Source organism: Medicago sativa, chromosome 1 (assembly GCF_051527215.1).
Source record: "Medicago sativa cultivar Bolivia chromosome 1, Bolivia_mono, whole genome shotgun sequence".
Lineage (NCBI taxonomy): Eukaryota > Viridiplantae > Streptophyta > Magnoliopsida > Fabales > Fabaceae > Medicago > Medicago sativa.
Window position 1 is genome coordinate 27,636,921 of NC_140749.1, and position 72,089 is coordinate 27,709,009.

Below are 72,089 nucleotides of genomic sequence, written 5' to 3' on the forward strand. Positions count from 1 at the left end.
AAAACCAATGATGTTGGGAAAATCATTATTGAAGATGTCTTTTATGTTCCAGATATGAAGTGTAACCTGATGAGCATATGCCAATTAGTGGAGAAGAGGTTCTCAGTAATAATGGATGGTGATTCATTGAAGTTTTGTGATGCAAAGAAGAACTTAGTGCTAAAGTTAACCTTAAACTTACATATAAAACATCTCAAGTGAGAATATGATGTGCTTGTCTGCAACAGCTAATGAAGATGCTAAAGCTCTATGACATATGAGGTATGGCCACTTGAACTTTAGAAGTCTTAGTGAATTGAAATCTAAAGAATTGGTGCATGGTTTATCAAAATTGAATATCATAAAAGCTATATGTGAAGTATGTGTGACAACTAAGCATTATAGATTGCCATTTGTATCTGAAGCACCTAAGAGAGTAAGTGTAGCATTACAAGTAGTTCATTCTGATATTTGTGGTCCTTTTGAAGTAGCTTCTCTAGGTGGTAGCAAGTACTTCATTATCTTTGTTGGTGAATTTACAAGAATGATATGGTTGTATACTATCAAGCTTATGAGTGAAGCTTTAGATGTATTCAGAAAATTTCAAAGTCTTAATAGAGAAAAGTGTGATAAAACTATTAAGATTTTGAGAACTGATGGTGGAGGTGAGTATACATCAAAGGAATTTGAAGCTTTCTAAATCAATCAAGGAATTGTTCATGAAGTAACAACTCCATATACACCACAACACAATGGACTTGCAGAAAGAAGGAATATGACTTTGATAGATATGGCTAAACGCATGATTAAGCATAAGAACCTGCCACACAAGTTTTGGAATGAAGCAATCACCACAACTGCTTATATTCTACAAATGTCCTACTAAGAAGCTAAATTTGAAGGTACCAAAAGAAGCTTGTTGTGGAAGAAATCCCAGTGTGAAGCATCTAAAAAGTCTTTGTGTTACAAACATGCACAAGCTGTTAGAAGAAGTAAGCTTGAAGAGAAGAGTGAGATTATGATACTTATAGGTTATCATCCAATTGGTGCATACAAGCTTTACAACCCTGTAACTCAGAAGGTTCATATCAGTGGAGATGTGAAGTGAATGAAGTTGGGAAATGGAAATGGGAAAGGGAACATGTATATAACAGTGAGGTTTAGCAAGGCTATATATATCTTTATTTAAGTGATGAATCAAAAAATGAAGAGGGTCATGATTATGTTGGAAATGATCCAGAAGAAAATATAACATCTGTAAGGCCTCAAAGAACTAGACAAGCTCCTAGCAGGCTAAATGATTATGAGGTAATTCCTAATTACGCAGTGAATGATGAAGGTGGTCTTATTCACTTTGCATTAATAGCAGATTCTGAACCAATCAATTATAAATAAGCACTCAAAATTGATGTATGGTAAAGAGCTATGATAGAAGAACTGCAGTCAATTGAGAAGAATCAGACATGGGAACTTGTTAACTTGCCAGACAAGAAAAAGAAAATACATGTGAAGTGGGTATTCAAAGTGAAGCTAAACCCTGATGGCAAAGTTTCAAAACATAAGGCCAGGCTGGTTGCAGAAGGTTTCATACAAAAACATGGTATTGACTACAATGAGGTGTTTGCTCCAATAGCAAGGATTGAAACAATGAGATTAGTAGTAGCTCTTGCTTGCAAAAATAAGTGGTCACCCTATCATTTAGATGCCAAGTTAGCTTTTCTAAATGGTCCACTTGAAGAGGTAGTGTTTGTGTCATAACCTCCAGGCTTTGAGATTACAAGCAAAGAAAATATTGTTTATAGGCTGCATAAAGCTCTATACGGATTAAAGCATGCCCCCAGAGCATGGAACAAAAGAATTGATCAGTTCTTAATCCATATAGGCTTCAAAAAGTGCTCAGTTGAATTTGGTGTATATGTTCAGAATCTAAGTGATGAACAAACTATCATAATTTGTATGTATGTTGACAATTTACTCATCACTGGTAGCTCAACATCAGAGATTAAGAAAGTAAAAGACAAATTGAAGTCAGAATTTGAAATGACTAATCTTGATGAGATTCCATTCTTCATAGTAACGGAGTTTATGAAACTGAAGACATGAATGATTATGCATCAACAAAAGTACATTGGTGAATTGCTAGTGAAATTTAAGATGGAGAGTTGTAATTCAGTCTCAAATCCATAAGAGACTAACTCAAAGTTAGATGAATGCAGTGAAAAAAAGAAAGTGGTTTCAACCAAGTTCAGACAAATGGTTGGATCATTGACATATCTTTGCAATAACAGGTCATACATTTGCTACCCAGTCAATGTGATTAGCAAATTCATGCATGATCTAAGGAAACCTCGTCTGATAGCTGCTAAGAGGATCATTATACACATAAAAGGAACAATGGAATATGGCTTGCTATTCCCTACTGGAAGCATAAGTGAAGGGAATGAGCTTATAGGATACTCAGATAGTGATTGGTGTGGAGACTTGACTGGTAGGAGGAGCACTTCAGGCTATGTCTTCAAGTTCAATGATGCCGCCATATCCTGGTATATCAAGAAGCAACCTGTTACTGCACCCTGTGAAGTTGAGTATATTGTATGAACTTTTGCAACATGTCAAGCTTTTGTGGTTGGATTCAGTGATGAAAGAACTCAAGTGTGAGTTGTGAAATCTCTAAAACTGAGAATTGACAATAAATATGCCATAAGCCTTGCTAAGAATCCATTTTCTCATGGTGGAAGCAAACTCATTGAGACTAGATTCCATTTCATTAGGGAGCAGGTGACTAATGGTATGATTGAGGTTCAGTATTGTCTTACAGAACTGCAGTTTGCAGATGGTTTCACTAAGGCTTTGAAGCTTGATAGATTTGAGTTTTTAAGGAAGAAACTTGGTGTTACTCAACATTCATCATTGCCTTGTAGCAAGTTAGTTATGAATTGGGGGGGGGGGGGGGGGGGGGGTCTACGATTTAATCCATCACTGCCTTGTAGCAAGTTAGTTAGATAGCTTGTGTTACAAGCAAGTGTTATATTTGTCTATAAAAGGCTTTGTAATTTGTACATTCAATTCTTAATGAGATTCACAGTTACAAGCAAACTCTCTCCATTCTCTTCTCTCTCAATTTTACAAGTTTGTTAATTTTCTCATCTTGCTTAAAATAGCATATCTGTGAAAGCACTTATGTTGCGCATTTTAATCATAGTTTGATCTAACAAGAAACCAATAATTTGTGAACTTTGATATATAGGAACAATATTTGTAACAAAATAAAATGTTTATGGTGCCCTTACAAATATTAGTCATAACTTGCTCATGCCACCACTAAATAGTAGTAATTTCATTTGTAAAAAGAAACAAATTAGTTATTTTCTTGGCACATAGTAAATATCCAGTTTGAATTATCTTCTTGTCAATATTTTTGATATTCCTTTACAAATTAATACTACTAGCGGAGTTCGGTGATATTTCTTGGCTCATGTTCCTTGGTGTCTAAGTAACATGTGGAAAAATTGTAAAAACACAACCAAAAGCTTGAATTGTGTATGCATTCACATATTCAGGGATGAGAATTAGCAGATGCACTTGAAAGAAAAAGAAAAAGTACAAAGCTTTCAATGTTATGCTTCAATCCATGGACGGATCTGCATGTAACTTGTTGCGGTTATGGTTATAGCCACACCAATTTTTTTTAACATATTAAAGATGTTATAAGAATGAAATGTTAGAGAAATATGACGGTTTATTTTACAATAGAGATTTAATTGTCTCGTTTCTTTGTGTAACGATCCGATTTTAAGAAGGAAGATAATGCATTAATCTAAAACTTGGCTCAAACATAAGTAAAGGAGTTGCTTTGTACATCTTGTGCTTGGTTACTCTTTTTTAATAAAAAGTTTTGCTTATAAAAAATTTAAAAGGAAAACTTAATTAAGACTTATCTAGGCCAAAATTCCAACTCGAGTTTTTCCTAATAACTTGATACCACGGGGACCTTATAGTGGAGAAAGACTTGTGTGGACCAGGACCACACAATTGGGTTTGGTCACACACATAGTTTTTTCTTTCTTTCTTTACTTTTTTCATTTTCTCTCTCTTCTCTCTTCTCTCTCTTCTCTCCCATTTCTTTGGTTGTGACCACACAATGGGGTTTGGTCCCTGGTCCACACAAGTATTTTCCCCTTATAGTGTCAGCCACTGTAATATTGGTCAGTGTAGTTCGAGCCAATGTGTGGTAAACTTTACTGTTACTTTCATTTTATTATTACACTTTCATTTTCTCCTTGTCACACACATATGCTAGCTACTATCTAGTTACTCTACCTTTTATCATGGATGAATAATTTTTTGTTAGGTGAAAAATAATGTGATCAAATAGATTTGATGAGAACAGTATAATGCAACTCTTTTCTCTCAAAAAAAAACAGTATAATGCAACTCTATTATTTTACAACAAATGTTAGTATCTCTTTCTATAATGAGGTTATTATTTTTTATTTTTTTTTACAAATAAACGATATTCATTCATTCAAATTGATCAGAGTACATCGATAAAATACAAATTCAAAGTCGTTAAAAATAAAAATAATGAATTTGCGAACAAACTCACAACATCCATGTTAATAGCATAAAACGACATAATACATATGTGTACAAATATGACTATATTCAAGCCATTGAAATACTCGTTTTCGGATCTGCAACATTGATGATGCAAAAGTCATTAATTGAATCTACATTTGATCAAAGCTAATCTTTCAAGCTGAATCAAATAAACATTGTACTAAAACGGGAAATAAAAAACATCGCACAAAGACGAAAAATCAAAATAAACAAAGTCGTGCTGGACGACGAAATCACAAAAACAAACGAAAGAGAACTTAAAATATGTGAAAATCACTTATTAAATTAAAAGAGAAAGAAAAACAATTTGGAGAGGTGATTTCATATTAAAATTGACCATAAACCATCTTTCTTTAATAGATTAAGAAAAAGAAAATTGTGATTGATAGTGTTTGAAAAAGAGAAAAGAGAGAGAGGGAAAGATATCTCTTTTTTCTTTGTTAATTGATATTTTTCTTTTATGAATCATGCATGCGATCAACTTCCTTTTTTTCCTTCCTATTTTTGCGTCTCAATGTTAATATTCTTTCGAAAAATGCTACTTTTCAAGAAAAATAGCTTCAAGAATTTTTCAAGACACAGTTGGCAAATTTTAATTGGATGATTTATTTGTCCACTTCCTATTTTCCAGCCACACCTCCTTGAATTGTGGCAAATAGTGCATTGTGGTTGGCTACTCTTTATTCTTGAAGAATTCTTGATGTTATTTTTCTAGAGATATAGCATTGCTCTATTCTTTCTGGAGTTGAAGGTTAAAGAGAAAAGAACAAGAAAAAAGTATTAAAGGAACAGTTGCATCCTATTTAACATTTAAAAGAATAATAACAAGCTCTAGAGAATTCATGGAATTTGGTGCAGCTTAAAAGAATCTTTTCGAAACACTGTCTATGACACACAAAGCCATTGGTCTGGCAGAACACCAAAAATTCTTGCTCATATTTTTAAGGTCACAGTTACACATCTTGCAATGTCTTTTTTCACTCTTATTACTACTCTTCTTTCTATTTTTACTTTGTTTTAATTTTTTTTCTTGAGCTGTTTACCTAAGCATATGTTTGATATCACAATGCGTACTCCTTATATCAGAATTACAGTGATTCACTATAATTTTTCAAAAATTACACTGTGTACTGTGAATCACTGTTATATGGGTATATTATTATCCACCATGATATCAAGCATACAAAGAAAGGTATACCAATTCAAACTAGGAGAATTCTAAAACACTTTTTTTCTAATATATTTTTATTAATTTACTTTATTTTTTTAGCATTATCTATTTATATCTTTTCGTAAGAATTATCCGATTCGCACATCAATTCCAATTTACTCAAGTTGTATATATTTAAGTCCTACATTGTCAAGTCTTTGATTGTACATTGTTTGTACAAACTTGAACACATTTATCCTACGATAATTAGTAGCTTTTTTAAGTGAGATTCAAGTTCATTTAAGATGGTATAAATGTTGGATTAATGACAATAATGTGAGAATTAGACTCATGACCCGCACTAGACGTATTAAAATAGTATTGGGGAGATTCTTCCGTTGTTGGATTGGAAACCCTCAACTTATGAGCTAATAACTTCCCGGAGTCTTAAATTGTCCATGTTTTTAGACTTTTGAATATTCATGTGTTTGAACGCTCATGCTTTCAGCTATTTTTGGAGACTGAAATTAAAACTCTTTTAAACTCATGTATGAGAAAGCTCACATCGAAAGATAAGTACATAACTTAGTAGATCATAATTCCTTGAGAATGACTGTAATTGACAAGAGGAATAATTTTACCAAATTCTTAGCACCAATCAACGTGGATTGTGCCCCCTTTTAAGCTGAGTTTATGGAATATTTTGTTTGGCCTTTTCTCTTTTGCACATTCTTACTCTCGTGATATTAGACTCATTTGCTAGTTATCCTTGATTTGGAAGTGCTCACTACATTCATTTGTATGTAGATGTAGATGTATATGTTCTGTTAGCTATAAGCCTAGTAAAGTAACGGATGCAGTTATAGGTGAAAAACTAACAAATTTATTTTGTAGTATTCGATAAAATTAGTTGTTGAACTAGTTGATAAATATAAAAGTCATCGTCAGCTTAGCTCAGTTGGTTGGGACAATGCATAAAATATGCAAGGTCCGGGGTTCAAACCCCGGCAACTACCAAAAAAAAAAAAGTTGATAAATATAAAATGATAAAATATTATATAATTAATATAATTAATATTTAATCTTTTTAGTTAAGATTACAAGTTAAAATTGAAATAAAAAATTTGAAATAGTTTATAAAAAATTAATATTTAATCTTTTTAGTTAAGATTACAAGTTAAAATTGAAATAAAAATGAGCAAATATATATCTATTTGAAATAGTTTATAAAAAAAAAGTGTTAAACTAGTTAAAAAAAACTATAAATCCGTGAAAACTAGTTAAACAGATCTATTTTACTCTTATGAACTTGGAAAATGCTACTTCTCAAGAAAAATAGCTTCAAGAATTTTTCAAGACACAGTTGGCAAATTTTAATTGGATGATTTATTTGTCCACTTCCTATTTTTCAGCCACACCTCCTTGAATTGTGGCAAATAGTGCATTGTGATTGGCTACTCTTTATTCTTGAAGAATTCTTGATGTTATTTTTCTAGAGATATAGCATTGCTCTATGAACTTATAAGTTATCATTTTTTTTTTTTTTGACAAAAACTTATAAGTTATCATTATAAGCTCAAATGTTGGACTCGGGAAACAAAGTCAAAAAATTATAAGAGGAATGATATTTGTATAACTAGTTTTAAATAATTTTTGTAACAACCTTTTTTTCTCTTTTTACTGGACAACTAGTAAAAGATCCGTGCTTTCGCACGAGTCACATAACATTGCGATAATTATATAAAAATAATTAAATTGTTAATATTGTAGAATGTTTATAGATATTAAATAAAAATTATGAGTATTAATGTAATGTTTCTATTAAATATTTTTCTTTTATATATACAAAAATTTGTTAGATAGTTGAGTCACACCAGTTATGGATTTTATTTGCTTATATATGCGAAAACAAATTTATATACAAAAACAATAGAGAGTAAAAAAACGAAAGAGAGAATAAGAGTACAATAATAATATGAGAAAGAAAATTGTCACAACAAATTTATAAAAATTATCATAAAAGTTGTTTAAAAATTATTGTTTAAATATCATTTCTCTAATTATATAGTGTATAGCATGTGCAAAAGAAATAAGCCAAGTTAAATGACACCATATGCCAAATGGAAATGGTCCCACTTAATTAAATAGATTGACAAATGGCTGGTTTACCTAAGACATATACAAAACAAAATATTTTGCTTGACCTTGTCAATTCCATTACTTAGGAGAACAAGAAAATTATAGTTTAATTATGTACCCGTTCTTATCAACACAGTATTTTAATATGGTGCCTTGCAAATATAAACTATAAACTATAAAGAACAAGGAGTGTATAAATACCTTGCTTTGCCTATCACAAAAAATATTAGAAACATTAATTAAGAATACATGGTGAAACTCTTTATCAAATAAAGCGATAAAGAGAATACGTTTTATTGCTTTATTTTATTTCCACTCTTTTATTAAGGCTCTGTTTGGTAAACCCAAAAAAAGAGCTTTTAGCTCTTAGCTTTTAGCTTATAAGCTCATTTGACAAAAAAAGCTCTGTTTGGTAAAACAAAAGCTCTGTTTGGTACAACGAGCTTATAGCTTATTTCAGGAGCTTATAAGCTATTTTTCAGAAGCTACTTCAAGTAGCTTTTGAGCTTATAGCTTTTAGCTTCTCATTTTTTCTTCTATATTTACCCTTATTATTCAAAGCAAAAGCTATCAGCTAATTTTACCAAACACTTCAACTAGCTTATCAGTTAAAAGCTATCAGGTAGCTTATCAGCTAAAAGCTATCAGCTTGCTTATCAGCTAAAAGCTATCAGCTAGCTTATCAGCTATCAGCTAATTTTACCAAACAGAGCCTAAGTGAAACTCATGTGCATCCTGTCATTTATATAGTATCTACTTCTAAAACGTGAGAATACATGAATTTCACCTAATAAAAAAATATTGGTGTTAAAGAGAGTGTAAGAAATATATGTGTGTGTGTATATATATATATTGTTTTGCTTTTCTTCATATTTACACGCCGTTGGCCCAATCAATTTTATGGGTTGGTTACTTTACCGAATATAATCTTAATTTATTTATTTTTAAATGAATGAGAAAATGATTGTACACCTCATTCATGATCCATGTTGAATGGTTGCTTCATTATTGGTGATTTTTTTTTTAATTGTTTTATAAATGTTCATATTTGTCTGTATCAATTGCAACAAAAATTGGTGACTAGTTTGATAGTCTCAATTTAAAGTAAACATACTGAAATTTTTATTAATTTTTTTTTATATTTGTTCCTAAACTTTTTTTTTTGGAAGGAATTTGGTCCTAAACTATTATTGGGGTTTCAATTCGGTTTTTTAACTATAAAAATATAATATGTAATCTCAAAACTATTATTTGTGCATTAACGTAGCCTTTCAGTTGTTTTAAAAATGAGAGAGAATGATAATTCAAAAATAAATTTGATGAAATTAAGATAATTATGAGGCTAAAAGATATACATTAATAACAAGAAGAGTGGATACCAAATTAAGCATAAGATGTGTTTAAAAGGGGATCAAAACTAAATCTCATGAAACAAATAACAAAACAGATAGCCAAAAAACGGCATCACAAGGTGGAGAATCTTAAACATGCAGGAGAATTAGTTTACCAAGCATGAAAATTAAAAAGGATATTAAGCTTATGAGCCTTCAACCACCACATAGAATATATTTTCACCCTATCAATTATTTGAAAGGTGACTCTTTGTTTTAAAAAATTCGACGTTACGCTCCTTCTACACGATCCAAATACTAGCCAACCAAATAACTTGATTAAAACTGACGTAAGCACCACCAAACTAAATAGCATGCATGCCAATGTCTGAGAGAGGCATACTATTGATCCCCAACCATTGCAAAATGGATGAGCAAGTGCTCACAAAAAGATCACACTTCAAAATCAAATGATTAAGCGTTTCCTACTTTCCACAACCACCAGGGCAAACGAGAGACCTTGAAATAAAAACTCCGCGTCGAATCAAGTTGTCTTTTGTCGGAATCCTTTTATTCAACAAACCCCACGCAAAGAGAGAAACTTTGAGAGGCACCACCTTATTTCAAGTGATATATGTAAAAGACGAATTGACAAGTATTTATCTTATTTATATAGTTTAGAGACCAAATTATAGAGCGGGATGGACTAAATTATTGACTTATTCATTTTACATTTATTAAAAATTACTTAGAAATGATTAATTTTTTAATCTTACTAATACTTATTATTTTCCTGATCGTATAATTCATTGGAAACTTATTTCACAAAAATAATAATTCGTTAAAAATAACACATATTAATTGAGAAATACTTTATTAATATTATTATTAAATAAAAATAGTTTAATTTTTTTTTTATATCATTAATATAAATACTTTTTTGTTTTTCTGTGTTAACCCTCTATTTTTTTTTTTGGCTAAAGTGCAACTTTGGCCCCCTATCTTTCAAAAAGTTGCGATTTTGGCCCCCTAAGTATGAAAACTACAATTTTGGTCCCCCATGTTTAGGGAAATATGCTCTTTTAACCCCCTAACTTAAGGGAAATATGTCTATTGACCCCTTATCTTTTCAAAATGTTGCGATTATGGCCCCTTATCTTTTCAAAATGACCCCTTTTTTTGGACACGCGTCGCCTTCTCAGCAGTTTTCAAAGTTAGGGGGCCAAAATTGTAGTTTTCAAAGTTAGGGGGCCAAAATCGCAACTTTTTGAAAGATAAGGGGCCAAAGTTGCACTTTAGCCTTTTTTTTTAAAGAAAGAGGTCCTTAGTAATTCGGAGTTTGTCCGAAAAATAATTAAGTAAAGTCTAAGTAAGAATTGTTTCCATCAAGAATCAAACTCAAGTTCTCCTAAACGATTTGTCCTAGAGAGAATTTATTGACTACTTTAACTCAGTTACCGTTCAAAGTAAGTATAACATAAAATGAGAAATAATGAAGACATGATGTGTAAATTAAGACCATACATAACATGCCATCATTCCTTGTCGTCACCGAGACCATTTTTGGTATAATGGTTTTCTTCTTCTTTTTCTCTATGCCAAAAGCCTTAAACAAGGGTTCATGTTAAAGTTGCTGCCTTTATTTGATTTGATTTTTGAGGTTTTGTGCTCACAAAGTCATGGCATAGTTTACTGTTGTCATCCACACGGTGTTGAAAGAATCATGGTGATGATTGATCTGTGGGCCACCTAATGGGTTTATTAAAATGGGGCCATTAAGGTGATGTCATTTTTTACAACGGCAAAAAGTTCTATCACAAAATAAACTATACAAATGTTAAAGAGAGGAAAAGAGGGAAAATACTTGTGTGGACCAGGGATCAAACCCAATTTTTTGGTCACAATCAAAGAAATGGAAGAGAAGAGAGAGAAGAGAGAAGAGAGAGAAAATAGAAAAAGTAAAAAAAGAAAGAAAAAACTATGTGTTTATGTGTGTGACCAAACCCAATTGTGTGGTCCTGGTCCACACAAGTCTTTCTCGGAAAAGAGATAAATTGTAGGGAAGGAAATTAACAGTGTTTCTGGTTGAATTTGTGCCATGAATTGAGCACAACGTCCACAAGTTATAACTTATTATTTGGACCAATGAATATAATTCGTTCAAAATCAAAGATACTTTTTAAATTACTCTATTGAAATCTTTCTGAAGTTAGCTTAGTTGGTATAGACAATGCATAATATATGTAAGTTTCAAATTTCGAACCCCGCCCACCACAAAAAAAATAAATTATTCTATTGAAATTAACGCCAAATTTTTCGTGTAAAACCATATTATCCTAATTTTGTGTAAGAAAGTAAGGTTAATATTTGTTGTAAAACTCATTTAAGTTGGTCTGATAGTATTGACTTAGAACTAAGAGTGTATTCTTCCCGAGGTTTTAGGTAATTTAGCTTCTTTTTTTTTTAAAATGTTGTACGCAACTTCACAAGTGAGATAAATCGCAACATACACAAGTTAATTTACCCCTATCAAAGAAAAAACTCATTTTCTTCATCTTAATTATCACAACGAGTTGTCATTTTCATCTCAAGAACTTTAAACTTCTTCATATCCTTCATTCAACATGCGATCTTCATCTTTTTCGTTTCAGAATCAAATCATAGTTGACATTGTGTGTAAATTACCTCCAATTCATCATTGAATGATGTAGTCCTCATTGATAGGTTTTATTTTTTTAACAATTAGTTATCATTTTTATCTCAAGAAAATCAACTTTTTCATCTCCTTCATTCAATATACAATCTCCATCTTTTTTGTTTCAAAATCAAATCATATTTATTATTAAAGGTAAATTACTCCTAATTCAACAAAGGGTAACGTAGGCCTCATCGAAAATTTTGCAATGGTTTTATGTAAGTGCAGAAATCTCATCGTATAATCAAATAGAGGCTAACAAGTACTGCATAATAACGTTAGACCACGGGGACCTGACTGCGTGAACCACAACAATAATGGTCAGGGTAGCAGTTACTACTTACTATGTAGTGGGTCCATTACATTATGGAATTGGACATTGATGGTTTGAGCCAACGTGTGGTAGTAAGTTGAGAGCCACTTTACTATTTGGTTTCATTTTAAACCCTTTCTTTTTCCGTCCTATTTGTTTCTCGCGTGCATTATGCAGTTTGGATTATAAAATTCAAACGCGGCATAAACATTTTATAAAATTCTCCAAATCACAGTTAAAATATTTTGGATTTTAAAATCAATTGGGAACATGAGAAACTCATAGGATAGGAAAAGTAACTGCCTTCATTTTATTATTACACTTACTTTCTCTTTGTCACACATCTGTGTGCTACTGTCTAGTTATGGAATTGGATCCTCTCCTGCTTTTTTTTTCCGTCATCTCACTTTTTTCTAATCTAATAGTTGATTGTCTCACAAAGGAAAAAACAAAATAAAGGAGAGAGAAAAATGAGATAGATGAATAGTTGAGACTAATGCAGCACCAACAGCCTGAGAGAAATGGTAGGAGAGAATCCAAACCCGTCTTTTATCATGAATGAATAACTTTTTGTTGGATGTGCAGAAAACAAACATATTACACGTCCAATTAAATTCAAGTATTGTGTAATGTGATCAAATGGATTTGATGAGAGTAGTGTAACCCTATTATTTTACAACAAGTGTAAGTATTGTTAATATTATGTTGAGGGTATAGATAAAGTTTTAAATCTCTCAATAATGAGATCTATTTTCTTCTTAGTTAATTGATATCTTCATTATCCTAATTATGTGATCAGTTTTTTTTTTCCTTCCTATTTTTGTGTTTATATTCTTTCTAGAGTTTAAGGTTAAAGAGAAAAGAACAAGAAAACTTTCTAGAGTTTAAGGTTAAAGAGAAAAGAACAAGAAAAAATTATCAAAGGAACAGTTGCATCCTATTTAACATTAAAAGAATAATAGCAATCAAGCTGCATGCCTCCATCTAAAGTTCATGGAATTTGATGCAGCATAAAAGAATCTTTTCGAAATACTGTCTATGACACACAAAGCTTTCATTGGTCACACTTACACATCTTGCCATGTCTTCTTTCAGTCTTATTATTACTAGTATTCCTATTTATTCCTATTTTTACTTTACTTTTTAAACTTTTTGGATTGGACAAACTTGAAAGGCAAACAACCTAAGGATGGTACTGGTTCAAATTATGAGAATTCTAAAACATAATTTAAAGTTAAATTAGACATTTGGTCTCTTAGTTAATTTGTGTGTTTCCTTCATAACTTATAAAATTGTTCATTCAAGTGCAGACCCATTATTGAACTGGATGGCTGGGTGATTCCGCAAACGCTACCTCGGTGGGTAGATCTTAGCTGCTGTTGGAAGAGACCCCAATGATCAAATGCTTCCAAGACCATTTGCTATAGTGGAAGGGGAAAACCAAGGACTCTTGGAGTTAATAAATGATTTAGGTTACACTATACAAGACATGCATTTTTATAAGTGATCAATAATGTTGTATGTTCAATTTATTTTCATTATGTTTTTCTATTCTTTTGTATATACAAGATGTTGATAATCTTAAATGTGATGTAGAGTCTATTTCCTTCGATTGAAGAATTGCTAATTAGGGTGGATTAAAGATTTTGTGTGAGACACCTTTACAATAGTTTTAGAAAAAAGATTTCTTGGTAAAAAGTTGAAGGAATTAATGAAGAGACATGGTAAGGCCATATCCAAATGCATGGAAAAGGGAGATAAAAGGAAATCAAAGAAGTTAATGAAGATACTTTCAAGTAGCTTATCCAAATACCACCAAGACATTGGAGTAAATCATGGTTCATACCTAATTCAAAGTGTGATAAACTTGTAAACTATTAGAAGATTTCAATCCTATTATAACGAAATAGAACAACACAACATAAGGCAGAATAACACATGAAAAGTTTTTATGGTAATGAATAATTTTTTTGTCTTATACAACTTTGATGGATAAAATACTATTTTGGTATTTTAGACAACTTACACAAAAAGTTGTGCTTTAGTGAAAGACAAAAATTTCAGTTTTTGTCATGTCTTTTGTCCTCCCGTTTGTGTTGTTCCTACAACAATTTTACAATCAAACATAGTACAACAAAGTGAAAATCAAAACTCTAGAGAGAGAAGGTCCCGCCTCTCTCTAGATTTCAACCACAACTTTTGCTTGCTCGTTTTCTCACAGTACCTCCGCCCTTCCCATCTTCTCTCCCTCTAGCAGCAGCGCCTTTTATCTCTTAACCTCCAACAACACAGCTTTCCTTCCACCGTTGCTCCTCCCAAAATCCAAATCCGACCCCACCGTGATGTAGATCTGTGGTGGTGGTGCGTTGAGAGTTGTTCTCCGCACCACCGTCGCACCCTTCACCCATTGGCGTTCTCCTGGTCTTGCTCTGTCGTCGCCGTCGCCGTCGTAGTTTCGATGGGTGATTTTCGGTCTTGTTCGTAGGGTGCCGGTTCGAAGTGTCGTCGGCGTTGAGAGCTGTTCTTCGAAGGATTCATGTCCGGAGGGCGGGGTTGTCGGTCCTCCTCCACGCCAACTCCTCCCTTCGGTGTGGTTCTGCTCTCCTTTCAACCGGAATCCTCCCTCTTCGAGGTTGTCACTGCTGTTGTGTCCTTTTCGGCGCGTCGTCGGTGCTTTTGGCGGTGATGGGTTGGGCTAGTTGGTTCGCTTTCTGGTGGTGGTTGGTGGTTTCTAGTTGTTGGGTCTTTGGCTGATTCTGGTGTTGCTGATCTGTTTTCGTGGTTGCTGTTGTTTCGCCACCATGGATTCTAGATCTGCTGTCACGAGGGTTCGTTTGTTTTCCCCGACATTTTGTGTTAGTTGTGTTGTTGTTTGTGTTTTGTGTTTGTTTTCTTTCTAGTTCCTTTTTGCTGTTGGTTTTTTGGTTGGGTGGTGGTGTTCTCTCGTCCTGTCCATCTGTGTGTGTTCTTGTTAGATGCCAGATATGGATTCAATAAGACTTGTGCCTGATGTTGCTTGAAAGGGTTAGGTGCATAGATGCTCCGTGTTGACGGTAGTAGTTGCTCATTGTACCTACAGGACTTCTGTTGTGTTTGTTGTGGTAGGGTCGCTGGTGGTGTTTGTGGGGTGTTCGGTTGTTTGGGTCTTGTGTTTTCGTTTCGGGGTTCGTTTTCGGGGAGAGGGGCTTGTTCTTTTTCCGTGCTGGTTTTGGTTTCTGTACCTTCTTTTTGGTCGTCCAAGCTTCTGTGCGCTTTCCCAACCTCCCCCTCGTCGTCGGTCTTTGATCGGCGACGTCCCTTAGGTCTGCAAAGGGTCGTGCAGTTGTGGTGGATCCAGTCTCTGTGCAACTAAAGTACCTTCTTTTTGTTGAGTAGTTGTACATTAAAAATTATTTTAAGTGTCACTTACTATTAAAAGAAACTTACGTTGTTTCACTAAATATTTCATGTGAAAAAGAGAATAAAATATCAATCGACTTTCTTTAAGTCTAGGATGAATCAAGGAAATCAATCTCATATAATAATTGGCTACGTCATATAATTCAGACATAATGAAAAATCATAAATTAAAATAGTAGTTGAAATTTAGACACAAAAGAAAATCATAAAGGTTTTAGTTATCTTCAATTGGAAGTAGTGCTTCAAGTGTCATAGCCATGTAATGGCATAGAGTGCTTCAATTGTAAAGTACATAAGTTGATGATGCGGTTCAACTTCAATAAAAAGGCTTAAACTAAGTGCAACAACACCCAAGTAATAGCAATTTGGACACTGTTTGGTTCTGCCACCACGAAACCCCCACATCATGTACTGCCTTCGAGCCAAATTCACCATCCTACAAATGCACATCAAAGGGTTTAGAACTTTTGTAGACAAAATAAGTAAATAAATTCTAATCCTATTCAATTTAATACCTCAATTAACTCTTATTTAGGTTCTTTAGTAGTAAACATCTATTATATCGCATGACTAAGGGAGTTTGAGTAGCTCAGCTGGTCTAAGTCAATGGATTTGAAGGATATGAGTTTTTTTTAAGAAGCCAAATTCGCCCACCAAAATTAACACCGGGGAGAATCAAATTTGAGACTTTAAGAGGAGTACACTCCAAAGTCTTGAGCCAACACGTCAACCCAAGTGCGTTATTTGAAGGTTATGAGTTAAAACTCGGACATAGGAGAAAAACTAATCTAACAACTAAGTACTAACTTTTAATGTCAGTTATCCAAAACGGCTTTTCAAGTGGAGGACCGGTAATGGGAGTAACGTATCTATTTGGGATTCCAACTGGATTCAGTCTGGGCATCACACTGAGAAACCGGAAAACATGAGTCCAATTTTCGCCAATTTGATGGTGTCAAGTTTGATGATACCAAATACAAAAAGGTGGAATACGGAGACAATCAGTCTGCTATTTGACTCTACCTCGGTGCAGCACATTTTTATGACGCTTCTGTTCGCCTTGGTTCAGCATGACAGAGCTGTATGGAAACATGAAAGACGGAAATTACTCTCTTAAAGTCTCAAATTTGATTCTCCCCGGTGTTAATTTTGGTGGGCGAATTAGGTTCATTAGGAGACAAGCCAATGAAGTCGCTTACAGATTAGCTCGGGTGGCTCCATCTCTAGCTAGTTTCCACATCTTTATCAATATTCCATCATGTAACTTTAATTATAAATGAAATGCATTAAGCTTATTTTCGTAAAAAAAAAAAAAAAATTACTAACTTTTGCTATTTCAACAAAAAAAAAATTTTTGCATAATTTCAAATAGTTATTTCAAAGTTCAATACAACATTAATAACTGAAGTGGATCAGCTTATGATTCTGACATTGATGGAATTTTGTTTTAAATGACAAAATTTTACTACGATCACTCTCAAAGAGCACAAGTAGTACCCGATAGCAGATAAGAGACTACAAAGTCTCAAAGTCAAGAAAAATGTTACAACTTCGCACCAATTCAAACTCATGCCAAAGAAAAAACTGAAAGCACCACATGCTGCTACTAAATTACACCCATCACAGACATCAGCAACAGAAAATCAGAGTAGACCACCAGCAACAGAAAAACACCTTTTGAAGATCACTTTGTAAATGTTTCTCGTATTTGGTAACATTTGACTGAAGCAATTAGAAAGCGAGAAACACTTTACGTGCCTTGTCACATCTGATATCATTCATACCAAGTAGCAAATAAGTTTGATGATGAATGCTAAATTAACATAGTTGGAGGGAAAAAACAATATAAGGGCTTTAAAGTTATGGACTTGGAACTCTAATTGTTTCATTCCATTGCATCCACGTTTGTTTTCTCCTACATGGATCATGGAGAAAGGATTTGAGGCATTTTAATATCAGATTTGAGTTTTGACCCTCTAAGCCCCTCGTTTAAGCCTTAACATCATGAATTTGGTGTTCTAAGAGGGTCCAATCTCAGCTATGGTTTCTCAAATGAAAACCGCAATGGAAATGTTCCGACTCCAAAGTTCTTTTTATAGTGTTTTGGTACATGAGCCCTATGCAGTGTCACTTTGAGTTATGCTCAAAGGGTGCTGCTAAAACTCAGTAGACCACTTTAAATCAGTATCTTGAGGTCGTAGGGAACCTAAATAACCATTTCCAATTTGAATTGGGAAGGTATCTATTGAATAGCCACAATGCCATGTTTCAACTTTTAATTAGTTTTAACCTTAGCTATTAAGACTCTTTCTCAATACTTTTGCTTCCTTCCCATTTCTATAAACTCTCCATGTGACGAAGCTAATAACAAACTTGATCACACATTTTTCTGCATAATTATGCAGAAAGTCAAGAGGTACCCGAAATCCATAGATAAGCCTAATGATCACCTTCATTTGATTCCTTACCAGTACATACCATTGAATGTCCAGGCACCACTTAGCTATTAAATCAAAGTTTGGAATTCTAAATATTATACTATATATAAGGCAAACAAGGTATCAATCAAAAGAATGTAAGATAGCTAGCAACCAAGGTGAGCAGAAAGGATTCAATGTCATTCATTATTCGATAAGTAATAACAATGCCAACATCAAAATGCATAAAAATGCGGAACCAGTACTTAACTTTTGAAGATCACTGAGGTTTGCCAACCTCCCCTGCCCAAAGGACCCCAAATCTTACACACACACAAGCACACACAATTTGTGTGCTTAACTCCAACTACCGTGGTTATGCGTCATATCAGTATCTAGTGAACAACTACCGGAGAATGATAAGTTTCATTATAGCTAGTAATAGAAACAGTTATCAGTAAGGAGCGAAAGTTCACCAAGGTTTGGAGGAGCTAGAATAAAAATTATATATTAGTAGAGATATGACATCGAGGACCGAATAAAACATTCAGGTATTTCAAACCATTCAAAGCTACTAATGCATATCTAGATTCTAGAATACAATGTAACTAAAGAAGACATGCCCTAACCTTGCTCAATCAAATGAAAGTACACATGTAGCAGAGCCCCTTGGACACAATGATAATTTCATTAGCATTTGGTACTTCATATTTATATCCACCATGAGAGAGGCATTAATTGTCATGGTGTGCAATACTTTTGCATTCTTCAAAATATACTCTGCGAACTGAAACTCACACTTCATGGCTTTATAACCTATAAGCGAGCATGTTCTAAGCTGAGATGAAAGACATTCCGAAACAATTGGTGGGTCCACCCAATTGTTATCGCCAATTTCACATCTATGCCTATAATCCTGTCAGCAACAAACAATTTTCTTAGAAAAAGGTAATCAAATGGAATTAAAATTAAATAGATTATCAACACTTAACATTCACAAACAAGACCTCACGAATAGTAAGACTCTGAAGCTTAGCACAATTTTGTAGCACTTCAGTCAACAACTTCCACTTCCCAAACCAATCATTTGTATCAAATACAATCTCCATGCGAGTCAAATTAGGAAACGTCGGAACTTGGTAGTCATATGGGCGCTTCTGCATGAATTGCAAAAACAAACATTAGAAATAGGCCAAATTTGTATTAACATTATGTTATTAGGAAGGAGCCCTGGTGTTCATCGTTCATACCAGCTTTGCGTGTATAAACTTGGCGTTATGAACCAAATCAAACGGAACCTTCCAACCCAAGTTCATAATATTTGCTCTAACCAATTTGTGTAAGCCATTAAACTCTCTACCGGCCTCCAACTTACGCAGCAAGAATATACCATTTGTTTGCAATTCCTCTAAAATGGGACAGCCATTGAGGAGAATGTGAAGACTGCGACCATTGAAATCAATTGCCTCCAAATGAAGAGTTTTGAGCAAGGGAAAATTGACATGAAAAAGTTCATGCATTTTTATCCCCTTCAACTTAAGAACAGTTAAGTTACTGCAACTGAAAACACAATTAAAGCTATAACCCCTATGGGACATGTCAATGTTGAGATTCTCAACTCCACGTTGCACAGCAGCCTCAATAAATATATTGATATCATGTGGGTTGAAGCCAGTTGAGCTGCTACATTTGAGACGAAAAGCTCGAAGGGGCAGCGTGATGTTTCTAGAGAGCATGACGGAGTAGACGAAACGACTAAAAGTGGCGAAATCTGTAAAGTTTTGGTCGTCGAAGTTGAGAGTGAGGACTGAATGCCACAATGGGTACCATCTTTTGGAGAGGATGCTTGTGGCGACAGATTGTTTGGTAGGGAGAAATGAGAGTGTGTGGCAGATAATGGTGTCCGGTAAAGCGCTGATTCTGTCAACGGTTGGAATCGAACGCCGGGAAGACATTTTTTTCAGATGAGAATGAGATTCAAAGCTTGGTAGGGTTCAATGAACTACTATGACTAAATGAGAATAGATCTGGAAACAGATATTTTATGTTTGTTTTAAACCAAAGTTAAAGGAGTAATAGTGAATTGAAAGTAAGTGGAAAGTAGGAGGATATTTTAGTTAGTTTGGTATAGGTGAAAATTGAATGAAAGAAGATGTGGTATATATTTCTTCAAATGCCGTTCATAGCCCTATGTAAAGTAGAATATATTGATAGGGGCTTCTACGGTGTAGTCAGGAAACTGACTTTTTTAGAAAAGTTATTTTGTTTAGCCAATAGTATAATTGTTGATGTCATGTCAACTAGTGTCCGGCTGGTGGATCACTCTAAGACTAAACTTTACTTTATTACAAATCAGTCCTTGTACAAAATATTAAGGGGAATTTCAATCTTTGTGCACAAATGAGAACCCTATGTGTTGAAGGCGAAAAGCAGTATGGAGGAGGATGTGATGATATTTTAGAATTATCATGATTCTGTTTATTTTATGAGGAAATTGAAGAACATTAGTTTATAAAGATTTAATTTTTAAGATTTCTAAGAAAAGGGGGGTTTTGTTAATTGAAGGATTGGAACCTTGTGAAAATCGGTTTATAATTGTTCAGTTTTAGGTGTATATATCACATGTTTTTTAGATTTTTTGACTGATTCTGTTTCTTTCCCCATAAATTGTAGAATTGGAACCTTGAGAAAAATCAGTATACTAAGGTTTAATTTGTTAGGGTTTTCAAGAAGGAAAATTCTATGAAGAAGTCAGGCAAATGACTTCTTCGGTGCAGTCAACCCTACAGCTAATAAGAACGCGCCACGTGTGTTAGTTATGCCATGTCATACTGGCGGATGCACGATATGTACCGTGTACCTTCAGTCAAATTTTAACCCTTAGATTTTTTGAACCATCAGATTAAGCACCTCACTATTGTTATTGTGTTGCCTTTCACACTATATTTATTTCCTTTCTTCTTTTTTTAATTTTTCTTCCTTCTATTTCAAAAAATATTTAAATAAACCTTTTTATGATAATCCTTTTTATAAAAAATTTCTCATTATTAAAAATAAATAAACCCAAGAAGATTATGAACATCATCACCATCTTCATACCTTCATCATCTTCTTTATTGAACAAAAAAACAAAATAGCTACTCAAATACACCTCCAAATAACATGAATCTCAATATTATCTTCATCTCCATTTTCTTCTCATCACAAAAGTCAATTACCCTAATTTAAATCCAACTCTTGATGAACACAAGCAGAGTGTGAATTGCTGCTGCTATGCGACAATATATACTCTCGGTGGATTAGTTGCAAAATTGTACAGATTGAATCAGGAGCAGCTATACTTCTAGTAGTGAGAGCAACTCGTTTGTTTAACCCAATCCATTTTTTCAATTTTAATTTAAAATGATTTATATAATCATCATTTTCGTTCAAAATATGTATAAATCGCCCAGTCTAATTTCGGGTTTTGATGGTCTGAAACGGGTTAAAATGACCCAGCTGGAGGTTGAAGACGACCTCATTATTTTTTTAATCGTATTTGTTATTATAATTATGAAAGAGCGAAAAAATTATCAATTAATTGCAGGCGTCGCAGTGGTTTAGATAACTTTAATTTGGTTTATAATAGTCGCGGGTTTGATCCCTGTTGTCTTCATTTTTGTTTTGCTTTAAGGAAAAAATTCTGATAAAAAAATTTAATTAAACAGGTCAAGCATGGGGATCGAACTAGAGTCCTCAAGGTTAAACCACAACATGCTTTAAGGAAAAAATTCTGATAAAAAAATTTAATTAAATAGGTCAAGCATGGGGATCGAACTAGAGTCCTCAAGGTTAAACCACAACAGAGCAGTGGTTTAGATAACTTTAATTTGGTTTATAATAGTCGCGGGTTTGATCCCTGTTGTCTTCATTTTTGTTTTGCTTTAAGGAAAAAATTCTGATAAAAAAATTTAATTAAACAGGTCAAGCATGGGGATCGAACTAGAGTCCTCAAGGTTAAACCACAACATGCTTTAAGGAAAAAATTCTGATAAATTTTTTTAATTAAACAGGTCAAGCATGGGGATCGAACTAGAGTCCTCAAGGTTAAACCACAAACAGGTCAAGCATGGGGATCGAACTAGAGTCCTCAAGGTTAAACCACAATATTGCCATTGAACGTCAAGCATGGGGATCGAACTAGAGTCCTCAAGGTTAAACCACAGCATTATTGCCATTGAACTACTGATCAAGTTTTTGTTAAGTACTTCTTACATTTGAACTATATAAATAAATCAAGTTGAATTAATATTTTTTTGGCTTAATTGAACCTTAGGTACTCTAACTTATTTTTTTTGGCTTAATGGAAAAATGGTGAACATTAAAAACTTACTAATAAGTTCTCTCAAAAAAAAAACTTACTAATAAGTAATAACTACCATTAAAACGCCCTTAAAAAAACTAGCATTTCCGTTTCTTCTTAAAAAAAAAACATTAAAAACGTATTAAGTGTGATTCAATTTACACAGCTATCATTAAAAGCATTAAAAACGTATTAAGTATGATTAAAAAAAACATTAAAAACATATTAAGTGTGATTGCAGAATAAATTTATATTTTTTTAAAGAAGAAATATAGGTATCGAAAATTTGATTTAAAAACAGTATCGAAAATGGCTAATTAGCTCGCGGAAATTTGCGTTAATAACGATATCGAAAACATCTTACGTTTCAGAAAAAGAAAAAAAATATCAAAAACATCACACAGAAATTTACTTTAATGCATAAGTTTTTTAGATTTTACTTCAATTTGAAAAAATGTTTTTATAGTGATATAAAAAATTATATTTTATACACATTTAAATTTTTAAAAGGAAGTCTTTTTCTTGAAAAGAAGGTTTTATATTAAATAATGACAAGTAAATTTGAAGAGTAAGAGATTGACATTTTTTTAGGCATTAATTGTATGTGGTTGAATCATGTGAAAAAAAGATAAATATTATATTTAATATTCATATCTTCAATATAAGATAATTATTATCATATGTTTTATTTACATATGTTTTATTTAAATATAGTTTTTTAGATATAATAATTAAAGAGTCAGGATCTGTTGACACCAGATGTCAAATTTTATATTGACACCAAATCTTACCCTTTCATTTCATTTTAATCAAAGGCTCATAATTGCTCACAAGAATCCTATGGTGATCTCCAACTCTTTTATTGTGCTTTAATCTTGCTCTAGTATCATTTTTTATGGTAAACGGATCTTGCTCATTAATATATTCAATGCTGAAAATTGGAAAGAGAGGTCAATGTTCTTTATTTCAATCACAAACAAACCATATATCATGAGAATGGTGTTTTTTTCATCGATTTGTAATGGATTGTTTGTCAAAACTCATATTAATTGTAGTTATTTTATAGTAGAACTAGATAAAATCACACTTGTAATCGACCCTTTATTCATTGACATGGAAAAATAGTGCTTCCAGATTTTGTTAAAAAAAATAAAACTATTTTTTTTAAATTTCATCTATTTCAATTTCTTTTTAATTTCATCCGTTTTAGTCTTTTTGACAAGAATAATCTCAAAAAAGAAAAAGAAGAAGAAGAAGAGAGACATGAACGTCAAAAAAAAAAAAAAGAAGAGAGAGAGAGAGAGACATGGATAATTTAGGAAATGGCGTGGAGAAGGTATGAATGATACGATTATGAATGATATCGTAAATTAATGTATTCATCACACAATGAAAGTAAGAGAAAAAATAGTATGTGATGAGAATCAAAAAGAAACAAACTACCTAAATTTGTGAGTCTTTGATTAATCGAATTTGAAGGCTAGGATTTGGTGTCAATGTAAAGTTTGACATCTGGTGTCAACCGATCCAATCTCATAATTAAATATCTTTTCTTAATTATAAACATTTTTTCTTAAATTTATAAGATAAATAAGTTTCCATAATATTATGTGTAACCTATAATATTCTAAAAAAAATTATGCAAAATTTAAAACAATTTGAGAGGGAAGTAGGTGTGGTAATTGAAAATGTGGTAATAATAGGAGATTTGGGAGTGGGAATTAAATGATAATTAATGCGTAGATTCCTATCTTTGTAGAGAAATTCCAACAATTTGAGAGGGAAGTAGGTGTGGTAATTGAAAATGTGGTAATAATAGGAGATTTGGGAGTGGGAATTAAATGATAATTAATGCGCAGATTCCTGAGCCAATTAGTTGTTCAACTGCTTTGAGAAATTCCAAAGATTCCTGAGCCAATTAGTTGTTCAACTGCTTTGACTTTAAGATCTTTGTAGATAAATTCCAAAATTAAAAAAATTGAAGACAACAGGAATTGAACCATGTACGTGGTTGCGCAAAATCGAAATTGTAACCACTGTGTCATCTATCTATTTATTTCTAGAATCAAAACATCATTATTAAATATAGTATACACATAATGTGCACGTAATCAAATTATATATATATATTTTAAAATTATATATATATATATATATATATATATATATATATATATATATTCTTAATTTATATGTAAAACACCGTTAAATATTTACACTGCACCCGTTGCAGACTTTATATGCTTATATGCACTTAATCTTATTTTTGCAGAAGGAAAGTGGAACTGAGTGAAATAATTTCGAAAAAAAATATTAAAGATAAATTGAGTTTTTTTTTATTTTTTTTAAAGTGAAAACTCAATCTATTCCCTTATAATTTTCTTGCATGCAAATTTTATTCTATTAAGGCCATATTCAATGGTCTGATTGACTATATTTGTTTCCGTTTGTGACCTAGACTCATTTCAGTCGTCGGACAAGCGTACTTCCAAGTTGACTAGGTTTCTTAAGGGATAATTTGTCAGATCGACTTTACAATCAGATTCGGCTCTGAAAAATTCCAGTTCCTACTTCCTTCTTACTCTATTAAGGTCATATTCAACGGTCTGATTGATTATATTTGTTTCCGTTTGTGACCTAGACTCTTTTCAGTTGTCGGACAAGCGCACTTCTTAGTTGACTAGGTTTCTAATGTGATAGTTTGTCAGATCGACTTACATCGAAGATTCCGATTTTCAAAATTTCAGTTCGTGCTTCGTTCTTATTTCAATAAGGTCATATTCAACCCGATTGATTATATTTGATATCGTTAAGTCGATTTGATCCGTTTTGATCGTTGGAGCAATGTCCCTTCATGTTGACTAGGTTTCTAATGTGAAAGTTTGTCAGATCGACTTACATCGAAGATTCCGATTTCCAAAATTTCAGCTTGTGCTTCGTTCTTATTTCAATAAGGTCATATTCAACGGTCCGATTGATTATATTTGATATCGTTAAGTCGATTTGATCCGTTTTGATCGTTGGAGCAATGTCCTTCCATGTTGACTAGGTTTCAAATGTAATAGTTTTTCAGATCGACTTATACCGAAGATTCCGATTTTCGAAATTCGAGTTCCTACTTCATTCTTATTCTAATAAGGTCATACTCAACGGTCTGGTTGATTATATCTGATATCGTTAGTAGATTTGGTATGTTTTAATCGTTGGATCGATGTCCTTCCATGTTGACTAGGTTTCAAATGTGATAGTTTGTCAGATCGACTTACACCGAAGATAAAACTTTAATAGTTCGTTATTATTTTAAAAATATATCCAAAAGAAATTTATTTATTTTTTTGAAAGAAGAAAATTTTTATGTACCGATATTAGAAAGTCGATATGATAAAATTTTGAAAACTCATGTCTATTTCAAAATATCAACATTAATAAATGTTTTTTATTAAATATTTTTTATTTTATATGAAAAACACCGTTAAATATTTGCGCTGCACTTGTTGTAAATTTTATATATCGATATGATAAAATCTTAAAAACTCATAATTTTTTTTAAAGTGATCGTTAGTAATATTTTTTGTCAAAAAATCATTCTTTTTTTAAGACTGTGATAATTTTAGTCAAAAAAGAATGTGATCATTAGTAATATTTTTATTAATTAAGTTGATAAGTCATTTTTTTTAGAGGAAGTTGATAAGTCATTTGTTAATAGACTTATTAATTTAAGGATTAAGTAAAGAAAAATAAGCAACCATCAATGATGTATGCGAGAGAAAAAAAATATTCTTTTTCTTAATTATTTTATTATTTATTTTTTTAATTCCTAATCTCTTCATCTCTGTGTGTCACACTCTTGAAAAGAGAGAACACCTCTCTTTTTTTAAAAAAACAGTATCGAAAATGATTATAAGCTCGCCGAAATTTGCATTAATAACAATATAAAAAACATTTAAATTTTTAAAAGGAAGTCTTTTTCTTGAAAAAAAAGTTTTTTATTAAATTTGCGTTTTTATTTAAATGAAGTTGTGGGGAATTACACAGGAAGACAATAATTGAATGAAGTTGTGGGAAATTGAAAAAGAGTTGAAAACTCAACTACTGTGTCATCTATCTTCTTATGTATAGAATCGAAATTTATTATATATGTGAAATTGAGTTTTTTTTTATTTTTTTTAAAGTGAAAACTCAATCTATTCCCTTATAATTTTCTTGCATGCCAATTTAGTATTTGATAAAACAAATAAAAATAAAAAAACTCAATTTGATTATATTTTATATTGAAATTTCAGTCGTCGGACAATTGTACTTCCTAGTTGACTAAGTTTCTGAAGGGATAGTTTGTCAGATCCACTTACCAAACAAATTCCGATATGAAAAATTTCAGTTCCTACTCCCTTCTTACTCTATTAAGGTCATATTTAACGATCCGATTGATTATATTTGTTACCTCTTAAACATATTGCAAACGTCGTCATTTATATTTTTTTTCCTTTCTTAAAATTAATAATTTTTTTCATTTAATAAATTTTAACTAAATTTTTTTGAACATATCTTTTGTCTTCTACGTAGTTTTTATATTATCTATAATTTTACTTGAAAATAATTCATTTATAGAAATTTATTGAATTGCCTCTTCATTTCCCCACACTCCTACTCCACGTAATGATCTTCCACTGATATCTTCATTGGAAATCAAATAGTACTATGCATTAATTAGTCATCAAGAGATGTAAATTAGTAGGGCTGGACAAAATAACCGAATCCGCCCATAAACCGAAAAAACCGGGAAAACCGCAACCGCCGCGGGCGGGTCGGAATGGGTGACGGGTTGAAAAGGAACAAAAAACGGTTAACAGTGAGTTCATATGGGCGGGCTCGGTTTTCAAATTTAGGTCCAACGGTGACCGAACCCGTCCGTTCACATGAAAGCCTACAGTGATACTCTAAAAAGATACTGTAATACCTGTGTACTAGTACTGATTTTTTTGCCTTGAGACCCACAAAGTGAGATAATATTTAATTTTTCTAGACATATCTTAACCCTTCACGTGTCTATTCCACCAACCTAGTGGCTACCTTATCTTTCTTCAACTTTCAAGACACAACCCCACCTTTTTTCAGAAACAAAAAACACCACACCACCTCAGTTCTCTCTCTTTTCTCTTGTACTACTCCATATTCACAATGAACTACAACTTGGATGAGTTCACCATGATACACACATACACAACCTTTCTCTTCTTAAGCTCGTGAATAATGAATATTGAAATTGTTTGCTACAAATATTTTCTTATATTCAAGCTTCTGGTTTCTTTTGAGAGTAGATTACAGTTTACAACTTTCTTGAATTTCTTTGATCTCTAAAATTTATCTTCTTGCACTACTCTCCTTCGTCTCTTGAAACCGTGCAAACCGTCCGACCAAACCGGCATCCGAATAACCCGTCACCCGAACTAACCGTTGAAGCAGACGGACGGCTGTGGGTTTCATTTTTCCACCCGCGGTGGTCACTCGGATTTGCATTTTCCAACCGAAATCCGACCGAACCGTCCGATTGTCCAGCCCTGTAAATTAGTATCACATGAGGGAGGAGAGTAATTCGTTTTTCACATGAGGGAGGAGAGTAATTCGTTTTTTTAGGCATGGGGAGTAATTGGTTATTATTAGTTATTAATGCATAATTTTGCTCTTTATGTCTTGCGATCCTTTCAACATAAAATGAAGTCTTTTTCTTTAAAAAAAGGTTTTATATTAAATTTACGTAAGTTTGGAAATATGCATGTTTTTGTTCACCGTTCCACAGGTTCCAATTGAGTGGTAAAAATAGTGAGACTTTGTTACAAGCTTGGAAATTGAATGATAATTAATGCGCCAAAATTGAAAAAAATGAAGACAAGAGGAATCAAACCATGTATATGGTTGTGCAAAATCAAAATTGTAACCATCGTGTCATCTATCTTTTTATGTTTAGAATCGAAATATATTATATATGTAAGTATGTTATATCTACATTTTTTTCTTTCAAAACATTATTATTAAATATAATATCAACATAATATGCACGTAATCAAATTATATATATTTTGTTAAATTATATATATTTTTAATTTATATGCAAAACACCGTTAAATATTTACGCTGCATCCGTTGCAGACTTTTCATGCTTATATGCACGTAATCTTATTTTTGCTGAAGGAAAGTGAAATTGAGTGAAATAATTATGAAAAAAAGTTAAAGTGAAATTGAGTTTTTTTATTTTTTTATTTTAAAGTGAAAACTCAATCTATTCCCTTATAATTTTCTTGCATGCCAATTTAGTCTTTGATAAAACAAATAAAAATAAAAAAACTCAATTTGATTATGTTTCATATCGAAATTTCAGTCTTTGAAATTTGATTATATTTTAGTCTTCGAAGTTTCAGTTCCTACTTCGTTCTTATTCCGATAAGGTTATATTCAACGGTGCGATTGATTATATTTGATAGTGTCAGTCGGTTGGGTCCGTTGTGATTGTCGGAGGGATGTCCTTTCATGTTGACTAGGTTTTCTAATGTGATAGTTTGTCAGATCGACTTAATTCCGATTAATCCGTTAGAAACTATGCATTACAAATGGCCATGTAGCTCATTACTAAGGTCGTTTTGAACGGTCTGATTGATTATACTTGATGTCGTTCAAATTCTAGCCACATTTCAACAGTTGGACAAGTGTAGTTCCTAAGTTGACTAGGTTTCTGAGGAGATAGTTCGTTCGATCGACATACCTTCGGAAATCGGATATGAGAAATTCCAGTTTATATCTACTTCTTAGTTTATGAATGTCATATTCAATTGTCTGATTGATTATATTTTTTACCGTTTGTAAACAAAGTTTGTTTAGGTCGTCAAATAAATGATCTTCCTTGTTGACTAGGTTTCTGTGGGGATAATTTGTCGGATTATTTAACATCGTTACTTTTTTAAAATTTTATCATTAACTAGTTATCAGCCCGTGCTTCGCACGGGGTGGATTGCTTTTTTTCGGATAATTTTGTTGGCAAACACATTTGTTAACGCTTAAAAGTGAACTGATTGCGAACATAGATAATACATGCATATAAATATAAAAAACCATGATCCATAACATACCAAATCCTAGATAGGTCTACCATAAAAGAAACCAAAACAGAAGTTATACAACATAGATTCTGAAGTAGTTGTGTTTGATGGATTACAAAGTTAAATTTCCAAAACGGCCCCATCATCTTCAATCCCAAAAGTAAGCACTACCTTTCATTTTTTACTGGTCGCGGATGTGTCTAACATACATTTTGGTTGGTGGATCTTCTAAATCAAAGATCAACTTGTCATCCTCTTGTAAGTTGCGGTCTCTGACAAAGTCTGACCATTCACCACCCAAATATTTCTAGGCATTTCCCCTACCAACAGTTGTTACCTTGCAATTATATGTCTTGTGTGTCTCCACATCCTCTAAAGTCATCCTTAGACTCTTCCTCTTCAAGACTCTTCTGGATATTTGATTAGGAAAATGTTGTATGAAATCAAAAATGAAAGTGTAAATGCACATAGATAGCTTGAGCAGAAACTACTTCTTTAAGGCTGATGCTATGAGACGCTAATATATTACGCTACTATATTACAATTATAACATCATCTAAATTTAATATAAGAGAGGATATGTGGTATGTTATCTCTTTTCAATTAATATAAATCAGAATAATATAGACTTTTTTTTTTTGCTATATATCTATGTGTTATTTGTTATTCTGAAGAGATTGTAATATTTATTTCACAATGGTAGATGATGCTAGGTCAGATTGAAAATTCTATACTGTGGCAGTCAAGGTTAGCCAGAATAAGAGAACTTTTTATCCAATTCCATGGACTAAAAATATGAGATACACTTTCAAAATACTACTAATATAGTAGTAGCATTATAATAACATACCAAATTTAAGATGTGTCCACACCATGATGGTTAATTTAGAGTACAAAATATGGTTGGAAACTAAACCAAAATATTCAGATTTTGTGATCAAACCACAAGCTCTACAACACAGATTTTAAAGTACTCATGCATTACGGATTACGAAATTACATTTCCAAAACTACCTGATCATCTTCAATTCCAAAACTAACCACTCCCTCATGTTGTTTACTGGATGCGAACATGCTTGACATACATTTTGGTCAATGGATCCTCCAAATCAAAGATCAATAAGTCATTCTCCTATAAGCTGCGGTCTATGACGAAGTCAAACCATTCACCACCCAAATTTTTCTCAGCATTCCTCCTGTCAGCAGTCCTAACCTTGAAATTATATGTCTTATGTGTCTCCACATCTTCCAAAGTCATCCTTAGATATTTCCTCTTCAAGACCCTTTTGGATATTTGATTAGGAAAATGCTACATAAAATCAAAAATCAAACTGTTAACTTAGATAGAATGCTTCAGCACAATTTTTTGGGGGAAATATTTATCTGTGTTATTTGTTACTCTTAACAGATGGAAATATTTATTTGATAATAGAAGATGATATTAGATTTATAAAAAGTAGATTTTTGCATACCAAAGCTTGGGGCCTTTCAACGGAAGGCAAAGCTATTGTGACATTCTTCTCAAAGTGATGATGATCCACGCCGCCAGCTTCTTCCACGTTGTCGACAACACCTATATTCGCTTGAATTTCATTTCCAACTCCTACTTCATCCTCATTGTTTATTTGTTCAATCTCAGCTTCATCGTCCGAGATAATCTCAATAGGTTCCTCCTTAACTTGCATGGGGAAAACATTTGGAATGTGAATTGCTCCTAATTGTGTCAACTTATATATATTCTTCACGCCCTCGTAGTCGAGCCTAATCTTTGTTGGGACTAAAAACTCAAACTCCTTAGCAATTCTGATTCCACTACCCACATAGATCCACTTCTCATCCCTGCCAAAATGTGTGACATAGTCTGAACCGTCATAATATTCCTAAAGGCTTAGAAACCCTCCAGAAGGGCTTGGACGCCCTCTAGAAGGGCTCAGACGCCCTCCAGAAGGGCTATTAAGGTCCAGGCGCATCCTCCTTAGGACGCCGCCTTCCTTAGCTTCCAGAAACCGCCTAAAGTACATAAATAGACATGGCAAAACAACCCGGACCCGTCGGGTCCCCCACCCCCGCACCCGATTTTTAAGGGGGAAAAGCCGTATTAACTGGGTCTGGGTCCGGGTCCGGGGAAAACCCGTAGGCTAAATGCGGGGGCGGGGACGGGGGATAGTCACACCCGCCCCGCCCCTGCCCCGTACCCGTACATGCAAATTTACTTTATTACCCTTATTTTCCTTAAATTAGAAGGGGTATATAAAGAGAATAAAGAAAGAAACCTTGTTTTCCTTATTTTCCTTTTCCTCTTCCATTCCATTTCCGCCGCTGTACTCTTCACTTTTCCACTTTCAGCACCTTCTCATACTTCAGTTTCCACTTCCACTTGCAGCAAAACATAGTTTAATTCTCTAAATATGGAAATAAACATGTCAACTAGCAACTAGGTTGGACAGATCCATGCTATTTCACACTTTTTCAGTGAAATTATAAGCCAATTATTTCACACTTTTTCATTTCAAGATCTGTTTCAACTGGTTTCGGGGTGTTGAGATTTTTGTGAATCTATTTGTTGTGTTTGGGACATTTGGGCTGTTCTATATTTGAAGGGTTGGAAAGTAGTTATGGTGTGCCAAGCAGCTAGTCAAACCAAATCTTTCGTAAGGTATATATATTGCATTTGTTAATTTCTTGTTCTTTCATTGAAATATGTTTATAACTTTACTTCCATTTTTTTTAATGTATATATGTTTTTAAATCGTGTAGGTGATTGTTTTGGTTGAATGGGAGAAAATTGTGGAACCTGGAGGCCTCACCCTCATGTGCAATTTAATTTACACTTTTCACGGGTGGGGGTGGGGGCGGGTCTGGGGGTAAAGATTCTATCCCCGTCGGGTCTGGGGGCGGGGGCGGGGCTGGGTAGTGTGAAACTGGGCCGGGGACGGGTGTGTCAAAACCCGCCCCCGCCCCGCCCCGTTGCCATGTCTATACATAAATACCCCTGTTGCTTGGGAGCCAAGCAACTGAAACCCAAGCCCATAGCAGGCTATAGATACTACTCTTGAGATCATTCTCAAGGCATCCAATCATCAGTCTAAACCCTAGCATACGATTCTCAACCCTAGAATCCCTTACCGTACTTTTTTGCAAGTACATAGTCTATCCCTTCATCAGAAAGAGGCAATACAGGAGCATTGATCTTGATCTCTCTGCGATGTCCGTTGTAGTACTGGTTTCGAATACGGACCCTACCCTACATTGACATAAAAAATACATTGTTCAACATAATTTAAATAATTTATGCAATCCTGTACTTTTATTACTTCAATGTGGATGTTACCTGGTTTGGCCAAACAATAGTTTCAAGAATTTCTCCTCGTACAACTTGTTTAGAGAACCATCTATATTGTAACCAAAAACTATAAATAATTTGGTTGATTCTTACAACAAATAAAATAAAATTTGTCATAAACATATAGGAATGTAATTTATAACATTGGTATTCTAAAAGTTGTACTAAAAAAGATAGAATATTTTCAGTAATCTAATTTATTTCAAGCTAACTTTATATAAATTATCACGGGTTCAATAACGTATTCGATAAAAAAAAATCTTCGAAAGAAAAGATGTTAAAACGACTGAACATTGTGATTCATCATAAAATATGTATGGGCTGATTAAGAGATCATATAATCAGTTTATGAGATTAGGAATTGACATAATATTTAGGATGAAAACAATTGAAACCAAAAAGGAACCAATGATGTGTGAATTTTGATTACATATTATCCAAAATTATAAAAAAGAGTGTTGTTGTTGTAGGGTTACCAAAAAAGGATTGATACCCAAATTTACATCAGATGAAATCAAGCAAAGAAGTAGCATCGGTGAGTGAAGATAATCTTGTCTAGGATTAGAGTTAAGGTGATCTGTTGAAAGTGCGGATCATGAACACCAAATCTTTATTTGGGAACGACTTGAACATGCATATTTTTAGGTGGCTTCTCTAGATCAAAAATCAGCTTATCACCTACCTCTAACATATGTTCTCGGCAAAAGTTGAACCATTGACCGCCTAAGGAATATTGCACAAACATTAGAAATATTTATCAAAGCCTAACCAAGTTTTGATTCATGAAAAGAGCATATATTTTGTTCATGAGACCAGGAAAACAATGCAATAATTAAGATGAAATTACTAATTGGAACCAATAATGAAACACCCAAACCCGTGCTTCGCACGGGTTGAATAACGTATCTTGTAAAAAAAAAATTGTTCCAAAAGAAAAATAGCAAATTAAGGAATATTGCACAAACATTATAAATGTTTATCAAAATATTTATCCAAGGCATACCAACTCTTGATTCATGAAGAAGACATATATTTTGTTCACGAGAACAAAAAAAACAACATAATAATTAAGATTAAACTAATTGGAACCAATAAAGGAACCAATGATGTGCAAATTACGATTACATATTAGCTAAAATTATAAAAGCGAGCGCTACTGTCATAAAGTTACCAAAAAAGGGGTAACACCAATATTCACATCCTACAAAATGAACCAAAGAAACAACATCCCCAAGTGAAGATAATTTAGGATTAGAGTCAAGGTGATTCGTCAAAATGGCGGATATTGAACAACGAAAATTAATCCACAAGAAGAGTTTGTGTATAATTCTATTTGAATTTGTGTCTTCAACACAGGCGTCCATCACGTATTATTTTGGTAGCCCTGATATATTTTCTGACAGCTTCATCTTAACATGTTTTATTTGCTTGAATTAATCTCTTTACCTTTGGTGCTTTTTTATTAGACAAAAAAATAACCTTGTAAGTTTTTGAATATTTCATGCTTCTAGATAATAAATATATATCACTGAAAATTCATTTCGTAGCTTCTGCACAACCAGAAAATTTCCAGTAGTAAAAACATTGATTTCATCAATGATATTACTATTATATAAAGAATTCAAGTTCCACAAACCAATTGTTCACAATGCTTAAAGAATACAATATAATATCTCAAGTGATCTATATCTATTTATGAATGAATATTTTTTGAAATCATGAAGTTATCCTCCCCTAAAGTTGCAACAGGAGCTTTTGTAACTCAAGAAATTAAGTTATGGGATGCAAAAGATCTAACAAAAAATATTATCTTTGATGGACTTGGTTCAAAAAGCAAGCCTTTCATGCATTATAATTAATCTTGTAGATTAGCCGTTAACAGCTTGCATATATTCTACAATGTCAAACACATAGCCTTATATAGTATAACTATAAAATAATTCATGTGGTTTAATCAAGTTGTATATTTAATTGTAACCAGCTAACTGCCTTCAAACAAAACATTCACAAACATAACATAATATAACTATACCATATACAGACCAAACAACAAATTTCTATCGGCTCATCTTGTTACAATTCATAGGAAAATGAAACACGCAAGGAAGGAAAGGAAAAAATTGCTTAATAAGAGAGGGAGAGTAAACTCAGAGTAGTTGCAATTTTGCAAACACAAGGGAACAAATTATAAAATTAACCATATATGATATCTTTATACGAAAATAAACGCTACACTGTTTTTCAAAAATCATTTCATCAGACACACCACTATGTTTAGCCCAACAAAGCTAAAACACATCAATGAAGGTTCTACCACAGCACATCTCCAAACTCATTACTGCTGAGCACACTGTACTCTTTGAGCACCACCAGGCATCTCATCATCTTCATCATATGCCTCTTGCTGAGCTTGCTGCCTTCTTCTTGTCTCTTCTTCAATGTTGACATCATGAAGTGTTGTCTCCTCACACTCATTCAGCTCCATGTCTGTCAACTGTGATACAAGCCTTGCTGGCAGAATTGTCTCCAAAGCCTTAACTTGATCATGAAGTTAGAGACTCAGGGAACTCCACAGTGAGATAGTTGAATATTAATCTAATTAATATTCATATTAATTAGCTAATTCATGAATATTAATTAGCCTTAACTGTGAAGATTTTCTTATTGTTTGTTTACGTAATTCATGAAAGGTCTTTGGTACATTGGCATTCCTTCATCATTGATTGCCTTGTAAGAATCTGCAATAACCAAAAATTGGAAATTTTAGTACCAAAGCCAAACAAAATTTCAATCACTCAAGAATGTTTTGACAATGCAGTAAACCAGATGTCAGAGAGAAAAAAACACCTTAAATATCAAATCCTATGGAAGCATTTGATGTCGCCCTTGGTATTATCAAGTTGGGTTTAAGTCTCAATTTTGTTTCTTTTCAATAAGAATTTTCATATATGAACAGGAAAACAATACCATAAAAAATTAAAAACACAATTATGCACAAACAGTATAACCAATCTGCAACAACATACACATAAAAGAGATTGCATAAACTAAGAATCGCTAAAAATTTAGAACTAAAGGAATGAAACAAAATTAACAAAACAAATTTAGAACCACAAAACTTACTTGCTAACAACTCCATGGCAGACAAATCAATCACTAAAGTAGCCGTTGGAGCACGTAAACTTCTTTCACTCAATTCTGCAAATAAATTTAAAGAGAAATCATTAAAAAATAAACATGAAGGGAGGATCCCATTGTCATAAGAAAAGAGCATATAATTAAATAAGTAAGCTCTTGTCATTTGAAACCACTTCTTGAAACTAAATGATACATGGTAGCAATCATATAAGCAAATGTAAATTTTGAACCAATATCAATAACATATCAAGAAACCACTTGTCATTATAGATGTGACTAACAACTATCTATTTCATTGTCTACTTTGAAGCAAATCTCTCTGCTAGTAACCTCCTTCACAGGGATTCCTCAGTATTCAAATTCAAACTCTCACTATAACCTTGTAGTTATAATCAGACTACAATAATTAACTATAATGTCACTATAATAAATTCCTTATGCTTGCTTGATTGTATTTTTAGTTAAGAATAATACCTTTTTTTTTAGGAGGTACATGCACCTTTACAAATTTGTTAGAAAAAATTATACAAAAATTAGTGCTTGCATATAGCAAATTAGATAAGAACTGTTCAGAATATCATTATCATGCTATGTTAGTGTTAGTTATTGACAGAAGAAAGATACCATACTTCATTGTTTTGATTGATGACAAATCCTCCAATTCCGGCTTGATGTGACGCATTTGCAGGAAGCATGCAAGGTCCTTCAAGAATCCAGTAAGTTAACATCACATATTCTGGCTCTGCTTCAGCCTCTGGCAGGTTTGGGGCGTCAAACACTTTGCAAACGCCCTGTTCACCTTTTCCCTTGCTGAACATCAGCCTTATGGTGGCTGCATGAGCTAGCACATGCCCCCCTGCTCGTTTCTTTGAATCACTAATGAACATAGATTTGACTCAATTTTCCTGCATGAAACATGTCAAAATTCACCCAAAAACAGTCCCCAAATAGCCCAAATCAGTTTAATCATCAAAACCCAAGAACAAAAACATCCAACAACAAACAAAATCAGAAAAATGTCCTAGATGCCAAACATAACAAATCAAATACTCCAATTGACCTAATGGAATAAAACTTTTCATGTCTAAGCTGCTCAACTTATTAAACTGTTCAATCATATCATATTTTCTAATGCCTTTCTCAAAGGTACTTCTTTGATGCTGCTATCTCATGCCAAACACAATGAACTGAGAAGCAAAAGAAAAAATAGGATAACATCCTTAGGAAGGAAGGTCTAGAAAAGCTAAAGTCAATTGTTTGGAATAAACATGAATCTAAATTGAAAAAAGAAGGTTGAAGATGATGAATAACTGATACACATTGAATCCAAGATTGAGTTAAACTATTGTGCTGCAAATTTCTTCCATTGATAAAAAAACACAATACACCTACAAATTTTTTGTTCTTAATCATTTTGACCTCAACTATTTCCGTCGACAAATAAAAAATACGATGCTATATCTGATTAAAATCTAAGATGGAGTCATACCTGTTGGTTCTTAGATAGCTTTTGCTGGTCAATGTTATGGTAGTAGGACCATAGCTTCCACTTGGATACTAAATCACACGGACCAGCCATTACATATTCTTCGCAACTTAAACTCGAATAACTACCCATTCCATTGCCACATTAGAATGAAAGAACAATGAAGCATCTCTGTCCACAAGTTTTAAGTAGTGAAAGAAGCTTCAACCATGACAAATGCTCTTACAGTGACTACTCCAAGCGATGTCTCGGCTGCAAAATTCATGACAGGAACTTTGGTGGTTCCGTTGATCAGCATTAGTTCCCTTGAAAAAGCTTGATAATCTTGCTTTTAGGAAGAAAAAAAACATATAAAGAAGATATAAGAACTTAAAGCTCAATAATTCAACGATGGAAAGAAAATCAGATTATGAAATCAAGAAAAATTGTAAAGTGGATAACAAACATGAATATATATATTGATGCAACCATTGCAGGAACAGAAACAATAAGAACTTGCCATGTGACTGAAACCATTATACAAATTATCACCAAAATTTCAATTACCACAGATGCTACAAAGGTGATGGAAAAAGGTATATCAAAGTCCAAAATACTCAAATCTGATGACGCCTGCACAAGAGAGAATTTCTCCAAACATGCAACCCAATATAAGTATATGAATTAACTAATCTATAAAACTACAAATTCAACACAAAATAGTGAAAAGTAAATATGTATACTTCTACATGGTTGTGTTCTGCCTCTGCTCCTGTTTATTATGCTTAGCTCAACAACTTTGTGAACCTACAACATAATAGAGAAAAACACAATTTAAAACCTCAATTTTTAATATTGAGACATTTCCTCAAACATCTCATGACCACAATTATACTTCCAATAAAGCAAGTCCACATAGCTTTGAGCAAATGATTTGAATTCAACTTGCAATTTTCACTCTTTTATTTTATTACATGATATATCCAAGTGATCCTTGCACGTTTCAAGACCTCATGGTCCAATCATATCTCAAGTTTGTTAAATGTACCACGAGAAGCATGAGAATGATGCCAAGGAGTTTATCTCCAAGCAACTTTTCCATCACTTCCTGCACTAATCTTGTTACCAGAAACCACAAACTCTAAACACCATAACTCATCTCATCCTTTCATCTTCACCTTCACCATCTTCTCATTATTGTTATTACTATTCACATCCCTTTCCCCTACAGAAAACTCTGAATTTGCTATTTTCACTTGTCCCATTGCATACATACTATCCACTGAATTCCATGCTCTTTCTCCTCCCACTGCAGCCACATACTGTTTCATTATATATTTAGCCATTGAAACGTCCTGCATAATCATAAAAAACATGGTATTTAATTTTTTCAACATTGTTATAATAAATTTAAATTCAAATATACAATTTCTTGTTTTCGTTTTTAGTATTTGTGAATTTACCACTTTTTGGTTTTGGTCATCGATGTTTTGATTCAGTACTTACAAAATTTACTCTTATTGGAATTGATCCATGTAATATTCATTTTAGTCTATATTTTGTAGGACTAAAATCAAATATTTTACATATCACAACATCAATTCCAATACGAAATTTTTTTGTAGCCCTGTGTATGGCAGATTTCTGAGTTGAAAATTAATAATGAGCTGGGAAGCGTGGTTTACAGGAAGCATTTCACAGACAGTGTCAAGGTGTCCTAAAGAACCATATCTAGGTTATGATGATATTCTAAGGAAACTTTGTGACACTTGTACATGAATATATTCCTCTTGTCTGCAACAATAGATTTTCTATTATATAATATAATAAATTTATGGAGAATATGGTAGCAGAACATAAGGATGCCAAAGTTTAAATAAGGAAAACTATCCATGATCTAGCCTCATTTTGTTTGTCTAAGAAAAGAATTTGGCTATACCTCACATTTTCACATCATAATATGATGAACATCTGCACAGACTGAAGGCTTCGGAAACCAAAACCTCTGCATCAAAAGTAAGCTGGAACCTCAATGATTTGCACAAACACACTGATAAGATTCTTCAGTTGCAAACTATATAACACTCCTTGCCATACAAATCCTGCAAAACATGTGTGGGTGAATTCTAGAAGGCCATCAATTTTTAAGTCATCAAATAAGCAACTCATGCATCACCAATTTTAGTCAATTTCACAAACACCTTGTGTGCAATTTACACCAAGTGAGATTTAATCTCAAAAGATTCAATTTTTTCACAAGTTACATGTATAGAGACATCACAAACAAAAACAGAATCACACCAAAAACAAAATCACAAACAATTTCCTAATTGCAAATCAGATTCAAAACAACATGAACACAAAATATATACCTCTTTATTCTTATTCTCAATCATGAGCTTAAGCCTCAAAATCTTCTCCTCTTGCTCCTTATTCACACTCAGAAGTTCCCTCTCACTCCTCTTGCTCCTTGTTACACTAAGAAAATTAAATGATATGGGTTAAACTTGTCGATTTTATAGAAATTTCCCAGAATTTAAAGAGTGTACAAAGAAAAAATCAATAAACAACCAAGCCAACAACATCAATTTTAACAAAATGCAAAACCCCTAAAATCACTAAAACAAAACATTAAAATCAACAACCAACAACAAAAAAAGAAAAAATCAAACCCATATAGGTATTTGTACCAATCTACAACTCAAACACCCAAATTAGATTCAATCAAAATTAGAACTATAAACTTTGGTATCATAAAAAAATCTTGTATATCTTAAAAAATTATTCCTGAACACACATGCATGCATTTCAGAACAACAATACAAATTTCTCTCTCACAACAAACCAAGTATTTCTTTTCTGTCAAATTTTAAACTTATATTTCATGTATACAAAACAGAATCAATAAACAACAACACAAAACCAAGGAATCAAAACGTCAATTATAATAAAATAAAAAACCTTTTCTGAAAACATGCAAGCAAAGTTCAAACCAAAACCCAAAAAATTCTGGAAAATGAAAAAAATAACAGGAAAACCCTTTTTTGGAAAACCAAAACCCAATTGAACATGCATAACACCGATTGATGATTTTCAATTGATCAAAGGAAGAGGAATTTACCTTCAATGAAGACTAAAACGAAACTTTGAGGAAGAAGGAAAGGAACGAAAGACAGGAGCAGAAGCAGATGAAGGCTTATTTTTTGGTATACGATGGAATGGGTTGGAGTGATTTTTTTGGTGTAAAATCATACCACTCCATATATATAGGGGGAAAGGCAGCATTTACCAATTTACAAAAATACCCCCACAAGGGTAAAATTGTAAAAAAAACGGCCATGAATTTTCCTATTTAGTTTAGTAGATGTATATGTGTCCATATTAATTTTATTTAGCTTTGTATCAATGTAAGACTTGCTCTAATTAGAAATCAAAAATTAAATGAATTAAATCATTTAATACACAATTCAAAACAGTTAATAATAATTAAATAGAATAAAATTCCTAAAAATAAACAAATGAATGCGTGGTGCAGTTGGTAATGTTAATGTCTTATCTTATTGTTCTTATTTCTTATTGTGTAATAGGTCGTCTGTTCAATTGTTCTTATTTCTTATTGTGTAATAGGTCGTCTGTTCAAGTCATGTGCGGTACATTTCATGTGCGGTACATTTTTTATTTTTTATTTGTTTTTAAACTCATCTTTTTTTAAACTCTGTTTTTAAACTCATCTTCTTTGCCCGTTGTCTGCAAAACGGGTTTTTTTGCCCCGCGTTCCGACCTGATCGGATCTCCCTTTGTACTCAATAAAATTCAACGAATTTTTCGTAGTTTTGATCGGAATTGAAAGGTATGAAGAAAGCACAAGTTTATTTTGCAAATCCACAATCCAATCACATATTTTATTTTTTTTGAAGAAGCAATCACATATTTGATTTGAGTAAATCATGTATGATGCTTTTTTCTTTTTGTTTTGAGTAAATCATGTATGATGCTTTATACTCTGCATAATATAATGTGCTTAATGCAAAATCCCCACTCCATTAACGCCAACCAGAAGGATTTATCAAGCTGTCCATAAAGCATTCCATATAAATTGTCCTTGAGTACTCTTTAATTAGGATTGAAATTAGAAGTATTTTATGAAAATGTAATTAATTGAAATGTTTTTTTTTTAAATTATGTAATTTCATGTTTTTTTAAAAAATTCTTGGTTTTTTTTTTTCCTTCTCTCATGAAGATGATGAATATGTTGATGAAGATGATGAAGATATTATGAAGATGTTGAAGATTGATTTAATAAAAATCTGGATGAGAGAGAATATGAATAAATAAAGAAAGAAAATTAGAGAGGAGAGAGAATTGAAATTAGAAGGAAAAATCATGTGTAGAGAGTGTACCACAATAACATAGAGACCAAGTAAATCTAACCGTTAAGATCATCAAATAAACTTGTCCATGGTGGAACATATGAGCAAGTGGTCCATATTAAAATTTGTCCTACATCTGACGTGTCATCACTTGAAATCTGATTGGCTCATTCAAACGACTGCACCGAAGAAGTCAATTGTCCGACTTCTTCATAGAAGCTCCCTTTCAAGAAAAGGGTCATTTTGTTAATTAAATTTAGATATAATATAATTTGAAGATTAACTTGACCAGAAAAGTCATTATTATGACTTCACTATAGAATAGAATTTTTCTATATCTATATTGAATTAAAAGTAGTGAAAGTAGTATTAATTAGAGTTACAATTGAAAAAAGTAATTAATATTGTATTGAAAAGTGAAATTTGTCTATTTTTGAAACTATTTTTTTGCAAATGACTCAGTTATTATCGGACGGAGAGAGTAGTTGTGACTACTAATATCTTAAAATAGTACATGTTTTTTCCAAATGTTCCTCAATTTGGTCTGGTCGCTCTATTAATTAATACAGTTTTGAATACAAACTGAATTTTTTAATATTTTCATACCGCCTTGGATTCTGTGCAAGCTTCGAATTGCTTTATGGCATATACGGTGTAAACAAAAGTTGTTGATTTTTGGTTGTTAAAATATCATTGCTCTAATATTTGTTCCATACCACTCTTAACTTTGTTGTGGACAATGACGTTTTTGATTGGTGTTGGTTAGTCAACGAACAACTTTTTATCTCTCCTTCTCCAACTATCGTTCTTTCAACATATCCAATAAAAATGATATCATGTGAGGACGAGTGTGTATCTAATAGACGTAGTTTTGTCAAATAGAAATGAACTCCTTTGTATGAAATTTGATCTTACAATTTATAGACAAAATAAACTAACCTTATATATTGCATGGGTGTCTTATATTGCATGGGTGTCATGTGTCTTTCTAATTTCCAAGTAACTTATTATGCAAACCTCTTTCTTTGAATTGAAATCCTTGGCCCCTAAAGGCTTGTAACCATTTACTTGAAATTTTTCTTGGATACTCTTCACATGTTAGTTTTTATAAGTTGCATGAATTGAAATATTTCTAGTAATCTAGATATTACTTCTAAATATTCTTCACCTTTCACATTTATACTTTCAATGTTTCAATTGTACCTTCACCTTTCTCACGCTCATACATTTTTGTGTCCAACAAATGACGTTAGATTCATTTATTCCTATTAACTTCTAATAACTCGCTCAATTAATCAATACAATGACATTAAGACTTAAAAGTGTATGTGATTGTAAGCATAAGTCTTATGTCTAAGAAGACATATCTACAAATGAATTTATTTTAGATCCTTTAGATATAGCGTCAATCAAATCAAATAACCAATTTCAGAGTTTTACATCGATATAGTGAACCAAAGATTATATAAGAGTTTACATTAACATCATAGCTAACTAAACATAATCCCAACATATAAAAAGAAATTAGTTACACATAAACTAACACGAGGAATGGAAGATTTGTAGAGTAGCATCAAACGTTTTAGGGAATACAATTCAAAAATCAATCGAAGAAAAATGATTAGTTTTTGAAGACAAACCAAAATCATCTATGAAATTAGATAGAAGATCATTTCCATGTGTCAGCCAATTACACATAACATGATGTGTATGACCGAGGTTATGTGTGACAAAAATAAGAGTATCTGGTCAAGATGCTTATGAATCTATAGATTTAGACTCAAAACATTTTTATGCTCGAGACTATTTAGTCTAAGTTTATTTTACTCCTCACAATTCTTGGTGCTAGGGACATTTGGTTTACGCTAAATTTTCTTCAAAAGATTATTTTGAGGGAAGTACACTAATTTATACCAAAACAAGATTATTTTATTCAAAATTCTTGCCACCTTTTCATATTATCGTCCAAAGTCCAAACACCCTTACGTGAGTAAATAAATCTAAATAAGTCGAAAACCAATCCTAACGAGCTAAGGTTATATACAATGAACATAATACAACCATGTAAATAAAATTCTTTTATCTAAAACTAAACTTCCAAATTTATAGATGATACTAAACTATATCATGAATACGTACATAAATAATTAACATGCATTTTCCAAGTTTAGCTCTTGTATAATACACTACCTACAGAATTATACTTGGTCCTGTGGGTGGCGGTATCGGCGGAGTAGATGGCGGTGGAACAATATCCGGTCCAGGAGGACATGGAGGAACAACATCCGGTGGCGGCCGCGGTGGTACTACATCCGGTATGGGAAACGGCATATCTTGTCCAGGAGGAGTTAGTGGTGGTTTTGGAGCATCCGGTCTTGGGCTTGGATTCGGGTCAGGAAATGGGTTAAACTGAGGAGGATCAATAACTATTTCGGGTGGCACAGTTGGGTTTACTTCAGGTTCACGTGTTGGAATTGTAGGATTCTCTTTAGGAAATGAAGGTGGTTCGGTTTCGGGTTGAAAGGGGAATTCGGGTGGACCTTTACCCGGATATTCGGGTATATTGTGACTATTTGAGAAAAGACCCGATGTAATACAAAGCGATGATGGAGGTTTTTTGGACTTTAAATTTGTGATGTAGAGAGGTTTGGTGATTGTGGTGGTGGTTTTTTTTAGGAGTGAGGATGAGATTAATGAAGAGATTGATGATGACGACGACATGATGTTTTGGGTAATAATCATGGAGTAGTAATTAAGTTGAGGGTGGTGGTAATTTGAAATGTTAATAATTAGGGTGGGTGGTGGGATGTATGGTAGGGATATAAGGGATTGAATTGTTGCATGATGAAGACACTTGTGAGCTATAGGATACTCCAACACAAAATGAACTTCCTCTTAGCATAACACGTGGTTTCATTACTGTATTTGTTTACACTTAAAACTCTATAAATTAATAATGTTAGGACCGGAGAAATTTATTAATTTAGAGAGTTATTAATTTATCGATAAATTAATAATTATTAATTTAAAGAGATTTTAAGTAATTATACTGTATATACCAAACAAAACGGCAAATTAGTCTATGCCTCTTAGAATTACGTTGCAGCGAACCTTGAGACTCAATGTAAATTAGTAACTACTGTGTTCATATGCATTGGAAATCAATAATGACTTTTGAAGTACAGTAAATGTAAATAAGAGGAACAAATGTGTTCAATTAATTCTTAATATATTTTTTTTTTCAGTTTCTATGAATTATTAATTTATGATTTTCTTGAGACCGAAAATTATAAAGGGATCTCCCGAAAAATTATTATCTTATTATTTTATCGAGTTTTTCAACTTTTTACATTGGCCCATGTCGGGACCGGACAAATTTATTATTTTAGAGAGTTTATTAATTTACCGAGTATTAATTCAAAGAGTTTCTACTGTATTTCTATAACTTTTGTTACATATATTTAACAGGTTAATTAAGTAAATGGTCCTTATAAATATTCAGAATTTTGTTTTTAGTCCTTAAAAAGTAAAATCGCACTTTTTAGTTCTATAAAATTTTCCATCAGCATTTTTAGTCCCTATAAAATTTTTCCATCAACATTTTAGTCACTGTCAAAAATTTTCATCAACATTTTTGGTCCCTAGAATGTTTTAAGGAAAATGTCACAAGAACTAAAAAGTGTGATTTTATTTTGTAGGGACTAAAAACAAAACTGTGAATATTTATAGGAACTAAAAACTTAATTAACCCAACTACCTCCGTTCCTAATTACAAGACCCTTTTGAGAATTTTTTCCCCTTTTTATAAGACTCATTTGCTATTTCCAACTACATTAATTATTTCTTTACATACACGCCCCTACTTATTGTACATCTTTTTCTTCAATCAACAATAAATAACATGGAAAACATAAACTAACCCTCCTTCTTAAGGATAAAATTGTAAAAACAATAGTGATTACAAACAACTTTAATACAAATATCCATTATCTATAAACTAGTTCAACCACCAATTTTATCAAACACTACAAATTCAATCTACTATCTATTATTCAATAGAAACTCATATATTATAAGCTAGGCCAAATACTATGTTTGGTTTTTTTAGTTTGACAGAATTTACAAGTTAGTCCTTTAAATTTCAAGAGTTTTAATTAGATCTTTTTAGTTTAACTTGAGAATTATGTCATATTAAAAGGACCTAATTGAAACTTTTGAAACTTAAAAACTAATTTGGGAATTCATTCAAACTAAAAGGACAAAAAAGTGATATTTAGCATATAAACTAACTTGATAGTTATTCGCTATTTTTATTAAAGGATATGAGTTCAATTCTCATCACTACTACGGTACTACCATCCTATTGATATATGTCGGCCTTTCTTCCTAGTATGACTATTGGGAATTTGCCTTTTTCGACCGTTCATTTGCAAGTTCTAGAACTTTAGTCTCTTTTATTTTTGAAATGGAATCTTAAATTTGCAAGTCGGTAAGTACGTAGTATTTTGATTTGTGTCAATTGATTGGTAAGCGCAATGGGAAAGTCGGTATAATACAACAACGTGTGGAGAAAATTCTAAAATGAGTCGCATCATTGTTATGTAGTACTTCTGATATAAAATTCATGATAGTAACAATATATACTTGTTTTCTTGTTGCTTGAAAAAAAAGATTCCAGTTGCTCATCATACCCTTGAGAACTATATTTTTTTTTAAGAAGCAAAAATGATATATATTAACAAAACCACAGGTGCCTTCTCAATACAAGGTGTACTAAGAAGACCTGTCAAACGTTACAATCTGTCAAACAAAATAAAACAAAGCAAAGGTTAGCCGATACCCAAGCAATACAACGGGTCCGACCACCATCTCTAACTACCAAACACAAAAGTGGCTTTATTAGTCTTCAGCCACAAATAGGAATGAAACTTAACTTTATCCATCATCTCATGAATAGAGGTATGAGAATTATTAAAGAACCTTTTATTTCTTTCATTCCAAATTAACCAGGCACACACAAGCCAGAGAAGCTGGAGGAATGATAGTCGAGCCTTCAAACCACCTAAACAATAAGTAAACTGAATGAAGTGATCACGAAGACTGTGAGGATCCACACCTGTAACCCCTAACCAAGACCGAAGTAGCTGCCACAACGAACCAAAAGTGGCGCAATGCAAGAACAAATGTGTTGCTGTCTCGGTCTGGCCACACGCCGCCGTACATAAGGCAGCCTCGGACGCTATGATACCACTGTGCACCAGGTTAAATTTTGTTCGTAACCTGTCACGAAGCAATCGCTAAGCAAGAATAGTCACCTTCAGTGGAACTTGAGCATGCCAAATAAGATCATCTGGGGTATCCGCATGAATGAATTCCTGAGAAGTGAGAATCCGATATTCTGTACGCACTGTGTAACCCCCTTCAGTGTCAGGGAGCCACTGCCACTTATCTGTAACATTAGGCTGCAAAACAAAAGTGGAAAGTAAAATCATACACTCCGCAAGCATCTCCTCCTCCCACGCCCACAAGCTCCTCCACCAACTCCACGCCTCTCCCCCTCCTCCCAACCAAGAACAAACATAGTAGCGACCGAGCACAACTTATTGACCGATAAGTCAAATAAGTGCCTAAACCGCATACATAAAGGAACCTCCCCTAGCCACCTATCATACCAGAAATACGTGTCGGCACCATCCCCCACCCTACGCACCACCGACGTCGGAAACCAACCTCCCCCACCCTCACCTACACCATCTCTAATTTTTGTTATCTCCCTCCACCAAGATGAAACACTCTGGCCCCCAACCTCCAACCTCCTCACCATACCTCGTAGCCAACACCTTATACCAAAAACCTCCCCTATCTACTAACAACCTCCAACACCACTTCCCTAACAAAGATAGATTAAACTCCCTCAACCTCCTAACACCTAACTCTCCATGCTCCTTTGGCAAACAAACATTATTCCACCCAATCTAAGTTGTTTTTCTATTATCCTCACTCCCTCCCCAAAAAATTTTAGTAAAAATAGATTCAATGGAAGAGATTATACCTGACGGAGTTTTGAAGAAATAAAGAGCATACACAGGCAGAGAGGTCAGGATGGACTTGAGAAGAATCAAACTGCCCCAAAACGAGAGGTAACGACTTTTCCACCCCGATAATCTAGACTTAATTGTATGCACAACAGGATCCCAAAACGCTAATCTACGAGGGTCACCCCCAATAGAAAGGCCCAGTTAAGCAAACGACACATGTCCCACTTTACAATGAAGAATCGATGCTGCCTCAGCCAACCAAGAGTCCAAGATATTGACCCCAACCAACATACTTTTGTGGAAGTTCACTTTCAAACCAGACATTGCTTCAAACAATAACAACACCGCCCGCAAAGCACAGACATTTGCCCAGCTCTTGACACCCAATAACAACGTGTCATCAACAAATTGAAAGCGAGAAACAACAACTGAATTTGTTGACCCCACCCCGTAACCTTTGAACAAATCGGCCTCGACAGCCGCAGACATCATTACATGGAGTCCCTCCGCAACCAAAAGGAATAGAAAAGGTGATAATGGGTCACCTTGACGAAGACCCCTTTCAGATTTACATTATATTTGGAATATCTCTTCTGTAGGGCTACCATTGACTAGAATAGAAGCGGTAGTTGTAGGCACACACTCTTTTATCCACTTTCTCCACAAAACCGGGAACGCCATCTTACGCATTACGACATCTAAATACCCCCAATCCACCAAGTCGTAACTTTCTCAAAGTCCACCTTAAATAACATCAGCTCTTTTTTTAACTTTCGAGCCTCGTCGACCACCTCATTGGCAATAAGAACCCCATATAGAATTTGTCTATCTTTCACAAATGCGGTTTGAGTTTCAGAAATAACACTTGCAATAACCATTTTCAATGTATTTGCAAGCACCTTAGCTAAAATTTTATACATGCTTCCCACCAATGAAATAGGCCGAAACTCATTCAACTTCTGTGGGCTCTCAACTTTTGGAATAAGAGCGATAAAAGTAGAATTAATACCTTTAGATAATTTGCCATTCCGATGAAACTTAGTTAGAAAGCGCATAATGTATTCCTTCAAATCCTGCCAAAACTCTTTAAGAAACCCAAAATTAACTCCATTGGGCCCGGGACTCTTGAAACTATCGCAATCCCAAACCGCAGCCTTAACTTCTTCTAAAGAAAAAGGTTTGATCAAGCCACCGCCCTCCACATAAGACAGAGTTTTGAAGGCAAGATTATTTGCACCAGGCCTCTCAATAGCGCAAACCTTAAAATGATTAGAGAAGTGATGGTTAACAACATTTCGAATTGGCTGCACTCCCTCCACAAAGTAATTAGATAATTGAAATTAACTGGTTAATGAGTTTTTTAATGGATTAATTATTTGAAAAAAATCTAAAGTTCGATTCTTATGTGAAAGATTCTTATCAAATTATACTTAAATTTACCTCAAACACGAACTATAGTTTAACAAGGACCATTTATCGTGAATGAGAAGGTTAAGGAAAAATTATTATTTGCATCCAATCTAACCCAAACACCAAAATTGAAATTCACGTTTCTTTTTCTACAAAGATCTATCATGTACTCCCTCTGTTTCAAAATATAAGCAAAATTCAATTTTTAGGTTCATTCATTTAATGATGTATGTGGTATGTGGTCCATATTATGGACCACATACATCATTAAATGAATGAACATAAAAAGTGAATTTTGCTTATATTTTGAAACGGAGGGAGTACTCCCTCCGATCACATTTATAAGTAAAAAATCACTTTTTAGGTTCGTTGAATACATAATGTATTTGGTCAATATATATAAACCAAATACATTATGTATTCAATGAACCTAAAAAGTGCTTTTTTACTTATAAATGTAACTGGAGGGAACACTCTTTAAAAAGTAGAATACATAATGTATTTTGTTACTATCAATTTATTGTAGGATTTTTCTTAGTTAAAGTAGTTCAGTGACTATAGAAATTCACCTTTTTAAAATGAATAAGTAAGTGTTTGGGGTTCAAACCTCAACCTCTATATATATTATACAATGTCCCTACCAATTGAGTCAAATTCATGAACACTTCAGTCAAATTTTTTAAAATATATATTTTTAACTAGTTTTTTTTTCTCTATAAAAAATATTGCAATTGAAATCTAATAAAATAGTTTCATAATTTTTGCAACAAAAATCGTCACAGTCCATCTTAGGTTTTTTTCACGTGACTCCTGTTGATGCAATTGGCGGTAAAGCAAACAATTAATGGAGAACCGTTAAAAGTGGAAAAATGTTTCGAGAAAGGGACCTACAAATTTCCATTCTTAACTTCAACCCAAAGAAAATGTCTCATTTCTTTCTCTTTTCAAAAAGTACTTTATTAAACAACTCTTCACATTCATCTTTGTTCATGTCTTTAATAAAAAACCTTGCTATTAACACATTTGAGAAGATACTGGTTAATGATCTTAAATGATAATTTTTTATAAAAATTTGTGTAATCAATGCATTAGAAATTGAAAACTTTTACATTTTAAAATAATAGTTACTTAATTTAGCATGCTTAAAGAGTGCACCGGGGCACTCATTAACAAGACCTTTAACATTTTACCCTTGTCATTTGACAAACGCTTTCAAATAGCTTAACGGAACACTCACTCCATGTCTTAATATATCAAATATTTCTATAATTTTTTACCAACTAAATTGTACTTACAAATTACAATATAAATTAAAGAAATATGTTTAGAAATGTGTTTTTATCTTAAACAACCTTCGTTTTTTTGTTAGTTAACTTTAAAGAATCACGAGTAAATTTGTGAGTAGTAAAAAATAGCTTGTGAGTACTACTTTTAAATTTATTCGTGTGGTTAATATTCATTTGAGAGTGGATAAATTATTCACAATTCTTCAAAAACAACTTAGACATCACCATTAAAAATGGTTGTTAATTGACGTCTAATGAGAGCCTACTATAGTTGATATGACCAAACACCAACAATTTTTTTCTCTCTCAAAGATGAATGACTTTTAAGATGGTAGATCTTTGCATTATTCTTGACCATTGTTCATGTGCAAAAGAAATTTGTTAGAGATTTAAGGTTAAGGTTTTGGTGTGTTAATTTCTCATTTGCTTTTTAAATGCTTATGTGTATCCTTAGTGTAATTGGGAGTTTCTTAATTACCAATTTTGATATTAAAATATAAATGAAATATGTCCTAATTGATTGTCATTTTATTTGTCCTATCTTTATTATATCATTTAAATGAATTTTGTATTTTATAAATTGCTTTTATACCATGTACAAGTTTGTTTTTTATTATTGGATTAATATGTCTTATCATATTTCATTTCATCCAATTATAAAATTTATTAATCCAAATATAAAAATAAACTTATATATATATATATATATATATATATATATATATATGATACATGTCTTATCTCAGTTATGCACTATAAAATTAACTTAAATTCTAAAATAACCATATAAAAACGAGGTGATGTTCACGCCAAAGCAATAAAGAAAATCCTCCGGTATATTTTGTTTATGGATAATGCTAATGAGTGTCGTTGGGGTATTGTTAAAAGTACTAAAACAGTAAGTAATTTTACAACAAAAAATTGTGTAATTATTGCTAAAACAAAGATAAAAACTTGTATTTCCAAGACAAAATTTCTCCTTAACTATTGCCCTAAGGACATGGGAGGCATACTTGCTTGGACACAAACCTTAATCAAGGGCACACACACAAAACTAAAAGAAAAATAAAAGAGAACAAAATTGAATAATGTCAATTGATTTGAGTAATACTTTTTCTTAAGCTAAAATTGGATTGATGGTATGTGATGGAGTGGAATGGAATGAAGTAGGATGGAGTTATATCCCATTGTTTGGATTTGTAAAATTTTAATGGAATGGGAACATGATGGAATCCATTCCATCCTATACCACCACCTCTTCTTATTTTTCATTCCATCCAATTCGGGAGGTAAACAATGGAATGAACTTTCTTGATTAAATAATTACCATTTCATCCCTATTTTTTATTTCATCACTTTCCATATCTTCCTCTTCTCCTTTTTTCCTGCAATTTATTTTCATGTGTGTCAACTGCTCTCTTCTTCTTTTTTTATTTAAAAAATAAATCTGCTCTCTTCAATTTCAACGTATGTGATTAATAATTTATAAACATCGTGAGTTTTTATTTTATTTTTTTATTTTTAAGGTAGATACATCGTGAGTTTGTTTTTTAAGGTAGAAATATCATGAGTTTATTTTACCATAAGTACTGAGATCAAGCGAGGACATAGATTGGATAATTTTAAGTTTCTTGTTTTTAATTGTGTTCAGCTAGTCAATACTGTGACATTGGTGAACCTATCAGTTTTTTTTTTTTTTTTTGGTTACAGAACCTATCAGTTTTAACTATATTGGTTTTAATTGATATTTTTCTTCGTTCTTTTAAAAAAAATATATTTTTCATCGTTTGACACGGTACAAAAGATAATCTATGTCCAGTTAATAATGATGTGATGAGTGCCAAAATGAATTGATATGTTAAACTAAAAACAAAAATTAAATAACCTTATATTTTACGTTTATATATAGAATTTTTATTAAATACATAAAAAAATCTTGAATTAATATTAATCCCTGAGCAACAATAATATTATTTTATTGAAATATAATGAGTTTTATTTTCAAAATAATACCATTTTTAGATAAGGGTAGAAATGGTAAAAGAAAGGTATAATTCATTCCATTCCATTGATTTACCAAACAATGGAGTGGAAATATTACTCCGTTCCATTCTAAAATATCCAAATAATGGAAGAGCAAATTTATACCGTTCCATTCCATTCCACTATGTTCTATTCCGCTCCGCTCCATTGTATTCCATCAATTCAAATAGAGCCTTAATTTTTTTCCATTTCGTGTGAGAGTGCCTAAACAATATTTATATGTGATTATGTTTATGAATTTTTTTCCCAAACACTGATTAGCAAAACCCTTTATCAAATATTACAAGTTCCTCCATCCGTTTTTAATTATAAGTAAATTTTGATTTACTTATAATTAAAAACGGAGGAAATAGAATTTAGCATGAGAATGCATCAGTGTTAAATCTCTTCCACCTCAAAAATAATTGGTTCATAGAGAAAAAAAAATCGCATATAAATAATCAAACACCAGCTAGAAAACAGTCCTAAATTTTCCACCATTCACCATTCTCACTACAGTCACAAGCTCCATGCAATGGCGACCCACCTGAAACCCTTCACCACAACCACACCATACAGATCATTCCGTCATCTCCATCACCACCACCAACACCAACAAAACCAACCATGGAGAAAAACAAGATGGGTTCAAATTCGAGCAACCTCATCATCATCATACCTCGAAATGTGGAAGAAAGCCATAGAACGAGAAAGAAACACAACCCACTTCAACAAACTCGCTTCTTCCAACGACAACGGCGTAGAAGAGAATTTAGAGAAGAAAACTCAAGACTTTCAGAAGATTCTAGAGGTTTCAAGTGAGGAACGTGATAGGATTCAGAGATTGCAGGTTATTGATCGTGCTTCTGCTGCAATTGCTGCTGCTAGAGCGCTTCTTAAGGATGCTAATAGCAATAGTGTTCGTTCTGATGGAGATACGTTACAAAAATATGGTACTTTTTTTTTGTTTCAATTGCTTCTTTTGTTTCCTTTGAATTTGAATTTTTGTTCTGTTTTTTGGTTTCTAGGGTTTTGGATTTGTTGGTTAATTGAATAATGTAGCCTGTAGGGACTGTGGTTTGGTGATGGAGAATTAGAGATAGATTCTATGGCTGAGCCTGAGTTGCTTGTGAATTTAATTCCATATAAAATCAACTGGATTATTTTATTTTTGGAAAAATGCTATTTTTTTGTTTTTTTTTTTAATTTTATTTCATGAAAATTAGGCGATCAAAAATATGTTTGAATTTTTTTTTTTGACGGAAAAAATATGTTTTTATTATTAAGAGTAAAAATTGAATGCAAAATATTTTCACCAAAATTTCATTAGAGTTTAATCTGGACGCACTTAGGTGTAAATTAGTTTACACTATGAAGCACATACACTTCTCGGATTTGTTGCGTCTCTTTTTCAGATACGGATCAATGTTCGACACCGATACATATGATTACACCGAATTATGTTGTTTTCTCAAATTAGTAGCGATGTTGACGTGTCAGTGTCCATGTCATGTCCGGTGTCCGTGTCCGTGTCCGTATCTGTGCTTCATAGGTTTTACTCTAAACTCTAATTAAAGCTCCATACATTGCCATGTAAGCATGAGAGTTACATTGGTCTGAGTGGAACTGGACCCGAATCCCTTAACTAAGATCTCTGGTTTCAGCCTTGTAGATGAAACAAAAATGTGGTTGGGAGGGGAGATTCCACTGTTGGGGGGTCAGCCAGGTTTCTGGTAGAGATCAGTCATCGGTAAAATAACTGCAAAATATTGAAGAAAAAAAATTACATTGAATTTTTATTTGACGTTAGTGTAAAACTAATTTACAGCTCTGCATATCCCTTTTTCTTATGCCATCATGTAGTATTTTCATTATTTTTTAGATAAAATATTTGAAGACATGATTGAAGTCAAGAAAAGGATATTCTGTGTAGTAAAGAATGGAAGGAAAACACAAGTTATGTTGATGTTAAATTTTTTTCTTAAACTAAAGAGGCTCTCATTTTTTTCATTCATGTAAGTTAATGAATATTGTACATGAAAGATGTTAGTGGTTGTTGATGTGTTGTTTTGTTCATTTTCAATGATCTGACAGAATCAGATTCAGGAAAGCAGAATGACAGTATTTTTGTGCAAGAGTCCGGAACACAAAATGGGACTCTTTTTGTGCCAAAGTCAGGAACACAGAAAGATGGTATCCCAGGTCCTGATTTTTGGTCATGGACACCTCCGGTGGATAGTGATGTTCCTCCAAATGATGCTAATGGGTTGAAGTTAGATACCAAGTCTTTAGTTAATCCAACATTATCCAATCCTGTTATCGAGAAGGAAAGGTCCCCGCAATCTCTCTTGATTCCATTTGAGAGTTTACTTACTCAAAGCAAAAACTTTCCTACACTTCCACCCCTCCAGTCATCGTTAGAGGTTCAAACCGCTTCTTCGAATGTAGAGTCTCCTTCTGTGGAAGAGGAAAAGAAACGTGATGCGTTATCTTCCGACCATGCGGCAGAAGTAGTTCGAGCCCTTGAAGTGGACAGTAAATCATCACCTATTGGTGTGAATCCTGATGGAACGAGATGGTGGAGAGAGACGGGAATTGAGCAAAGACCTGATGGTGTCATTTGTAGGTGGACAGTGATCAGAGGTGTTAGTGCTGACAAAGCTTTAGAGTGGCAAGAGAAGTTTTGGGAGGCTTCTGATGAGTTTGGCTATAAGGAACTTGGTTCGGAGAAATCTGGACGTGATGCAAATGGAAATGTTTGGCGTGAATTTTGGAGAGAATCCATGCGTCAGGTTAGCATTATTTGATACATTTTGATTTTCATTTTAATTAGTTATAGTGTTATATAGTCACCTGAAAACTAAGTGATTGGTCTCAAGTGGTCAATGGACTATACTTAAGGTCGAATCAATCAGGAACACCGAATTTGTTCCCTGGCTGAAACAATCTTTAGCTAGACTTTTCTTACCTCCTTGCCGAACTCAGGAAACAAGAGGGTTAAGACCAAAAATTTATAATTATCTGAAATCGGATTACCATTCTTGTAGCCAATGTTTCTTAAGCTCTTCTACAATTGTTCTTAACTTCCCTCATAAATAAATTAGTCGGTATGCAAGCATCCTTTGCAAACTGTAGCCTTGGTGCGTTCATGAATCTTATGAACCTACAGAGTATTGGATGCTTCAATAAAATCATACTGAGCATGATTTTCAATGGCAGGAAAACGGGCTACTGCATATGGAGAAAACTGCAGATAAATGGGGAAGAAATGGTAAAGGTGATGAGTGGCAGGAAAATTGGTTTGAACACTACAATGCATCTGGTCAAGCTGAGAAATGGGCACACAAATGGTGCAGTATTGACCCAAACACACCCCTCGATGCTGGGCATGCTCATGTCTGGCACGAAAGGTAACAACACTGCAGAACTAGATTATAATTTGAGCTCTGATCCTCTTTTCATAGTATTTAGTCCATAAAGGTTTAGTGATCTTTCATTTCTTATGTATGTTTAAGATTCCTTTGTTTGCAAAAAAGGAATTTGAAACATTCATCCCACTCAATGCTCATTTGCGATGGAAAATTATTAAAACAAACAAGATATAAACATGTCTCATGGTGAAATAGACTGATCTATTTCGAGCTCAATTTGTGTTATTAATGCTATCAAACTCAAATATATTTTCTTCTGCACTATACTTATAATAAATCAAGAAAATATATATTCAGTCATAATATCTACCCTTGTGTGAATTTATGTAATTTACAAAATTTTGTATGTATTATCCAAATATGAGGTTCCATTGCTTTATGTGTTTTTTTGTTAAATTTTTAGGCTTAATTCTCTTGTATGATATAGGCAAAAGGCTCCAACTTCTGCTTTTTGTATGCATTCAATTCTACTCAATGATTTTTACTGAGCTGCTATGTATGTCATTTTGAGAGTTCCCACCCTCCACTTTGCTTCCCTTTTTAATCTAACTTATTCCAAGGCTACCCTGTGTCAGCCTCCAAAACCTTACCCAAGGTTTTGATAAATATTGCAAATAGCTTCCTGGAAGAATCTGCGAGTTAACGAAACTAGTTTATCATATTATATCTTAAGCAATAAGGAGTTACAGCTTGTTCTTTATTTTTAATCTTTGTGATCTGTTCCTTTGTCAGGTGGGGTGAAACATATGACGGGTATGGTGGCAGCATAAAATACACTGACAAATGGGCCGAGCATTCAACAGATGGTGGGTGGGAGAAATGGGGCGACAAATGGGATGAAAATTTCGATCTAAATGCTCATGGCATCAAGCAGGGAGAGACATGGTGGGAAGGTAAGCACGGAGAGCGCTGGAACCGGACTTGGGGTGAGCAACACAATGGTTCTGGATGGGTTCACAAGTACGGAAAGAGCAGTAGTGGTGAACATTGGGACACACACGAAATGCAAGATACTTGGTATGAAAGATTCCCTCATTTTGGTTTCTTTCACTGCTTTGAAAACTCGGTTCAACTCAGGGAAGTACAAAAACCTTCTGAAAGGCAAGAACCCTAATTTGCCGAAACCATATAAAATATAGGAACTTTTATGAAGTTATAGTATCCTGAGTATATGATTGATCATATCAAGCTCTTCTGAAAGTGTAAGGAATGAATGGTGTGTAATAATGATATAATATGCATTACTTACAATTTATGCAGAAAGTGGCTTTTGCAATATGTATCAAGTTAGTGATGAGTAACACATGAACAATGTGAAATATAATGATATAATATGCAGCCAAATTAAGACAACAGAATGGTTGCAAGATTAATATGAATCTTTAAGATTGGTTGACACAAATCATTGTATTAAAATGAGTGTCGTTTAAGGTTTTATGCATGCATATTAAAAAATGCAAAAAGTTGTCAAAAGACAACTGTTTTACTCAACTACCCCTAATAGTGTTTTCCACGAGGGATCTGCTAACCAGCACTCCTGGGTCACTCTTTAAGCACATAAAATGGTAAGATTTTATGAAAATTTGTATATTTATTGCATTGGAAATTGAACTCTTTGACTTTTTAAAAAAATAATTTCTTCACTAGAAATCTTTAAAGAGTGGTATGGAGGACTCGTTAGCAAGATCATTTCCACAAAAGTATAGTAATATATTACTCCCTCTGGTGCTATTTAAAAGAAAAAGTTGACTTTTTAGATACATTGAATAATTTATGTATCTAGTCAAGAATCTAAATCAAATACATAAATTATTCGATGTATTTAAAAAGCCAATTGTTTCTTGTAGATAGGACCGGAGGGAGTACTTTTGAAATAGTAGTGTACACAACAATAATTAAAGTGCATAATTGAAAAAGTTTACATTAAAAAGTGAACATGACACTCATTTGAAGCCATTTTTTTTTTGTGTTAAAGAGACATTCATTGTAAAACAGAGGGAGTATCAAAACATGTGGGAACCGCAATGAGAGAGATTGCTTATGTGAGCGACTCTTCTCAATAGGTACCATTTTAAATTACCAACTCACAATGCAGGTCCTATAACTATGATATGTTTATAGAGATAAACCACCCAATTGTGGATGGTCTTATTAGTTTGTTAATTAAATTAAATATAGAGTTTAACTGATATTCACTATTCAAAAATAAAATAAAAAATACACATGTATATACTCATTACATAATATTACCTAGATAAATAAGATAACAAAGTATTACAATGGTTGAAAATATTAGATATATGTTTAAACTCCTTTTAGAACAACTTCGGCAGATGTTTAAACAGTGTGTTCTTGAATAGTTTCGTACCATATCTATCTGAACAACGACCGAAAGAGAAAAGCGTGTGGACAACCATACATATATATTTATGTCATTTGTCGTTACGTTCTTGTGGTGATGAGCTAAGTATACATGAGACCCAATTTAATTGATGTTGGGAAGCCACTCTCAATGGTCGAGGTTCGAGCTTGCAAGAAAATACATATATTATGTGGAAATAAGAAATACATAAGTTAGGAAATAGAAAAGAGGAAATGAAGTAGTTTTTACACTTATTAGACGAATATGACAAACAATTAATGGGAAGAAATATACATTGCCTGCAAAAATAGTCGATTGAGGCTAGAGTTTGTAGGTCACGATGCTTTGACCAGTAGAACTACCTTTGCCTTCAAATACCCTATTATACAGTTCATTTCAAGACAGATAATCAATCAAACAATTATATCTTTCTGACTGCTTTCATTTCTGTTTTTTTAAATTTAGAATGTTTATTATGTTTATCCCAAGAGACATCAAGGTTGCTCCATCCGTCACTCCCTATTGTCCTAACATTTCCTACGGTCTTAAAGCTTATTATCTCTAAGATTTGTAACGCTTCCTACCATCAATGGTGTACAACGTTCAAAGGTTACTAACTCGTCGTCCATAACAGTTGCCCCCTAAGTCTTCATTTGCTTTATATGAGTGATGACTTTGTGCAATGCAAGTACGAAGAAGGCTTGTCGAATTGCGTGGATAGTTGTTTTAGTGAAGTATTTGAAGAGGGTGTTAATAAAGGGTCAAACTCATGCATTGGGTCAAGTTATCTACTGGGAGAAGACATCTTTTGCAAAGAGTTTGGGTTGCCAAGATGTTTACTGTGGAGAATATATATTTTTATTTTGTGTCCTTGAAGACAAGAAATTTTTTGGTTGAGAAATTCTTGCCCAGTTTGATGCAATGATAAGAACATAAGTATGGTATTATGACTATAGTCTATAATCGAGCAAAAGCGTCTTTAGCTTGTTGTTTGAGCGATTTGTGTTGAGGCAGAGAACACATGGAAGATCTTTACAATGTGATGATTATTTGAACAACTATCAAATTCGAGCATTAAATTCTTGTGTGATCATTATGATCCATTAGGTGTAGCGCATAAGGTCACGCGCGAGGCATATGGCTTCAACTAGCAAGCGTAAAGCGTATGAACGAATTCTTGGGGAGCACGAGAACCAAGAGAAATTCCTTCTTTCGTGGACTTGATGTTGAGTTCCTTGTATTCGTTCACTTTTCGTGGACTTTAACTTTTGATCCGCGCTTGGGACTGAGGACAAAATTTACCTAAGTTGCCTAGAATTCAAATACCTCATTGTGCTTGGTCTTTATGCTTTCATAACTTATACCTGGCATCTTCTGATCGGATCAACCCACTAACTTATTCCAAAAAGACTAAAACACCATATAGAGTTGTATGATTAGGTAATTACAAGACACATAATGAATTCAATATAATATTACAAACTTGTTCCTAAAACCATGGATAACCCACTCTAAATCATATAGAAAAACGTAAAATAAATTATAAAAGACTTGATAAAATACTAAATGCATCATATGAAACAAACCTTTAGTGAAAAAGAAGACGAAGAAAGAAGCGAAATAATGCAATCTTTAAATGGAGAGGTAAGAGTTTGAGATATATATATATATATAGGGGACTGTTAACTTGCACCCACCTAAAAACACTAAGGTGCAAGTTAACAAGCTGCACCTACTTGTACTTTACTAAAACACCCTTTTGTCTCTATTAAACTTTATTTTAATTAAAAGGACATTTTTGTAAATAACATAAATAATATTTGTTTATAATAGAAAAACATGGGTGTTTTGGTAAATAACTAGTAGGTGCAGCTTGTTAACTTGCACCTTAGTGTTTTTAGGTGGGTGCAAGTTAACAGCCCCTATATATATATATATATATATATATATATATATATATATATATATATATATATATATATATATATATATATAGAGAGAGAGAGAGAGAGAGAGAGAGAGAGAGAGAGAGAGAGGGAGGGAGGGAGATGTTTCATAGGCTTAGTATTTGGTTTGATTGGAGGTAAGTTTAAAAATACCGAGATGACAATGTGATTATGTTGAAGTTTCAAAATAACTTTTATTAAAATAGTGGTGGCTCACTGTGGTTTTGTCAATCTCACCAAAACATAGAAATAAAGTTTCCTCACCTTCTTTGCCATCTTCTCAACGACCCACCATAATAATTTCTTCCTTTACTTTATCTCCCTCCACATCTTCTTCTCCTCCTTAACCCTAAACCCAAAGAAAGATGGAAAATGTTATGTTGGGTTCAAAAAGAAAAATAATCAGAATGCAAAATGAGGGATGTTTTGAATAACTAAATAAGTGGAGGAATATCAATTATATAGGAACATCATCTACAAACATTGTAGAGACTAAAAGCATTAATTTTTTTTTTTTTACAATCAGGGGCGGATCTAGACATTTCATATTGGTGTGGCAAATATACAAATCAACTATATTTATTAACAAAGTAAGTTATTGTTTACTTAAACCATATAGTGCAGTGGATTTATTAACAAAGTAAGTTATTGTTTACTTAAACCATATAGTGCAGTGGTATTGGAGGAAGCATTTTACCATGGTGTTACAGGTTCGATTCTCTGCAACACCCTTTTTTATATTAATAACTTATAAAAAATTTGTTCAAAAGCACACCTCAACAAGAGTTAAACACTGGACATGCATATCATTCACACAACACACATACCACTCGGCCAACTACAGAACTGTGATATATCAACAACTTATATAATATATATGAAAAAACATCTGGGGAAAAATCTGGTATGGCAACTGCCACACCATGTTTCATGCTAGATCCGCCCATGTTTACAATTAAGCTATTTATTTGCCACATAATTTTTGCATTGATAAATATCGTTAAAAACGGTATAATATGACATTATAAATAGAGTTGTTAAAATGGATCTGACCCATCGGATCGGTCCATATATCAGACCTATATTTATCACGAATTAGACTGTAATAAACCACGAAAAAGGAGATAGTATTTTTTTGCCTAAACCTATTGCGCATGTATTTAACATGGTCGACCTTGGCTGGGCCACTAGGCTAAGAGCTAGCCCATTAAAAAAAACATTAGTTTGTGAGAGAGGGTGCAAACCAAGACGAAGAACAACACCGTATTGTAAATATTATTCACGTCTTTTCTCTTGTCATCACTTGATGTTACTGTTACGTTGTTGCTTCAATCAACCTCTAATTTATAAAAACATATACAAAATATAATAAAAAAATTGGATAGACTAAATCCATGTTAAACCATATTATAGTGACAAAAGCACTATTAGCTCTTCTTTTTATAATATGGATGAGAAGGATTACTTCCAAATCCCAAATCAAGCAAAGGTACTACTTCTAATGTCTTGACTCCTTCCACACGTATACATGGTAATAGTATATGTATATTTTCCTTTGGAAAGTACAACACAAGGCGTGTTCTGTTTTAGTTTTTCCTTTTATTATTTCCCCCTAGAAGCGCGTTGATAGTGATCTATACTTTAAGGAAAACTACATTTTCAAAATTCTAAATAAGAACTTCTTCTAGGTTTCAAAAAAAGAAAAAACAACTTCTAGATCTTAACTCTAGTAGGCAAATAAGCGTGTCTTTGGGTGGGTGGAATTTGATTGAAATTGTTGAAAACAATAGAGATATGACTTTGTATAATCACACACCTCCCCATAATCAAAGTCCATATAGTCCATTCCCTCTTGCCTCATACCCTTCTAATTAATGCCTTTTGTCTCCTAAATATCAAACCTTCCAGCTATACATTTTTTATCCCCAATTATATAATTCAAATTCATATGTGAGCAAATATTATTAAACAATTTAATTAAATCTACATCCCCCACCTTCTCGCAATGTATTTGGATAGATATCAAAGAGTTGCAATCTGATTCTTTTATTTTTTCTATAATAATGTCATAAACTACTAAATTTTTGCTTTATTATAAGAAGTCTAATGAAGAAACTTTTATTTTAAGAATTGTACATTCATTACATTGAAACTTTGAAATTTGATTTTTGATTCATTAACCTCATCAATTATTTTCACTTTTTATCTTCTTAACAAGTGTTTTTAGGACACTTATTAGCATAACCTTAAAAAACTATACATATGTCATGTAAGTATATCTCAAATTTATTTTTTATTTTTTAAAACTGGTGTGCCTAAGGAGGGCATCACCTAAAATATATTAAACAAGATTCATAATACAAAAAAGGAGGGGCCAAGCCAAACCCTTAAAGATTAAGGAAACCTATAGTAGGGAAGACCTAGTCTATTCTTGACTAAATCTCCTCTAATATTAACAGGAGTAGGTGTCCATCAAGCAAAATTTAAGTATATCTCAATTGATAGCTATAAAGATAATAATATGTATGGATCAGGATTCGAACTCCAAATTCTCAACTTATTCAGATTTAAAAGTGTGCGAGTCCAGCTACTCTACTTGACAAAAAACTATGCATATCTTTGGCCTCTTCTACCAAAATCAAAAAGAAACTATACATATTTAATACTATGTTTATTCATTGAAATTGTATCTATTTATCAAAAAATATATGAATGTTTGTAAAAAAAAAAAAAAATGAATGTATCTATTAATTTCAAATGAAACTTATATTGAGACATAAAAAAATTCAAAAGAAAACTTATATTTAGAAATTGAGATAAATATATATTGTATATCACCACAAAAAGTAGTCATAAGCGTGCATTGACCCTTATATATTAAGTAAAAGTAAATTACATACAATTCAAACAGAAATTTTGCTAGACTTTCCCACACTTAAATCTACATATAGGCCAGCTAAGATTGAGCTATACTCAACACATTTCTCTAATTCTCTCTCTCCCTCTCTCCCTCTCTCCCTCTCTCTGCTTTCAAACTTCAAAGAGTGTTGGTGACTTTGAGTTTTTTGATTTGAAAAACAAGCATATAAAATGGCAGAAATTTTGAATGAAGACCAAATTGTTGAGATCAAAGAAGCCTTTAGCTTGTTTGACAAAGATGGAGATGGTAAGCAAAAAAATTTATATCATTTTTACAATATCACCATATTTCATTTCAATTATATAAATTTATAATCCTTCTTTGTTTGTTGCCAATATTTATCATCATGCTTCAATTATTTTCACAAATATAATGTTCTTACCTAATACTATAATATTTTTGAAGAAACCTTATACTATAATATTAATGTGTCTTCTTGATTAATCTTTAATAGGTTGCATTACTGTGGAAGAACTTGCAACTGTAATTAGGTCATTGGATCAAAACCCAACAGAGGAAGAGCTCCAAGAAATGATAAACGAGGTTGATGCAGATGGAAATGGAACCATTGAATTTGTTGAGTTCTTGAACTTAATGGCCAAGAAAATGAAAGTAATTATTCTAACCCTTTCATTTCTTACAATAATGTTTTTTTTTTAGTTCTCTTAGTCTCATTCAGCTCTATTTTTTCCCCCTCATTTAGGAAACTGATGCAGATGAAGATCTCAAAGAGGCTTTCAAGGTTTTTGATAAAGATCAAAATGGTTATATTTCCGCTAGTGAGGTATATAAATATTTTCCTCTCCAGTTAATGCATGTTTAGATGAACAGCGAGTTTGATGAAATATATTGTGATTCTTTAAATTGAAACTTTTGTCAAAATCACTTTCTCGCCGTAATTATGTGAAACTCGTTGTCATGCAATCGTGTAGGTGTTCTTAGCAATCTTCATTGTTTTTTATTTTTATTTTGATAAAAGCATTGATAAAATTTTTATCCTTTCCATCACACTTTTTTCTTAAGTGGTCTTTCCCATTACACTTATACAGTTATTAAATGGAAAACAATTTTTTTCTTGTATATGGAAAAAAGGAAACATGATGTATAGAAATCGATACATTATGATAGATTTCATGGCTCCCTCATTCATTCAACAAAAAAAAACTTCATGGCCCCCCTTATTTTATTTTATAGTATAAAATACTCCCTCCGTTTTAAAATGAGTGTCGCTTTAGCCAGAAAAATTTGTTTCAAAATGAGTAACGCTTTCGGTTTCCAATGCAATAATAACTTTTTCTTTTCAATTGTACCCTCCAATTAATACTCTGCACACTACTTCCAAAGTATTACTTTTAAAACTAACCAATAGTTAATAAGGATAATTTGGTAAAATAATCATTCTCTTTCTTTTAATCATTGCATTTCTTAATATGTGTGTAAACACCTAAAACGACACTCATTTTGAAACGGAAGGAGTAACTTCTTTGTTATAGGATTGGAAAAATCTAGATCAAATTTAAACATATATCTACTTAGCACTTATTTTACACATTAATAAAACACTCAATAAAAGAATTACTCATTAAAAAAAATCACTTTTAATTGCTCAATGAATGCACAAACACAAATACGTTTGTACAAAATATAATAAAACAATTTTTTGAGGGAATGAATAATAAAACATTTTTTTTATTGTTGTTCGCTTATAATTATAACATTTGACATTTTAACAAACCATTAAAACTATGAAAAAAATTTATTGAAGCATAGAGGTATGAAATTTTATTGCTTGTACCTATTCCTTTTGTTGCAAGAGATTTTTTTTCCTATAGAAGTTGAATGTTTTTCACAAAATATTCTAATTTAATTTATATTCTAATTTATGCACATTAATTTCACACATGGTCTGTGCACATTTTCTGTACATGATGCACACTTCTTCAATCAACTAGAGGACAGTACTTTGTACCTTTCCGCAATCGATGAATAATAATAGCTGTATGATTTATATATAAAAAGTGCATTAGTGTTTGACATTTGATTAGAGTATTCTTTTAAAGAGAATCTTGTTTTCAGTTTTCACTCTGTTACTAAATACAATTAACATGCGTGTCTATATATTAAATTATGTATTTATGTGTTGTGCAGTTGAGACACGTTATGATCAATTTAGGTGAAAAATTAACTGATGAAGAGGTGGATCAGATGATTAAAGAAGCAGATTTGGACGGTGATGGACAAGTGAACTTTGAAGAGTTTGTTAAGATGATGATGACCATTGGATGAAATAAATTATCCACCATTTAACATATATCATTTCATTTGTTATTCAAATTTGTTAATTTGGCTCCTATTAATCTCATCCTCCTTCAAGAAATAATAAATGTTTTATTATTTATTGTTTGCGGTGGTATTTTATTTTACTTGTATTTTACTTGAAATTCTAATGACCAACCCATTAGAGTGACATCTCACCCACATCATTTGATTTGTTCAACTCCAACGATTATTCTTTTTTTAGAGGACCAACGATTATTCTCTCAATTCAAGTTTAATACTTATCATTTAATGTGTTTCAAATTAGTTACTAATTATTACATTCTTTGGTCACTATTATAAACTAAAATCAACATTTTAGATTTATTTAATAAATGATGTAGTGATATATAATATTTTATTTATTGAATGAATTTAAAAAATATTTTTTGTTTATAATAGTGACCAGAAGATATACTTAATAACATGTAATTAATCAGAGTGGTAAATGGTAGACATCTTTGCTGGTTAGTGATTCAACCTATGACGTTTATATATACGAAGAAAATGTTGGAGAATTGTCTCCAATAAATTTTTGATCAAGATTAAATATCGTTAAGAATGGTAAATAATTCTCAATTACAGTATATGATATAAGAAAACTAAACTAATTATTATGTGTCTTAAGGACACTAGTTAACGAAGTCAAAAAAATGAAATTTTAAATTGAAAATGACATTTTTTAAAATTTTTTGAAACATTGACGGCATAACTTTCAATGTAATATACTACATTTGATTTCTTAACCAAAACATCTAGAGCAATGATTATCATTTTCCTATTTTATAATCTAAAAATATATTATTGCACTATTCAATTGTATAAGCCCATATATACATTCCACCAAAGAAAAAGGACATATATACATTTATGAAAATCAATTGTGGGGTTTCAGCATCTAACTTTTGGTGGAGGCATTACATGTTGAATGGGAACACTTTTGGCTCATCTTCTTGGACTTTGACTAAAAAATCCATGGTTAGATTTGACCACATTATTTATCATCAGAAATTATATGGTATTTGAGTTTGTCATTTTGTTGACTTGTAGCAATAGTACACTTGAAATACTTGAATTTGTTTTTTCATCCTTAAGATGTAAACAAAGGTCCCCTACATATTTAGTTGTTACATAATTAAAATTTATGTTAAGAATAATTTTCCAAAGTTCATAAAAATAACACAATTGAACTATATAGAGCTTGCAATTAGCTGTCTTCTTGACAAGCATGACACATGCACATTGTTAATATGTTTTCATGTGACTTTAACAGCAGAGGCCAGTTAATTCTGACTCTTTTCCCTGTAAGCTTTGATTTGTTTAGTAACAATTTATCTTCTTCCTTTTTAGTATTCTTAATTCAGCAGCCACTTATTTTATTTTTTACGATTATTATAAGACTTAAATATGTTATTAATCAGGACCGTCTTTGACAATTCGGAAACTCGGTTATAATTTTTACAATTTTTATTTAAAGAGAATAGAAAAAAATTCAATGCCATTTATAGTGACAAACAACTAAGTTGTAGCTAAATATACAAATAATGATTCAAATATGACTTTTACTTATAGACAAATAGAAATTTTTCTTTCTTCAAAAAAAATAGAAATTTTTCTATGGACTATGCATAATTGATAACAAAATTGTTATCTTCCAAACTTTTACCTACTGATAAATGACAATGATGGATTTTGTATGCAGGTACAAGAATTTTTTTTCTAAATTTTGAGGCCCTTCTAAGTTTGAGGCCCATGTGCTAAGGGCCTTGTTGCACTTGCAGAGACCCGGCCCTCTTATTAACCCTAAAATTCTTAAGTTTTGTTTTTAATCTCTTCAAATTATTTTTCCTGACTTTTAGTCTTCTAAATATTTTCAATCAACTAATTTCATCTCCATTGTTAAATCCATGTATACCTGACTAATGGAAGTTCACGTGGTACGGATAGCATTTGAGTGACATAGAGTTGGGTGACATTGGTGACATTGGCCAATCACAATGTCACAATGCTTGTGAAAGAGAGAGAAACACAAGCATCGTGACATTGTGATTGACCAATGTCACCAATGTCACCCAACTCTATGTCACCTAAGTGCTACCCCACGTGGTACTTGTCGCATGGACGTATTTAATGACATGGTAGTTTCTATTTTTTCTTTCTTTTGTAGATCAAATTTAAGGTTAGGTAAAAGTGTCCCACTCGAAGGTAGGGCTGGACAGATTGGGCCGACCCGCCCAAAACCGGCCGGCCCGTGAAGACAAAAAGGCAAACGGGCGAGTAGAAACGGGTTAGGCGGTTGGGCGGTTTGGGTTTTGCGGTTTCTGAAGGGTATATGTGGACGGTACCGGTTCATAACATTTGGGCCGCAGGAAACCGAAACCGACCCGTACCAATAACTAGCCCATGTTACAAATAATTAAATGGGCTGACTCCTTTGGGCCCAAAAGCTTTTCTTCCAACCCAACTCTAATTTTCCATATTTAAACTAAAAAAAAAATCTCACACAAACCCTAGTATTCATTTGCAGCGCCGTTTCTGCTCTCTCTCTCTACTCAAGTCTCTCAACTTTTCATCATCTTCTTCATTCTTTAACAAAGTTTCATATTTTCCATACATACTAAATCATCAAATTAATCTGACCTTAGTTTAATCCGTGTATAAATTTGTTTGATTTCTTTGTTCCTGGGATTAAATGTATCAGATGATTTTGTAGATCTGAACAAAATAAATAACCTTATATCAATTTTTGTTTATGGATTTGTTTCTTCTCTTCTTTGAATCTGTTTTTTTTCCTTCATCTGATTGAACCGTCGAAACCCGTCCATACAATCCGCCCAAACCGAGAAACCGGATTGACGGTTAACCGAGTCTGCAACGGACGAAGTTGGGGGTTGTTTCATCACCCGCGGTTCACGGCGGATTTGGGTTTTGGGCCCGAAAACCGGCCGAACCCGTCCGCTGTCCACCGTCGAAGGTAACGAAGACGGTTGAACTCGAAAATCGCTTACAATGTTTTTTACATTTACCTTCCTTCAAATGGTAGTTTTTGTTTTATTACAATAAGTTTTTATTATTTCATTTATTTTTTTAATTTAAATTATATTATAATTAGGATATAGGGTTTTTTATGTTAAAAAATCCCCAAAATTTGTAGGATTTATTCTTTATTGTATCTCTTAAGTTGTTAATAACAACATCAGAAAAATTATGTTCCTCACTTTTATTCAAAAAATACAAAATAAAATAATCATGAGAAGGCTTTATGAGTATAAATAACGGTCCAAAATCTTTGTAAAACAAACAAATTAACAAAATGTTACAACCTACAATCATTGGCACAAAAGTAGTCTCCATTAAATCCTCACTGCTTGCACTCTCTGCATTTGTGAAATCTCTCAAACAAAATAAAGCATAACAAGGAACCCCTTCTTCTCAAACTTGCATCAGAAAATAATCTCTAAAATGATTGATCATTGAAGCTGCAGTACACTCACTCTTGTTGATCTTGACCATATGATATTCTTCGCGACTTTCTGAACATCAAAAAAATCTCACATTGCTTTAGAAATCAAAACTAGAAATAGTTATAAGAATTTGCTCTTCTCATTCCACAAAACCGCAATGATTTAAATAACACCAAAAACGGACAATACCTCAGAAGAGCATTACAAAAGACTTGAAGCCGGACCATATACCAATCAACATTCTTTTCACATCAAAACTTCACTTCCAGAAATATAAATCAGAAAGAAACTCACAACACAAAAATGTGTAATTCTAAAGGTTTTAATTTGGCACAGTTGCACAACATATGCAGCTAGTAAAGAAGTAAGACCGCAATTTGCGCTTTTCTTTTCCTTTAGGTGAAATAGATGACACTTTCTTCACTTCCATTTTTGAACCAGCATTGTTATCTTGTGTCTGTGCCATGACTAGAACAGGAGCTTCTTCTTCTTGTTTTAAGAAACCAATGAATGAAGCTTTAGATATCTCAGAGTAACTTCTTTCCATAGTAACTATTTTCTCTCCAATGAGACCATACTCATCATGAGGCACTGAGTTACTGATATTTAGACTTGCCTTGTTTGACAAGCTATCATCTGAAGACTTATCAAGCAATGGAATTTGATCCGATTCTTCTTGTCTTGATTCAGTTCGGAGGTTGAGATTGAAGCTTGGTGATTTTTGCATCTGACAAGTGATGTTTGGATTATCAGGATTTGATTCAGTACTTAGCCTTGTTACACTGTCCCTTGTTTCATAACCACCATTTACAAATATTGAATTGTTTGAACTTAATTCAGTGGAAGTTGTTTTCTCTTCCACTATCAGTGAAGCTGCTTCTGCATGTTGTGAATAATCTTCCCTTTCTTTCTCAATTGCTTCTTCATCTACATAGTCCATATAGATTGAATTGTTAACATTGATTTCAGTGTTTAAGAAAAAGCATTCTCTCTATCATATTTAAAAAAATTCATAACCTAATACCATTCCAGCTGTTAGGGAGTCTGGGGGAGTTTCGAGAGCAACAACGGGCTAATTCAGAACCACTGAGAGATCGGACACCACGTCTCCTCTGAAAGCCTTAAGATTTTGGGTAGAAATGAGGTGTCCGGTCTCTTGGTGATCCAGGATCATTTAGCTCGTTCTTGCTCCCGGCACTCCTCTGACTCCCTAACAGCAGCCACCCACATACAAGGTAAAAATTGAAAATATTGTTAGAAAGTAAACATGGCCAAGCTTGTCAACTGTGGCACACAAGTATATGTTATCATTTGTTTGCTTCCTACCTGATTTAAGCATGGTTGTGGCCGTGAAACTTTTGGTCTGCTCTACATTTCCCTCCTGGTATTTATAGATATGCAACAAAGAAGAAAAATTCTGCGAAGAAAAAGATTCTTCCTGATTTATAGTTAGCATATCAGAATTGCATTGCTCTAACATGTTTGTTTCCTCAAATTTGCTTAACACTACATAGGAAGATTCTGTCTTTTCATCTGTGTCTTCAATTTTATTACCATTATTCTCTCCCTTTTCATGTATGCAATCAACATTAGTTGAACCTGCAATAAGAAAAACCGGTTCAACTTCATGAACCACATAATTGTTTTCTTCTTGAGCAGCACTGCTTTCATCTGAACCCTTGATGGAGTTACTGACATAAGCGTCAAGGACACCAGAATCAAGAGCTGCATGTGTTTCTCGATTGCAGTCTCCATTAGACCCTATTGTGATATCAGATGTATTGGCCATGTCAGATTTGTACTCTTGAAACTCCTTTATGCATTGATCTTGCTTACAATCCTGTGGATTCTCATTTGTTGGTCCACCTTCGTTCAATTTGTTTTCTTTGTTAAGGACCTGTTTCGATAAACAGTTTAATTAAGCGCTTATCATCTAAGTGCTTACGTGTAAGTTATTTCTATAACAAAAGATAAAATAAAGTCAAACTGTTTTCATATAAGCTATAAGTTGTCCATGAGTTAACTAATGATGGTAAGAGTTTGACTTTTTAACCTTAAAGGACAGAGTTCAAATCCCCTCGGGGACAGTTGTAAAATGATCATTAGAAGCACTTTAATTGATAAAGCCGCTTTTAAAGAAGAAAAAATATAAGCTATTTTCATCAGCTATCCTGGATAGCTTATGAAAATAAGCTGAAAACAACTTATTAACATTGCATAAGATATTTCAATCCAAACAGGCCCTCAGTACCTTGCACTTTTCTTCATTATTGTTGATGTCAATACTTGCGGGATCAGATGTAGTTTCTGAAGTATCCATCAGATCATCCACAAACTCATTTCCATCACTTTCATCTAACTTGTTTGAACATAACAGTTCTTGAGATTCCATATATTTTTCTGAAACATCATGCTTAATATGTTGAAAATGAGAATCAGCATCTGGCAAAGTATCCTTCAGGAGTGATTCATTGCCTTGAAGAGAATGATCAGAGGGAAATTCAACCACATCATCATGATGTACATTTGGTGATTCCTGAGGTTCTGAATCATTTGATGTATTCATAGCATTCAATGCTAAAACCGATGTTTCCTCTTCATCTGATAGAATTTAAACAAGACAATGAAGAGAGTTTAAGTTTTCATCATGTTTACGTCTTTGACAATTAGGTTTCAACAATGAAATCCAGGCTTTGTTTGGATAAACAACTTATAAGCAAGTGCTTATGTGTAAACTATTTCTATAACAAAGAAGATAAAGCAAAGTCAAATTATTTTCATCTAAGCTATAAGCTGTTTTCATAACCTATTCTTGAGAGTTTATAGAAATAAGCTGAAAACAACCTACAGGCTTGTCATAAACTATTTCCATAAGTTCTCCCGAACAGTCTCACAAATGCTAAAGCCAGTAAATAAGTTCAAATAAGTAGATCCAAATAGGTTTCCGATCTGGAATCTTTCAACTATATATGGATCACACTATTGACAATATTAATAGAAAAAGTGCCCTAACCTTGTTTGATTGAAGAGACTTCATTAAGGCAATGATTATATGTTACAGATAGATTTTTTCTTAAGCATGAGTCTTCTTGCTTCACACAT

The 72,089-nt window shown here is 32.9% G+C and overlaps 5 protein-coding genes and 1 long non-coding RNA gene across 22 annotated transcripts in view; 2 read left to right on the plus strand and 4 right to left on the minus strand.

Annotated features, from left to right (window-relative positions):
- Positions 1 to 15,825: 15,825 nt before the first annotated feature.
- LOC146953937 (FBD-associated F-box protein At5g56370-like) lies at positions 15,826 to 20,783 on the minus strand. Of its 3 annotated transcripts, none has more exons than XM_085712734.1 (4): positions 19,294 to 20,783; positions 19,051 to 19,200; positions 18,673 to 18,959; positions 15,826 to 16,062 (listed from the first exon to the last, which is right to left on the minus strand). In XM_085712734.1, the coding sequence occupies exons 1-3, from the start codon at positions 19,996 to 19,998 to the stop codon at positions 18,678 to 18,680; spliced, it is 1,137 nt and encodes a 378-aa protein (XP_085568860.1). In that variant the 5' UTR covers positions 19,999 to 20,783; the 3' UTR covers positions 15,826 to 16,062; positions 18,673 to 18,677. The 3 variants fall into 3 exon arrangements, with proteins under 3 accessions (XP_085568860.1, XP_085568867.1, XP_085568853.1); XM_085712741.1 differs by lacking the exon at positions 15,826 to 16,062 and adding an exon at positions 17,037 to 17,394; XM_085712727.1 differs by lacking the exon at positions 15,826 to 16,062 and having other exon boundaries at positions 18,525 to 18,959.
- A 14,141-nt stretch (positions 20,784 to 34,924) lies between these two features.
- LOC146953938 (uncharacterized) lies at positions 34,925 to 40,652 on the minus strand. 10 transcript variants are annotated; one of them, XR_015011469.1, is made up of 11 exons: positions 40,544 to 40,652; positions 39,795 to 39,900; positions 39,362 to 39,524; positions 38,397 to 38,777; positions 38,166 to 38,229; positions 37,990 to 38,055; positions 37,447 to 37,771; positions 36,587 to 36,862; positions 35,943 to 36,017; positions 35,667 to 35,744; positions 34,925 to 35,557 (listed from the first exon to the last, which is right to left on the minus strand). It is a non-coding gene; the product is annotated as an uncharacterized LOC146953938 (long non-coding RNA). The 10 variants fall into 10 exon arrangements; XR_015011468.1 differs by having other exon boundaries at positions 35,667 to 35,831; XR_015011476.1 differs by lacking the exon at positions 35,667 to 35,744 and having other exon boundaries at positions 38,601 to 38,777.
- A 3,192-nt stretch (positions 40,653 to 43,844) lies between these two features.
- On the minus strand, positions 43,845 to 44,665 carry LOC146953939 (uncharacterized). Its single transcript, XM_085712749.1, has one exon. It carries the CDS (start codon positions 44,532 to 44,534, stop codon positions 43,983 to 43,985), a length of 552 nt encoding a protein of 183 aa, XP_085568875.1. The 5' UTR covers positions 44,535 to 44,665; the 3' UTR covers positions 43,845 to 43,982.
- Positions 44,666 to 53,035: 8,370 nt separating this feature from the next.
- On the plus strand, positions 53,036 to 57,255 carry LOC146953940 (protein LIKE EARLY STARVATION, chloroplastic). The gene is made up of 4 exons (XM_085712761.1): positions 53,036 to 53,501; positions 54,643 to 55,340; positions 55,768 to 55,958; positions 56,712 to 57,255. Exons 1-4 carry the CDS (start codon positions 53,084 to 53,086, stop codon positions 57,091 to 57,093), a joined length of 1,689 nt encoding a protein of 562 aa, XP_085568887.1. The 5' UTR covers positions 53,036 to 53,083; the 3' UTR covers positions 57,094 to 57,255.
- Positions 57,256 to 63,141: 5,886 nt separating this feature from the next.
- Positions 63,142 to 65,591, plus strand: LOC146953941 (calmodulin-like). Its single transcript, XM_085712769.1, has 4 exons — positions 63,142 to 63,453; positions 63,662 to 63,819; positions 63,911 to 63,991; positions 65,356 to 65,591. Exons 1-4 carry the CDS (start codon positions 63,378 to 63,380, stop codon positions 65,491 to 65,493), a joined length of 453 nt encoding a protein of 150 aa, XP_085568895.1. The 5' UTR covers positions 63,142 to 63,377; the 3' UTR covers positions 65,494 to 65,591.
- Positions 65,592 to 68,716: 3,125 nt separating this feature from the next.
- LOC146953942 (uncharacterized) overlaps positions 68,717 to 72,089 on the minus strand; it is a 6,698-nt gene continuing 3,325 nt past the window's right edge. For 3 of the 6 annotated variants that reach the window (XR_015011499.1, XR_015011500.1, XR_015011501.1), the window contains exons 5-9: positions 72,001 to 72,089; positions 71,239 to 71,588; positions 70,314 to 70,884; positions 69,177 to 69,914; positions 68,717 to 69,056 (exon numbers count right to left, since the gene is read on the minus strand). The exon at positions 72,001 to 72,089 is cut by the window's right edge and continues 109 nt beyond it. Coding sequence is in view for 3 of the 6 variants with exons in the window: in XM_085712792.1 (XP_085568918.1) it covers positions 69,310 to 69,914; positions 70,314 to 70,884; positions 71,239 to 71,588; positions 72,001 to 72,089 (1,615 nt within the window). In the remaining 3 variants the exon portion in view is untranslated. Of the gene's footprint in view, positions 69,915 to 70,313; positions 70,885 to 71,238; positions 71,589 to 72,000 lie in introns of all 6 variants that reach the window. The other 3 variants (XM_085712792.1, XM_085712778.1, XM_085712787.1) reach the window with 1 other exon arrangement.

Bases quoted from the DNA above. Each gene is read 5' to 3' on its own strand.
- LOC146953937 (XM_085712734.1), bottom strand. From the start codon at position 19,998: ATGTCTTCCCGGCGTTCGATTCCAACCGTTGACAGAATCAGCGCTTTA. The intron at 19,201-19,293 runs GTATGAACGATG...CAATTCATGCAG, and splicing joins AGTTTATACACGCAAAGCTG to AAGCGCCCATATGACTACCA. The intron at 18,960-19,050 runs GTCTTGTTTGTG...TGTTGCTGACAG, and splicing joins AGAGTCTTACTATTCGTGAG to GATTATAGGCATAGATGTGA.
- LOC146953939 (XM_085712749.1), bottom strand. From the start codon at position 44,534: ATGATTATTACCCAAAACATCATGTCGTCGTCATCATCAATCTCTTCA.
- LOC146953940 (XM_085712761.1), top strand. From the start codon at position 53,084: ATGGCGACCCACCTGAAACCCTTCACCACAACCACACCATACAGATCA. The intron at 55,341-55,767 runs GTTAGCATTATT...TTTCAATGGCAG, and splicing joins GGAGAGAATCCATGCGTCAG to GAAAACGGGCTACTGCATAT. The intron at 55,959-56,711 runs GTAACAACACTG...TTCCTTTGTCAG, and splicing joins GCTCATGTCTGGCACGAAAG to GTGGGGTGAAACATATGACG.
- LOC146953941 (XM_085712769.1), top strand. From the start codon at position 63,378: ATGGCAGAAATTTTGAATGAAGACCAAATTGTTGAGATCAAAGAAGCC. The intron at 63,454-63,661 runs GTAAGCAAAAAA...AATCTTTAATAG, and splicing joins GTTTGACAAAGATGGAGATG to GTTGCATTACTGTGGAAGAA. The intron at 63,992-65,355 runs GTATATAAATAT...TGTGTTGTGCAG, and splicing joins GTTATATTTCCGCTAGTGAG to TTGAGACACGTTATGATCAA.